Source organism: Diplotaxodon limnothrissa, linkage group LG15 (assembly GCF_057381915.1).
Source record: "Diplotaxodon limnothrissa isolate DT_005_m linkage group LG15, D_limnothrissa_male_GT1.1, whole genome shotgun sequence".
NCBI lineage: Eukaryota > Metazoa > Chordata > Actinopteri > Cichliformes > Cichlidae > Diplotaxodon > Diplotaxodon limnothrissa.
The window spans coordinates 2443061-2514876 of NC_140610.1; the positions used below are offsets into that span (position 1 = coordinate 2443061).

The 71816-nt window shown below is 42.0% G+C and overlaps 3 protein-coding genes across 3 annotated transcripts; 2 read left to right on the forward strand and 1 right to left on the reverse strand.

Annotated features, from left to right (window-relative positions):
• Positions 1-9699: 9699 nt before the first annotated feature.
• On the forward strand, positions 9700-15313 carry LOC146616792 (proteasome subunit alpha type-6). The gene is made up of 7 exons (XM_085373664.1): positions 9700-9846; positions 10719-10813; positions 12588-12669; positions 13061-13216; positions 13310-13488; positions 13662-13756; positions 15132-15313. The coding sequence occupies exons 1-7, from the start codon at positions 9771-9773 to the stop codon at positions 15187-15189; spliced, it is 741 nt and encodes a 246-aa protein (XP_085229790.1). The 5' UTR covers positions 9700-9770; the 3' UTR covers positions 15190-15313.
• A 1352-nt stretch (positions 15314-16665) lies between these two features.
• LOC146616793 (NF-kappa-B inhibitor alpha-like) lies at positions 16666-19007 on the reverse strand. Its single transcript, XM_085373643.1, has 6 exons — positions 18736-19007; positions 18065-18170; positions 17762-17969; positions 17559-17647; positions 17186-17446; positions 16666-17089 (listed from the first exon to the last, which is right to left on the reverse strand). Exons 1-6 carry the CDS (start codon positions 18957-18959, stop codon positions 17060-17062), a joined length of 918 nt encoding a protein of 305 aa, XP_085229769.1. The 5' UTR covers positions 18960-19007; the 3' UTR covers positions 16666-17059.
• A 16191-nt stretch (positions 19008-35198) lies between these two features.
• On the forward strand, positions 35199-42968 carry LOC146616794 (breast cancer metastasis-suppressor 1-like protein-A). Its single transcript, XM_085372230.1, has 10 exons — positions 35199-35439; positions 35657-35747; positions 36904-37031; positions 37524-37603; positions 37847-37943; positions 39389-39478; positions 39589-39653; positions 39745-39784; positions 40098-40227; positions 42631-42968. Exons 1-10 carry the CDS (start codon positions 35304-35306, stop codon positions 42746-42748), a joined length of 975 nt encoding a protein of 324 aa, XP_085228356.1. The 5' UTR covers positions 35199-35303; the 3' UTR covers positions 42749-42968.
• Positions 42969-71816: the final 28848 nt, after the last annotated feature.

Here is a 71816-nt window from a genome sequence, read left to right on the forward strand (position 1 = left end):
TTACTGTTGACACAAATTTAAGAGAAAGGCGCATGTTTTGTCTGTTTTTTTTTTTTTAAATAAATACATAAGGGAAATTTTCAGAGAACTTTAATAACGTTTAAAAAAAAAGCCACACACACACAACATTACTGCTTTGTATACTTTGATCAAATCGTTTTAAGAAGTGCAAAAAGTTATGCAATGCTAGCAACTTTATGCTAGTTTATGTAGGTAATTATCATTTAGCTTTGTAGTTGTCATCAAGGCTGCTGGGGCAGTAATTACTCTTTAGCTCAGTTTTCCAGACATGGCTTAAACATGGTCTTAAACTAAACGTTTTATTCAAAGTCTAGGACTAAGCTTAATTCATGTCTATAAAGCTGGCTAATACTGTTAGCTGACCTGAGCTTGTGCTAAGCCAAGCTAGCACTGGGGGCATATTTGAGTTAGCTTAGCAATTAGCTCACTAGATTTTCTTATTTTTATTTTCATTGTTCTTTTCATGCCATTTTTCTTAAAGCAGTTAGAACAGCAAAGTAACATTTGTTGGTGACTGTAGCGGAGCATAGCTGAGGCCTAGCTAGAGAGCTAAAAGCTTTTACAAGGTTTTGTTGTATTTGCAGCTGTCAGTGCCTCAAAGTTACCACAAATTGAGCCTACACTTTAATACATTGACTTCTGGTAATGAAAACGATTTAATTATCAGTCAACTTTGTAAAAAAAAAAAAAAAAAAGTAGCATAAACAGGAGCTGATCATCCAGTTAAAGCCTGAGGTGCAATGACTAAAGTAGCACTCACTCAGCTTATGAGTAAGGCGTCTCAGCTGCATCACTGTACATTTGGCACTGGAAGTACACATGATGAGATCACTGCACACAAGACTGCAGAGGATGATACAAGGACAGGACACAAGGCACGGTTGATAAAGCCTACTTGGAAAACCTGTCTGAATACGTCTGCTGGCATGTACTGAGAGAGGCTCTGCAAAAGCAGGCGCGAAAGCCAGAGGGGGCTTTGAAAAAGAAAAACAGGGTTTGGGTTTCATGCAGTCCTGTGACACAGACTGAGACATGTTCACTTCCTCAGCTTAGGAGAAAAGAAGCTCAGGTTGTTCTTGTTGGCTTTTAAGTTTGCCTTCTTCATTTGAATTCTACACATTCAGGCCTAGCTCTAGCGTAGCAACGCCCATAGTCTATAGTAAGCCCAGATACAGGGCCTGTTTGAATATGTCCATCCTACAGGATAACTTGGTGATACATACAGGATAAAGAGGAAGTCTGTGGGAGTGAGATGGCTGTTTAAAACCGCTATTGATCTCACCCACCACTCTCACATCCAGGCATGTGGGTTTCTTTGCATATTTGCGTATTTTTAGATTAGACAGAGAATGCATTGACTTCAAAATAAATAGACTCAGCGCCTGTGAATGTCATTTGTTTTGTGTCTGTCCAGGGGATTTCATGTGCTATTCATGTGTTGTTTAAGGTTTTTTTTTTCCTGAGACTTTTATAATAGGATATGTGGGTTAAAACCACGGATACCTCCCCTCCCCTCAACGCTCGCTCTATTGTTACCACAGACACCTGCTCTTAAACAGATCACTCAGAGAAACCCCTCAGCTCTTGCTCACTCGTCATATTATACCATATTGTACGATTCATAGACCCTGTTTTTACTGGAAAAAGAACAAAGAGCGGAGGTCATGTCAAAAAGCTGAACTTTACCGATCGTTACTGCACACTTACCATCACAAAGTCGTTAAGGCTGGAAACACGTCAAAGAAACCTCTGGGAGGTCACAGCCTTGAAATACCCCCTTACTAACATTTATTTTAAATCAGGAGAGGACTCGAGGGGGAACACAAAGGACTTGCATGTGATAAACTGCACAACTTGTAGTGTGCGGCATGATTGTGTAACCATCGTAATTTCTGCTCTTAGCAGTTAACCTGCCTTTGACTTTGGCTTAAACTGCACTGTCACTGCACCGCATCATTATCAAAGTTAAATTCTCAATTTTCCAGCTACAACTCAACAAAATGAAACGTGGATATTTTGGGGGCAACTGTATAAACATGTCCTAACCGCCTGACATAAACACTTGGAAAGTTGTTCATGCTGCATAAGAATTACGATGCTGGCCCCGTCACGTGGACCCACAGCACCAGTTGTTATTGGGTGGTGTGTGTTTATGTTTTCTGGGAGCAGAAAACCTGGATAAATGACAAAGTGCCATAAGTTAAATATATAATATTATAAAGGTGCAATGCGCATATTTTACACATCAATCACACTTTATCAGTGACAGTGAGTACAGATTACCTCATGAAGACACTGGCAAGCTGTCTTTATGATCACCATGCCAGGTTCTTATTGGAAAGGCAGGCATGTAGACATCCCTACAGACCCTTGTGCTAACCTTCTCATGACGAAATGTACTAAATTTTAGCTGGATTTAATAAGGGGGTCACCACCCGCACCAATGTTTTAAAAGCAAATGCAAGATAAACTGTAAATGGCTTCTCTTACAGTGCAAACTAAGAAAACTGTGGGTTTTATTAGCACTAGCCTTCTCACCTGGTGGTCCGTACCTGTTCACTGTAGCGTGCTGAGCAGGATCCGATTTTTGGAGACGGATCGGAAACCAAGTCAAAATAAAATTGTAGAAATTCACTCACCATAACTGGAGCACAGACGTCTGGATCTGGATCATCTGTTACTGCAGATTTTCAGCACAGCAAAAGGTAAAAAGGCACCAGCACCCCAAACACAGTGTGACCCAAAGTCTTACTAAAATAAAGAAAGGATAAGATAAAAGAGAGAAACTTGTTATGAAGAGAAATGTTAGGTATAGCTACCATCCATCCATGCGATTTGTTGCACTTGTCCCTATCGGGGTCGTTGGAGAGGGCTGGAGCCTATCCTAGCTACCACAGGGGCAAGAGGCGGCGGGCACCCTGGACCCTGGACAGGTCACCAGTCAGGGCTAACACAAAGAGACAGACAACGCTCACACTCACATTCACACCTACGAGCCATTTAGAATCATCAGTTAGCCTAACCAAACTAACTGCATGTCTTTGGATGTGGGAGAAAGCAGGAGTACCCGGAAAGAACACCTTTTTTTAACATTGACCCCGTACAGGAACTGGCTTAACTGCAGAGCCAGTCTCACGTGGCAACTTCAGGTTTTGGCATGTTTACGTTCGCTTCATTCTTCACCTCAGAGTTTCCTGTTCGGAGTAAGAAACGGATTCAGAGCCTGCATCGTCTTACTATGCAAATCAGCTGGACATATCAACAAACCTGTCGGGGCAAGCAAAGCTGCAAAGGTTCCGCCTGCTACAGCTACTGTCGTTGCATTCATTATCGTTTACAAAGTAATTATATGGAAAGAACTGACCTTACTGGTATGCTACGCAATGGCTGCGCGGTGTTTCGCTTTCCATTGTACAGTCAGTTTAGTGCCCCCGTTTCCAGAAGAGATGAGTAGCAAGTGTTCCAGTTTGATCATCAGAGCAGCGCCGTAGTGAATAGGGTCACATCAAGTGGATAGTCAAAAAAGTGCAATTTTCTTGCTAGTTAAGTAAATACGAGCCAATTCATTAACTGGCAGCCGGCCAGCTCACCAAAGCTGGAGTGCAGACGTTTGATGGAGGGGAAAGTTTGCTCTTGTGTCAACCACCAGATCATCACACCAGACAGGAAACCAAGGTTTATTATAGCTATGATATAAACCAGCTGTGATCTTTATCTCACGCTTATCTTATTTACATCTCAAAACCACACTTAGTGCATACTGTACATGCTGATCCCTGTCCAAAGCACAGCCAAAAACAAACCAAAACAAAATGTTTGCAAACAGACGGGAACGACGGCATTCTCTGTTCTGCTTAATGCATCTCAGCACAACAGGCGAAAGCATTTCCAAGTAACTGTGGCACCACTAATTGCAACACACCTTGAGGCTGCTGTTGCAACCATTTAAGCATTTGCAACATGACAAATCACTCAACAATTTACAAAGAACAACATGCAAATTCTAAAGAATATGCATATAGAAGAAGGAAGTAACACAAAGCATTATCTCTCTCTTTCACACACACACACACACACGTTCAGCAGACTTATATCATCTTTGCATCACTCAGCACTTTAGTGCACTTTAGATAAGCCGTTCCCAGAAGCTGCTCACAGCACTGGGGTTCTTAGAACCTCAGTGCTTTGTTTTGGTTTGTAAAATGATTTTTTTTTTGCCTGCTTTATGTCTTTAGGGTTTCTCGCAATATGAAAAATTGAGGGGAAAAAAAGTGATTTCAGGGAAAGTTTTTCAAATACACATTTAAGAATGTTCATTGTCATGGAAAGAAAACGTTTCATACAAAGTGAGTCAAAAAGTGCTGACATTTCATCTTACACCGTCAAGGTTTTCAGAGAAGGGCTTAATCATGCCGTTCCCCTTGTTGCTTAATATCTAAACTTTTGAGCTTGGAAAACATTAACCAGGCTGTGGCTTTCTGAAAAAGTATTTTCATCGACAGCGGAGATCCCCCTGCACTCCAGAAATCAGCCCCACGCCTCTTTGTGCTGGCGAGGGGGTGGGGGTCTTTCTGGTTTCAGATGCAAATGCTGCGAGCGTTGCACCGATGCAGCTCGAGCTAGCCGCGCTTTCACGCACTCAGAACAGAAGCTGGAGGAGACAAAGAGAGAAAGACAGCAGAGATGGGGAAGGAAGGGGACAGGCATTGTGATGGAGGGGGCATCTGCAGGGGACGGTCGAGGTCATGAAATGTCAAAGCAAAAAAAAAAAAAAAAAAACAAGAGGTGCACAAGCTCAGTGATTTCATACCATCATCATTGCTACATTTGGCCTTCTTTGATAGAGTCATGTAAAAAGTCCTATTAATAGTCATTTTTCTACAAACTGCACATTTTGGAGTTTTTTTGTGCTGCACACTTAAAAAGGAGTGTTTGTGGTTGTGCATGAGTGGATTTTTGTCTTTTTTGTAATACAAGGTTTTGAGCTCACATGATTAATCGCGTGGTCTTTATTTTTTACCATCGTATGACATCTACTGTGTGCGGGGCTGAGTCACAGGGTTAAATTCAAATGCCCTCCCATGTGTGACATTTATCACTAATTACTTTTCACTAAGTTTTTTGTTTTTTTTCCCCACAAAGATATAATCATAAAATTTTACAAGGAAGCCCAAGATTTGACTTCTGTTAATCATATCGACACGAAATCACACTGAACAGGTTTTGTGAGTCATCACCTGGATGTGGTAGTAACTCATAAAGAGGAAGTGATCATCTTTTGTTCAGCTGCATTAGACAGAGGGGAAAACCCGGCTGACACATGGACATTAGACGCTTCTTCATGAATAAGGAAATGGGAATTGGCCATTGACCAGGATACCCGACAGTGATTTTTGTTCCTTGAAATGATCATGTTGCCTCTGTTCGGGTTTTTTTATTTTATTTTATTGTTACACCGTGGCATCACTTTCACCTTGGCTTGTTATGTGATAGGGAGAAGTTGAAATCTATTTTCATTTTCGTGCAGCAGGATATCATTTTGTTTCTTTTAAATATAGTCTGCGCCATATTTTATTGGTGTCCAGATATAGAAAAGGGGAACTGGTTTCATTTGTGACAAGGCAATATACAGCTACAGTTTTAGCCTTTAATCTCATGCAGTAGTGCACAGTGTAGCGCATGAATTCATGTTGTATGTATTCAAAACACCAATGTTACAGTGTACATCGGGACTGCGCCAGACACATGCTGATTAGATTCTGCACACAGAACTTACTCATTACACTGTAAGGATCTGTTGGTGTATCTGGTAGTACTCGTCACAGTTCACAGGAAACATTAGTGATTATGGGAAGAACACATTTTTATAAATGCTCAAAAATCCTGGCATCTCTCCATGCATGCACAATGTTTCAGTCAATCAGCAGCCATTTAAAACTTTTCCAAGTAAAGCCCAGGTGTGAACGATGAAATGAATCACTGGCTCTATGTATTGTAAGTGCTACCTCACTGGCAGCTCACACTGGGACACATAATGCTTTTTCTTCTACAGTAAGACAATAACATGTAGAACTCTAATAACTTTTGCTGAGTTCTAATTCGGCACGACATGTTTTCTGCATGAGCTTCTCAGTCTTTCACAACGCTGGAGGAGTTTTGGGCCTCTGTTCTTTACAGCGTTGCTTCAGTTTTGGGGCCTGCGGGCGTTCATTTACGCACAGCTCTCTTAAGGTCACAGGATTTCAGTCAGGTTCAGGTCTGGACCTTAACTGTGTCACTGCAACACCGTGATTCCTTACTTTAACCAAATCCTCACACCCCTCCACCACTGTCCTTGACAGCTAGTATGAGGTATTTGTACTGATATGCTGTGTTTGGGTTTCACCAAGCATGGCACTTTGGTCTCCTCTGTCCAAAGGACATTGTTCCTGAAGTCTTGTGCCTTGTTAAGATGTAACTTTGTAAACCAAAGTGTTGCCTCCATGTTCTTTTTAGAAAGAAGAGGCTTTCTCCAGGTAGCCCTTCCTAATAATACTGTACTGCCATAAACTTGAACCTGCTAACTGAAGATTGTGAGATTTTATTCCTTTTTTTAGTTTCGCAATGGTAAATTTGCTGGGACGTCCCATCAGGGAGCATTGTGTTAACGCACACCTCCAGACCTGCAAACTGATGACATTTCTGCTTTTTACAGAGGTGCTCACATTTACTGATGGTCAATTAATCAAGTCCATTTGAATAGCAGCACCTGGCAGCTATTCATCTTCTTAATATCCATGGACGCAGTAAGGGTGCACATAGTTTTTCTAATTTTATTTTCCCATTACTGATGCATACTTTTGTTGCAGGTTGCATGTAAGCAGTCAACATGCTGTAAGTGCTCCGTGCCAACGGGAAATTGTAAAAATCAGAATCAGAATACTTTATTGATCCCTGGGGGAAATTATTTTGTACATCACAAAAATACATCACTTCCTCATTGTTTCGGGTAATACAGACTATACTGCTACATATGGAACAGATACAAAGCCAGTTACTGTTACCACTATACATTTCTCTTTCTTTGGCCATTAACTGAACTTAATTAATGGCTAAAGAATTTTAATAAAGTTAAAGTTGGGGTGAAATAGATCCTTACAAGCCTTACAGACTCCTATGTTTTAGATATCAACATAATAGAAGCATATAGGATTAGTGAGATGTGGTTCTGCATCACTGCTGACAGTAAGTCAGTTGGTGATGATGTCGCGTGGTGATGTTTTAATGTTTTGTTTTGGGCTTTTTTAGATACCATACATATTTCATAGATCACTTTGTTTTTGGTAATCAACAATTTTCATTGCAATTAGTAATAATGACGTCAGAGTGTTGTGTTATGTATGAGTATAACACAAACAAGTGACAAGCGAGGTCAAAGAAGGGCTCTTAGGAAACTCTCTTATCTTAAATTATAAGAAAACTGAAATCGTGGTTTTTGATGGTAATTTTCCTCGCAGACAACTTTGTGATGCCTTTGGTTCCCTTGCCAGCTCCCTCTCTGCCACTGTTAGCAATTTGGGCATGTTGCTGGATAGCTCTTTTAAATTTGATAAACATGTGTCCGCTGTAGTTAGATCTAGTTTCTGCATCTCATTTCTAAGGCTAGGCATTATATTCCGCATAAGGACCTGGAAAAGCTCATCCACGCCTTTGTGACCTCTAGGCTGGATTACTGCAACTCCCTTTATTTCAGTCTTCATTCTGCGTTTCTTCATAGACTGCAAACTGTTCAAAATGCGGCGGCACGCCTTCTGACCGGAACTGGGAGGTTTGCCTCTATTACCCCTGTTCCAGCTGACCTGCACTGGCTACCCATTAAATACCGCATCCAATTTAAAATACTGCTGCTTACCTTTAAAATGATCAACAACACAACCCTGAGCTACCTTATCGAACTCCTTAGATCATACATTCCCACTCGAGCACTAAGATCATCTACTCAGTTACTCCTGGTGCAGCCAAGATCTCGTCTGAAGTCTAGAGGCGACCGTGCGTTTGCCTTGGCTGCACCAGATTTATAACCTTCCTCTTGCTATCCACGCGTCTGATTCTCTCCAGTCATTTAAATCACGGTTAAAAACCCATTTATTTAACCTTGCCTTATTTAGAATAGAATAGAATAATCCTTTAATTGTCCCACAAGGGGAAATTTGGTTGTAACAGCAGCCAAAAAGACAAATATACAAACAAACAATACACAGGACACGGAACAGAAACATACACAATTTTTTCTTACATATTTACATTAAGGACAATGGTTACTATAAACAGAGAGTACTGTACAGTTATTAAATTAAATAAAAATAATTACAGGTAAGAGGCAAACCAGGTTGTAGTGCGAATCGGTTAATTAACTAACTTATTGCAGTTACAGCATTGACGTAAACATCTATGTTTGTTGGGAGCAGTTCAGATTGTACAGTCTGACAGCTTAATCTGATCCCTCGACTTACTCTATTTTACCTTTTATACATGTGCTTTTAACATGTTTTACTTGATATGCATTTTATGCTATTCCTGTGTATTAGTGACACTGACCTGTTACCATACCTGGTACTTTGTTATGGTCCTATAATATTTAATCATATTTAATATTTATAATATTTATGTCTTATTTTCTGTCTTTTATGTGAAGCACTTTGGTATACCATTGGTTTTAAATGTGCTCTATAAATAAAGTTGTATTGTATTGTATTGGATAAGCAAGTATGCTAGAAGAAGTACTCACACACTGTGTAGGAATAGCTCAAAACATGCGACATGCTACACTGAAATTATTTTCACAAATTTAAATTCAGTGTCTAAACCCATATGGAAAAGATATAAATAAATCTTATAAAGTTTGTATCTGTCTTGTGTGAAACTTGTATGAAAAGCATACAAGAGTGAAAACAGATATAAGATCCCTTGAAAAATTATATAATGAAACTTGTATGTTTTGGATACTTAGTAAAATAATATATGGAAGTAATGAGAAAGTGGCCACTTTCATGAGTAAATCATATACGTTTTTACTATTTCTTTTCCATATGGGAAATTTTGTAACAATAAAAATGTTTAGAGCTACACCAATTGCGCAGCCTCAGTTGTAAATTTGCATTATTCAACATCATGACAGTAAAATATATTTACTAATGCATTTTTGTGTAATGCAAGATCAAATGTAAATAGCATTTTTATGGTGAAGCTGAGGTGTAGCTACTTATAACCACTTCAATTTCTGATGGCAAGTTAAAACTTGTGCTCATAGAGCAGTCTATAAAGACACAATAGGCTTGTAATCTGAAATAATAAAACATTTAAAGAGATGACAATTAAAAGAATGTAGTGGGGAGACAAGACTGATGGATAATACTTGGAGAAATGCTCTCTTCACTGCAAAATAGCTGATAAGTGGACATGATGAGTAAATGTAACAAACTGGAAAACGAGCTTATATTTCTTTGTGAAGGCTTAAAAGATCGTATGTCATAAAAAGTAAGGACAGGTTTGACCACATGTTATTGTGTTATTGTACATTTTTACTTTACCAGAAACCACAAACATCAGTAGGACCCTTGGTTTTATCACCATAGAAACGAAGCAAGCCTTTGTCACCGGATGAAGTTCACGTCCCTTCAGTTCAGTTCCGGGTAGAAATAGTGTGCATCAAGTGAAGTCTGCTTGCAAATTCATTTGGACGAACTTCTCGGCCAACTTATCCTTGTAAAATGTCCCGAGGCTCGAGTGCAGGGTTTGATCGACACATTACCATCTTCTCTCCTGAGGGCAGACTCTATCAAGTCGGTCAGTATGGGGATCTGTTTACATAAAAAGCCGGTTCGCTGGCTTACTTGTTTGCTAGCTAGCTAAATGCTCTGTCATGGTTCGTTTAGCCGAGGTTATAGTTAATTAAAAGCGACCCGCCAAATCGAAAGTAGTATGATATGTGACCACCACAGTCTTACTAATCCTGTGCGAGTTGTTATTATGGGGCTCCTTTTACGACGCTACTATCAAACTAAACACAGGGGATCAAAATAGCTAGCTGGCTGTTAGGCTAGTTAGCATAGTTAGCATTGCAGCCAAGCAAGCTGATTCATTGCTGAATGAATCAACGTGTTATTCAGTTAAATATATTGGCTAAATAAAGTATTTTTTGTGACTGCACTACATTTAGCTTTTTTGCAATTTTTCTTAGTCACAGGAATATTATTTTGTCTGAGAGCTGCTAGTTGGATGGATTGAAAGAGACAAGATAACATTTAATATTGTAAATTAGCGGTTTTTCCTCTAATAAAGCTGAACTGAACATGGCCATGAATTTTGTTGCTGTCTTCTAATCAGCAGTCATTCTACAGATGCCCGAGCACCTGCAGCAACAGTTAAAATCAAGTCAAAGGTTTGCAAATTTACTCAAAGTGAAGGGTTTTAAATGACACTATTTTACTACTACTGCTTTGGATGTAATGTTTGAAGCCAGACTACACAGAATTGGTACATAATTCGCTGTCAGCTGCTCAACCAGATGACATCTGATAATAGTTCTTCACTTGTGGCCCCAATTTTCCAGCTGAACAGAACAGCTCTCTGTGACTGTTAACCACGAATCCTAATGCTCGTAGCCATTGTCAAGCAAACGTGTGCTTAAAGACACCCTCTTTGTTTTTCTTTTGCAGAATATGCTTTCAAGGCCATAAACCAAGGTGGGCTCACGTCAGTAGCAGTCAGGGGAAAGGATTGTGCAGTTGTTGTAACACAGAAAAAAGTACCGGTGAGTTGATGTCAGATTGTTTGTTGTTATTTTCTTACAGCCATAACAGTAGCAGTGTTACGAGAAGGGCTATAGATGTTCTGAAATTTGGAGTAGTAGTTAGAAACAAATGAATAAATAATGCAACCGTCCCTCCATCCATACATGCTGCTTCTACTGCTTTCTGTGCTGAGGTTGTGTGGCTTTTCTCCTGTTACTCCAGCTTCCTCCCACAGTTCAGAGACCAGCATGCGTTAGGTTAGTTGGTGATTCTAATTTGGCCTTGGTTGTGAGAGTAAGTGTGAATGCTTGTTTGTCTTTCTGCGGTGACCCCATGACAGACTAACAACCTGTCAACGGTATACCCAGGCTCCCAAAACCGTCTCATATTCATAATTCTGGGATAATGTGGAAAGTGACTCTCTTTGCACGAAAATATGGTCCAAGTAGTTGAACTGTTCCTAAGGCTCTTCGTCGCCCAATCTTTAAACATTTACCCAGCACAAAGTTGATGTCACACAGCAGGTAAACATCAGCATCTACCATGTGTAAATGCCACAGATGTTTGGCTGGTATATCTGTGCATCCTAAGAACTAACCGTTAAAACCTGCACCAATCAGGAGTCGCCACAGCAGATCATCTGCCTCCATTTCACCCTATGCCCAGCATCCTCTGTCACACCGACTCTCTGCATGTCCTCCTTCTCTGTGGTCTTCCCCTTTTCCTCCTGCCTGGCAGCTCCAGCTTCAGCATCCTTTGTCCAGTATATCCACTCTCGTTCATCAGCACATGTCCAAACATTCTCAGCCTCAGCTCTCTATGTTCGTCTCCAACCTGCTAAACCTGAGCTTATGTACTCATTTCTAATCCTAATTCTAATCTAAGACCAATTAACCATTAGAACTAGCAGTGGAATTTGTACTTTACAATTTGCATTTAGCCCGGGTAACAATTGAGAACACAGATGGCCGTAAAACAAACAAACAAACAAAAACAACTTTTTCAGAATTAGTACTGGACCAAAGCGCCCAGAGCTCCTGATTGGCAGTCCAATTAAGCTCAACAAGTAATTCGGGTTGGCTCGTCACAGAGGTTTAAAATAGCTGATTCAAGTCCAACACCAGAACCACAATAGAAACTTCCAGTTTCCCTTATGTTGAGCTGTGAATGATTGCTCACAGCATGTTAGTGTGATGAAAGCTGCAGTGCTTAATGGCAATAAGTGACCTGGAAATAAGAGTTAATTTAGTTCATGATGTAATCATTTCGAAGCGATTAGAGGCCTTCTGCAAGCTGACCTGTAGTTACCAGCACGTCTGCCCAGCTTTCACGGCTCAGCGCGATATCCTGTTCATCCGATGGAAACAGTTTGTGCACTGGCAAAATGTTTCAGGCACAACTGGTGTAGTTGGGGACAAACAAACAAACGGGTTACAGTCCAGCCTGTGAGAGAGAAACCTAAACTCTGAGGGGAATTTAAGAGGCTGTGTTTTACACGGCACATCCCAGTGTAGATTTAAGGAGATTTTTACAGGTTTTAAATAAAATGAAAAATGTCACATTTTTTTGACAGAATGCTTTTTTCCCCAAGTCGAACTGCTAATTTGCTTCGTTTGTCTCTCCAGCAGCTTGCTCCTTGTTGTGTTTATTTTCTCACGTAATTCTAAAAAGTTCAAACCTGATTGTTACTGATTATATTTACACTAAATGTTTGATAAGTTATGTAATACACTGAGTAATTTGTCAGTTTCACAGTTCTGTTCCTTTACATGTTCATGCTTTCCTCCTGTACAGGACAAGCTTCTGGATGCCTCCACAGTGACCCACCTTTTCAGAATAACAGATAATATTGGATGTGTAATGTCTGGGATGACAGGTAAGAAAAAGGCTCAAAATGTGTAAAATTGTATCAAATCTACTATTGTTACATAAAAATTGAACATTAAAACACCCAAATCCATTTTGTCTTTCAAATATACAGAAACAGCTGTTTAGACAAAGGCTGGTTTTTGATACATAAAAGGGGGGAAAGCATCAGGGTACTTTTCTGAGTTAAACTTGGCGAGCCTTTCTTCTCAGTCCGAGCTCTTACGGCAGCTGACACTTCCTCTTTCCAAGTAATCATTTCTTTTGCAGCAAGAACAACTTTCTTACATAAGTGTGATGTTAGAGACTGGAAGTGTCACATTTATTGGCTTCTTTGGGAAAATAAATTGACCTTTATTTTTTTTTCTGGTCCATCTTACGCATCATTTAATGTGTTACAGCCGATAGCAGGTCCCAAGTCCAGCGAGCTCGATATGAAGCAGCCAACTGGCAGTACAAGTACGGTTATGAGATTCCAGTGGACATGTTGTGTAAGAGGATTGCTGATATCTCACAAGTCTACACGCAGAACGCTGAGATGCGACCACTGGGCTGCTGTGAGTATTGCGCATTCACATTCACATTGCTGATTCTCCACGTAGCACTTCATGTCGTTTGAGCGCCCTTTCTAAATGCATGCTAACACGCAGGTATGATCGTGATCGGCATAGATGAAGAGTACGGCCCTCAGGTGTACAAATGCGACCCAGCAGGCTACTATTGTGGTTTCAAGGCCACGGCCGCCGGCGTGAAGCAGACAGAAGCCACCAGCTTCCTGGAGAAGAAAGTGAAAAAGAAACTGGATTGGACCTTTGAACAAACGATCGAGGTATCATAAAATATTTTCTTTTGCTGGTGTAGCAAAGGTTCATATGGAACAAACACCAATGTGAAAGTAAAGTGTGTGCCTTTGCGGTGGTGGTTTCCAGGCATCCAACATTCTAAGAATGAAAATATCACCAACTTACCTTTTTTCCCCAACCCTCCTTTTTTCCCCTTCAGACGGCAATCTCTTGCCTGTCAACTGTTCTCTCCATTGACTTCAAGCCCTCTGAGCTAGAGGTGGGCGTCATAACAACACAGGATCCCAAGTTCAGGTAAAAGTTCAGCAGCACAACTCTGTTGTATTCCTTTGAGCACTATGAGTCATTAGAGCACACAGTTAGGTTTATTTGAAATAGTATATTTGCACCAACAAGGTGATTCCCAAAGAGGCCTATCTGCAGCAGATGAACAGCATCTTAAAGTTATGTCATTAAAAACTGAGAAGAAATTCAGACCTGCAAGATGTCTCTGGTCCTGTGACAATTTTTGCCCAAATTGTCGTCACTATTTACAGAGCAGGTCAGGAGAGAGTGAGTGTCTGCAGCCACCTGTAAAACACGGTGGAGGCTGTGTCCTGGTTTGGGGCAGTATTGTTGGAGATCTTGTCAAAATTGATGGAATTGTGAACATAGAAGAGCATCATCAGATTGTCCATCATGCAGTACTATCTGGAGAACATCTGATTGACAATGGCTTGTTTCAAAAACACTGCCAGTGCAATTAAAGGATACCTGGACATAAATAGACACAGTGGAGCACCATCAGTCATGCATTGGCCTCGCCAGAGGCGGACCTCAGCATTATTAAAGCAGTGTGGGATCATCCTGACACAGAACAGAACAAAAGGCAGAAACCTCCAAAGAAGAGCTTTGAATGTCCTCCATGAAGCCTGCAGAACTGCTCCTGAAAACAACTTAAAGAAACTGCATGAAAGCTGCCTGAGAGTGTTCAGGCTGTGCTGAAGATCTTCCAAATATTGACTTTTATTTAAATTGTGCAAACCATGTGTTTGCCTTATGCACTTTATTTCCATGAATGTTTGCACATGGTTAAACAAATTGCTGCAGCAATTTCACATTTCCATAGTAAAACACACAGCGACGAGACCTTCGTACAGTATTTGAAATGCTGAAGTACTTAAAAATATTTGAATTTAAGACATCATGTGCTACAGGTGTTTGGCATTGAGTGAAATATGACTTCATAGGGACATATTGTGCTTTTCATCTCATTTACTGTTGCTATGGTGGATGCCTAAATATGGGACGCCACACGAGCAATTGACCCTAATGGGAACATCCCTGTGTGCTCACAGTGCTTTGTTAGAGACCCTTTTTTTCTTAAACTTAGCCCATGTATGGTCATTAAGAGCGCAGAGGCCCCACCCACCTACTGTTCAAACCTTCCACTTACTAGAGTTAGCCAATCAGAAGAAAGTTGTTTAAAGGTAGAGTCAAGATAAACAAAGAGGCTCCACAAGAGCTAACTATATGATAAGTACGGCTTATATTCGACTGTGAATCATGCAAAGCCACCCTGGTAGAGGCCAAGAATAAAGATATGGAGCTGAAAGTGAGCATAAAATGTTCACTTTAAAAACGAGTTAGATTTTGGAGTCTTTATCTTCATCTCATTTTTGTCCTGCAGGATCCTCGCAGAGACTGAAGTGGACACCCACCTAATGTCCCTCGCCGAGCGGGACTGAGCGAGCAGAGCGGCGTCGCCTGTTGGATTTAGTTAGAGGATGATAGGAAATGCAGTTCCCAGATTGGAGGCTCGTGTTATCTTTGTTTGCTGTACATTTACCCCACTGTTTCATTCAACAATAAAAAGAGGTTTTTTGAGTAAAACTATTATAAATGGGCTGTTTGCATTTTTTATCATTTCTTTTTAGGTCCTCTGCTTGTCAACTGAAACCTTTTACCGTCTGTGTTTAGCAGCAGGGGAAACTGTTTGTGGGAACATGCAGAGCTTCTACTTTTGAGCTTCCTGTTGTGGCTCTTGGTGCACAAAAATCACATGACTTACAAAGGTGCTGCGGAGAGGTTATTCTACTACAAACTCGGTGATGCAGACTTGATTTGACCTTGTTTTCTCTACTTTTTTTGGCTTTTTTTTTTTTCTACGCACATGTCAGAAATAGAATACTTTAACTTTCCGGAAATGTCACACAACACAAATAGTTTCTCTTTGCGAGGGGAAACTTTATAATTCAGAAAAAGGGGGGGACTTGTCTTTCTCAGCTCTCTTTGTCATCCACATGAGCAGAAATGATGGCGATGTGACCTCAGTGTGTCATTGTGAGTGGCTTCTAAAAAAATCCCCCTTCCATATTGGAATTCTTTGCAACACACCAGTTTCTTTTAACCAAAGTATAAGTCTTCACGTCTTCTTCTTCTAATCAAAGAGGAATCTTAAGTCAGTTACTCGACCAAATTTCCAGGCTGATATTCTGTCTGAAACTTCCGCTGTCCTTGACAAGTTCTGTAATCACTGGAAACAAAAAATCCCCATCCTACTGTAATAGTTAATGTTTACAAGCCAGAGAGGATACAGCAAACACAATTGTGTAACCGAGTCATTCTGGGGCATTCGAGCGTTGCTTCAAGGATAACTTTACTGGGAAATTCATTTCGGTTGCTTCAGATAATTCCTTTCTGAAAAATTCCTAAGTACCTGCATGTGTCGGCTGACAGGGACAGCCTGGACTTCCTTGTAAAGCAAAGAAAGTCTCCTGGTCCTAATGACACGGCGAAAAAGAAAAAGAAAGGGTCACTGAGCTCTCTGGAACGCTCGCCCATATTTGTAAAACATTTCCTCCTTGGTATTTCTACCCAGTAGCGCCAGTTCCTAGCTGCCACTCACAGCCATTCCAGGGGAGGGTGGAATATTCAAGCACATCATGTTCCTCTTATGCCGCCCAGGGACTTTCAGCGCGGTGACTCAGAGACCCTGTGACCTCGCCCAACAAAAGGAAATCCCAGACTGTTCCAAGCGGCTGAGTGTGATCTTTTTGGGGTTTTTTATGTGTGTGTCTCTCTCTTTCACAAGTCTGGTTGGTGACTGTGCTTCATCACTATAAGTGAGAAATGATGCTCGTATTACAGCGTGGAAAGGCCAAGACAAAGTCATCATCGTCATGAGGAAGGAAACGCACAGCAGCCGCTCAAAGCAGTTCATGTTCATAAACTCCTTTTATTTTTCTTTATATAGTGTTTAAAATTCACACACATGTACAAAAATAGTCTCTGTATTTACAAAATATTACACTCGTCTGTTCTGGTATATACACATTATTTTGTACAGTTATTACAGTAACATCAGGACCATACAGAAGTCATGGTCTTGCTTTGGTGTGGGGTCTTTTGGTACGGATCGTTCAGCGATCCCGACCAGACTGGGCGCCACCTTCATACTCATTCGTGATCCCAGGACCAGCACCTCTGGACTTGGACGGTAGAGGGTACGGAGGGTGGAGAGGGAGGGACGTGGGTTGAGCTGTCCCCCCGTTTGGGAGCCGTGGTTTCGACTAACCCAGTAGCAGCTTTACATCACCAGTGGACAGGCTGTTCTTGTTACTTTCCAAACTTTATGTCATCATAGAGCTGTAGAGAAGAAAAAAAATGTTATAGATTCACGCCTTAAAGTGTTTTGACTCCATCGGATCTCAGTGTGATATTCAAAGCTGAGCAGATACTGACCTCGTCTTCTGACAGGTCCAGATCCTCCATGTCGCTGTCGTCCGATTCGCTTTCAGGCAGCTCCCTGAGCTCCTGTGCCGTTCTCTCATACAGCTGGCAGCGGATCTCCTCGTTCTGCCGCCCATAGGTGAGGTGGTACGGGGCGAAGCCACCGTAGTTCAGGCAGTTGACGTCTGCACCGAGGTCGAGGAGGCGACAGACTAGTGTGGGGTTCTGGAGGTCAACGGCCAGGTGGAGCGCCGTCCGTCCACTGCACTGTTCCTGCAGGAAGCAACAGAAACACGAGGTCAAGTTTCTGCACGTGTGTGAATAAGAATAATAATCATAATAATCATAAAATAATCCAAATGGCTTCCGTGTTAGAGACACCTACCTGTGCATTGATGTCTGCACCAAGCCGAACGAGGCTTTCCACCAGAGAAATGTAGCCATTGATGGATGCCAAGTGGAGACAGTTATGTCCTATGGAGAGGGAAGGAAGTAGAGCAAACTCAGTTACACACACTTCAACAGCTGTGTAAGTGAAACATAAGAGTGTGTTTGTTTCTTAGGGCGCTATTTGAACTCGATGCTTACCACTGTAGTTGGGGAAAGACACAATGGAGGTGAGGTGACGTTGGCAGTTCTGGGTGATGACGCCAAAACAGGCCAGGGAGCCCTTTTTACAGGCGATGTGGAGGGCTGTGTTTCCGCTGTCGTCGGCCAGCAGCGGGTCAGCGCCGGCCTTCAGGAGTCTGTCCACCAAGTGGGCCTGCTCTGTGATCACTGCCAGGTGGAGGGCAGTCTGTGTGGGACACAACAGAAACATATGTTAACCTGACTGCAAAGTGTGCAGGTTTCGGAAGGGATTCGTGGATCTGGCACAGTGCCGCTTATTACCTGTCTCTGGTGGTTCTGCACATTGAGGAACGGGTGATTATGAGACAGTTTAATCATCTGGACGGCATGTTCGGTGGCTTCGTGAATGACGGCCAAATGGAGCAGTCTGTGTGGGGAGGACAGAAAAAGAGATTGGAGTTAAAATAGAGCCCTTCAAAGAAAAATTACGCACAGAGGAAGTGGTTCCAGTCAAATATGAGAGAACAAAGCCTGAGCAGTGGAGCGTTTCGCAAGAATGGAGTTTTGTCGGGTTATTTCCACCAGTTGTGGCTTGACACATCTGATGCTTTATCAGTTACTGGCAGCAGGCCAGGGACTTTCCTGAACGCGCAGAGCGGACTTTAGCACCGCCCAGACTGCACGCTCAGCCAACACACGCACACACACACACGACTATGCACTGCGCTGCCAACACATGCGCACAAAGTATTTTTAAGACCTTTAAAAGATGTTGTTTCCATGCAACTTTTCCGATATTTCTGTGCAGCTTTTCAGATCTTTCATGTGCACCGATCCTGCGCTCTGGTGCAAAAGCCGATTTCAATTTACGCACAAAGCGGAATTTTGCAAATGCGCAATTAAAGTTCGACTAATCGACGCACACACACATATACATGTTCATACTAAATAAATACATTGATTTTTTTTAAAAACAATAATAATCCACTTACGTGTCACCGTCTTCGGTCACCACAGTTCTCCAAGGCTCGTATTCCTGCGAGTGATCCTCGCTCGGCAATCTTAGCTCCTCGAAGTCGTTCGCCAGTTCGTCTTCCTTAAGCGAATCCACGCCGCTGTCAAAACGGTCCTCTTGGCAAGGCAGCATTTTCCCGTGTTTGGGCTCCATGTTGTCCAAGTTATAATCCATTTGGTTGTGGTTAGAAACTCTGTACATGCTGGCTTTCCTTTCTCCTATAAGCAAAAGCTCCGTCTGTTTCAGAGGGCGAGAGCAAAGTTGTGCTACTGAGGGAGGGCGCGCTGGGTTTTGTGTGCGCGTCTGCCGGGGCGGCGCCTAAGTGGGGATTTCCAATTGACTTATCTTAGCAAGGGAAATCACATCGGGCCTGTGCTTTTGTGAGAAAAATCCCCCCCAAAAGACTCAGACTGAAAACTTGTAGTTTCCTATTAGACACCTTTTTTCACCTGTGATGTAGGTTAGGGGACATAGATTTAATTTCAGTGAATGAGACATGATTGGCATGAATGATAGGGAGACAGCCCCTGACTGGCTCTTGAAGAATTCCCTACTGCACTGGGGAAATTATCTGTTTCAAGTGGCTAACCAAAGTAGCACTGCATACTTTCCTTCCTATGCTTTCAACCAAATCTAAATACTTTTTTAAATAGACAGACATCCAAATTTCCTGTGTTTCAAAAATTACGCATATCACGGGCTCTTCGCAGTTAACCTCAGCGTGAAGCCTATAAATATTCTGTGGTTGTAATTCTCAGTAACAGACAAACCTAATATTGGTGCAAAGTACAAAGAGCCAAATCAATATCACGTGCAGCCTGCTATACGTTCAAATGTACAGCTCAAATATTTATTATTATTACTATTATATTATTAAAGATTTAGGACTTTGGCACGAAATACAAAGACTGTATTAAAAGCTGGACCTTTTTATATATGGTCTTCCATACATTGAATCCATACCTAGACACCTGTCATTTAGTCCCGAGTTTCACTGTCCAAAACTAAAACATAAAAATATTAAAGGTTGGATTCGTTTCAGTTACAGTTGTCACGAAGGCAGAAAATAACTGCAGAACTCAAAACTATATTTTATTTACTTGTTTATGTGTCCTGTAAACACGTAAAGTTGAGCACTTTAACATTAGAGTCTATGGAGACTTGGAGCTCGCCTGATGGATATAATCAAACAAAATGATAAGCACCTTAATGTTTCTCTTCCATAATCAAAATAGCACAGTTATGATCACACATCACATTTAGAGACGTGAAAAATCTTCTCATGTTGTTTAACTGGGACAGATTTCGGTTTACGCTACAAAGTGAAGTTATGCAGACAGAGATTCTGGGGGGAAGATTCTAAAGTTTCCTCATGGAGACTCCCTTATGAAAGCAACACTGCATGTTCCACAATAGGATGTTCTGGACTTGCCCATTCAGCATTGCACATGCCTGACACCATGAGCTCCTGGAAAACACTGTGTTAACTCATGCAGAAAACTCTGCTGAGATTTTTGGGAGGAATTTTAGGAAGTTTTCTTGGTTTGATCTTGCTTGGGATCTTTTTTTTTTTAAAGGAAATTCCTTTCTGTTACACAACAAGGTAGAAAGGTGCGTGACAGAGCTACCTGTATGTGCTCTCCTGACATTTCACATGAAAAAAATCCCAGGATCACTTCTGTTTGCATTGTAAAAGGTAGGCTTGGTGAAAACATAGCAACAGTATCCAAGCGCAGCGAAGCTTTCACGCCTCTGTGGGGCGATTCTCAGTAGAGATTGCAAAGAAAGCACACACACCCGGAGGAGGGTCTGTGATGTCACTATCTAGAAGCCTGCTGTATCCCTGTGTGTGTGAGAGTGCGTCACATCAGAAAAACGTCACCGCTGCAAGCATGCACGGCTTTTTCTGTGTCCTTTAGAAATTCCAGACATACTTTAACCGCTGCCAAGTATCAGAATGAGGAATCTGTGGACAAACTGTTCTTGCAGACCTCTATGTTTTCTTCCTGTTGCCGTGATTGTGTGCTTTTGTGTATATATGGTCACACATTCACCGTGTGTGAGAAATGCCGGGACTTCCACTTTACGTTTATGAAAGCTGCCTTTTTTTTTTTTTTTTTTGGTGAAGCTATGCAAGCGCTCTCGTCTCCACGGGCCCTGTGTTTACCGCTGGTTTCCATGGACACCAACCACTGACGCTGTACATTGCCCTCTGTCTGCGTGTGGGCAAATTACCACTTATCTGAGTCAGTAAAATGCCTCAAGGGGCTTCACACCTCGAAAGTCATGAAACTTTCCCACTTTCGTAACTGACCAACTCCAACCTCACCGGTGCCGGTTTATTAAGTCCAAGCTGAAACCGATGTGGTCTTACATAACAGCTCTGCAATAAATACTGCAGCCATGGAGGTGATAATGTTTTTTTTTGCTTCCATCAAAAACTGCTAAATGCAACAAAAAACATCCAGGGTAACTATGGAATGGCCACAAAGGGAACAAAAAAAGCACACAGTGTGTTTTGAATTTTCTGAACTTGTTTTACAGTACCAAAAGTCTGGTATACAGATGACGTGCATGGCTACTTTTTTTTCCAGTAAAAAGATGACAATGAGGAAGTTTTGGTGTGCAGTGCATGTTTTATGTAAAAATCCTGGAGTTGCAGGACTATATTTAGAAGCCGAAACAAGGCAAATTCTGGAAAGTATCTATTTTTGTGGCTTTAGCTTTCAATTTGCACGCATTTCCTTTCCCACTGATTAATGAAAAGCATCGAGTTCTCTGTACACAAAGTGTGAGTCTGAAGCCAGTCGATGGCCAACTCGTCTGGAGCAGGGTTACAGTTGGCCTGCATTCAAAGACACACCTCTCTGCACCTTTCAGACACGAGAGCTATTATGCATAATCTGTACGCAAACCTGTTCAAGATCAGCCCTGATTCCTTCATTAGCATAAAGACACACCCTTATATTTGTTAGAATGGTTTCAGGGCATTTCAGCCTGTTGCCAGGGTGTGTTTGCAGCCTCAGTTTTCCTTTCTATTTTTTTTTGTCTCGCTGTTGTTTTGCCCGTATTTCTGGTTGCAAAGCATTATTCACATCACCTGCACTGTGTGACTACTTTCATTTAAAAAATTTACTAACTTGAAGACATTCTTTGTAGGCAAATGGAGTCTGGAGGTCGGTGGATTAGCCTCTGACTCCCGACAGTGTTAGTTACCATTTCAGTCTGTTCTTGTTTTTAATTTTTTTGGGCAATTCAATTTCTTTTAAGTTGGAAATACCAATTTACCAGTCCTACCACTTATCAGTTTCTCATTCCATAATTAGCCTGCATACAGTATATTCTTTCACTTGGACCAGATATTATAGACGAGATAAAACATGATGCTCCAGCCACCAGATGGCGATAGCTGTGGCTGCAAAACCCTTCTGATCCTATAGAAATCGATGGGGAAACAGCTCTCCGTCCTGACGTCTGTAAACACTTAAATGATGCATTAAAGGTCTCAGTTCCTCATTTTGGGTCATACTGAACAAAAAATTAAGTGTGTTTTGTAAATCTACCATGCATCAAAAAATGGAGGATAATTCGGGGGGTGCCCATTAGCCAGTGAGCGTGCAGCTTCACAGTAAGACCCACCACTCTTTACAACACGCAGTTTTTCATTTCAAGGCTGCAGAAACTAAGGAATGATGTCACCTTCCATCTTTTATTATATATTATTTTTATTTTTATTATTCGCATTTAGCTGATGCCACGTTAGTCTAAGGCAGTGGCTCTGTTGGAGAGAGTGGTGACTTTTTATGACTAAAATGTCATAAAAAGCATATTGATCATTTTCCCATCCATTTAGCGGGTTAGTTTATCCCCAGTATATCTTTGTTGCTTTCTTCTGACCACTGCTCATGCTCGGGCTTCATCTGGGTCCGAAGCTTCTCCAGGACTCAGGTCAGACTGACCACTTTGTCTTTTCAAATATTTATCTATTGCTATTATGCGCTGCGTCTCACAGCATGACTATTATGTAATTTCGTCTTCTTCTGTTTTACTGGAAGTTGGCGACCCGTTTAATTAGAGCAGGTAGTTGTACTGCTCTCTAATGGAAGAGAATGTAATTGTTCAGCCCGTTACTCACGCTGGTGGCTTAGAGTACTAATCAGGTGGAACCAGATAATCTTCCACGGCACACCTGATCGTTTCTCACGGTACACCTGTGTGCCGCGGCACAGTGGTTGGGAAACACTGCTCTAAGGAGCTCATAGAGGAGGTGTCACATTAGTTTTTGAAGCCAGAAGTTATCGTTTATTTGGATAGCACAGTAGAGTGCCCTGGTTGGGGTTTGAACCAGGAACTTTCTTGCTGTGAGCTAGCATTGCTGACCACTGTGCAGTGGTACAAAAATAAGATAAATGCTCTCTTTAGCCTAAATACAAGGATGTGCCAGTGGCAAGCCCCAAAATGAAAGTAAACAAGAAACAAAAAATCCATATATGCATCTAGCCTCATTTATTTATTATTTTAATTTTCCATGTTTCCAGCTGATTTCTCAGCCATTTCTGACTGAGTGTCAGTTCAGGGAGTCAGCGTTCAACATCACAACTAAGAGTGTAACTGTTCAAAGGTGGATGTTTCCAGATTATTTATAGTTTGTAACCTGAAGGCTACATGTTTCCTCCTGCCTGCTACCTTAAGGCTTCTAATCTTACTTGTGGCAGGAAATGAGATGTTTTTTTTCTCTCCCCAAATGTGTCAGAGTGCAAGTCTCTGAAGTGCAAGATAAAGGTAAACTGAATATAAGATAAGCAGAAAGGTTTTTTGTTTTTTTTACGTCGCTTGCATTAGTTGGTTGTATTCAGTTTAGCGTCTAAAAATAGCCTCAGCTTCCCAGATGTGGACCTGTCATTCATGACGACTTCCCTCCTGTTTCAGGAGGGAGCTATTACTTCATTTTTACAGTAATCACTCAGTGGACAACCTAAACAAGATCCTTTTTTGTGTGGGCATACTGACACAGCAGTTCTACACCCAAAGTTGACACAAACTACACCCACCTTATGTTTTCATAATGTGTGGCTTGATGTAAAAAAGGAGTATTTTACTATGACAAGTTCACACATTGCTGTTTTCCATGGGTGATATTTGATAATGGGTAGGTAGGGTTCAATGATATGAGTCAGGATGTTTCTCTGTCAAAGGGACTTCACCGCACTGATGCAACATAATTAGTTGTTAGTGCATAACCGTGTAGATAACGTATCAGATATTATATATAATGCGCTTTAATAAAATCATTAGGATTAGATTAGTTAATGTGAGTGACGTTTGTACTTTTCCAGTGATCTCACTGCGTCTGCATGGCCGAGGAAATGCACTGACCCTGTGTGTTTCCCATAACAAATTGAGAAATGGTTCAAACAGGTTTCCATACCTGTTTCAGTGGTGTGTGCGGTCATAAGATTTTGCGTTTCCTTCTCTTTCTTCTGCTATAACTTCTGAAAAAGTTGACAGAAGACATCTGAGACTCAGTGTATTGACTGAAACTTTCAAAGTGAGGTGAAAATCTATGAGATCCTCCCCTTTCTTGACTTAGTTTCGTGCTGAATGCGCAAATGCATATTTACTTCGGGGAAGTGTAGGCGTTATTCGGAGAAGGGGTAATACCTTTGTTACCCTTCCCAGGCATTCCCACGGTGTTATATGTACATGCATATTGTAGCTCTAGGCTATACAGTGGGGCAAAAAAGTATTTAGTCAGCCACCGATTGTGCAAGTTCCCCCACCTAAAATGATGACAGAGGTCAGTAATTTGCACCAGAGGTACACTTCAACTGTGAGAGACAGAATGTGAAAAAAAAATCCATGAATCCACATGGTAGGATTTGTAAAGAATTTATTCGTAAATCAGGGTGGCAAATAAGTATTTGGTCAATAACAAAAATACAACTCAATACTTTGTAACATAACCTTTGTTGGCAATAACAGAGGTCAAACGTTTACTATAGGTCTTTACCAGGTTTGCACACACAGTAGCTGGTATTTTGGCCCATTCCTCCATGCAGATCTTCTCGAGAGCAGTGATGTTTTGGGGCTGTCGCCGAGCAACACGGACTTTCAACTCCCGCCACAGATTTTCTATGGGGTTGAGGTCTGGAGACTGGCTAGGCCACTCCAGGACTTTCAAATGCTTCTTACGGAGCCACTCCTTTGTTGCCCGGGCGGTGTGTTTTGGATCATTGTCATGTTGGAAGACCCAGCCTCGTTTCATCTTCAAAGTTCTCACTGATGGAAGGAGGTTTTGGCTCAAAATCTCACGATACATGGCCCCATTCATTCTGTCCTTAACACGGATCAGTCGTCCTGTCCCCTTGGCAGAAAAACAGCCCCATAGCATGATGTTTCCACCCCCATGCTTCACAGTAGGTATGGTGTTCTTGGGATGCAACTCAGTATTCTTCTTCCTCCAAACACGACGAGTTGAGTTTATACCAAAAAGTTCTACTTTGGTTTCATCTGACCACATGACATTCTCCCAATCCTCTGCTGTATCATCCATGTGCTCTCTGGCAAACTTCAGACGGGCCTGGACATGCACTGGCTTCAGCAGCGGAACACGTCTGGCACTGCGGGATTTGATTCCCTGCCGTTGTAGTGTGTTACTGATGGTGACCTTTGTTACTTTGGTCCCAGCTCTCTGCAGGTCATTCACCAGGTCCCCCCGTGTGGTTCTGGGATCTTTGCTCACCGTTCTCATGATCATTTTGACCCCACGGGATGAGATCTTGCGTGGAGCCCCAGATCGAGGGAGATTATCAGTGGTCTTGTATGTCTTCCATTTTCTGATGATTGCTCCCACAGTTGATTTTTTCACACCAAGCTGCTTGCCTATTGTAGATTCACTCTTCCCAGTCTGGTGCAGGTCTACAATACTTTTCCTGGTGTCCTTCGAAAGCTCTTTGGTCTTGGCCATGGCGGAGTTTGGAGTCTGACTGTTTGAGGCTGTGGACAGGTGTCTTTTATACAGATGATGAGTTCAAACAGGTGCCATTCATACAGGTAACGAGTGGGGGACAGAAAAGCTTCTTACAGAAGACGTTACAGGTCTGTGAGAGCCAGAGATTTTCCTTGTTTGAGGTGACCAAATACTTATTTTCCACCCTGATTTACGAATAAATTTTTTACAAATCCTACCATGTGGATTCATGGATTTTTTTTTCACATTCTGTCTCTCACAGTTGAAGTGTACCTCTGGTGCAAATTACTGACCTCTGTCATCATTTTAAATGGGGGAACTTGCACAATTGGTGGCTGACTAAATACTTTTTTGCCCCACTGTATATATATATATACAGAGCAGGAATAAGGATCCATTAGATATCCTTTCCTCCTGCCCCACTGCCCTACTGCCACAGGCATCTCTCACAGTCAAACTACCAGGTTAAAAACACTTAGCGCAGCACGCAAACACATGAGAGGCTCTAACATCAGCTCTATGACAATATGACAGTTGGGGACAATTTTCTGTCCATTTCAGGACTTTTTTTGTTTTGTTTGTTTTTTTGGTCTTTTAGATGTTTGAGTTTCAGAGATTTATTGAAATTGTTCGGCATGTTGGGAGAATCTCATGCTTGTATGTATGTAGGCTACAGCCAGTAGCTCATTAGCTTATTGTAGTCTAAGAAACAGGAGCAGGGGAAACAGCTAGCCTGGCCAAATTGTACACAAAGTGTACAAACAGCAACTAGTACTTTTGCTGTTGTCATAGTCACAAGGTTGCCAGGCAAATTAGTGGGGTTTCCAGGAAGTCTTTGTCGTCAGCTGAGGAAAAGTTCCAGCATGTGACTCCCAGTAAATAAAAAAGGGGAAAAAAGAAAATAAAAAGAACTTCTCTGCATTAATCAAGCCACACCAGAAATTAATTTAAAGGTGCTTGTAGATCTGTTTTAACCATTCAGCTAAGCTAGCTGTTTCGTCATATTTACAATCGAAGCTATGCTAAGCTAAGTTTATTACTGCTGGAAAGGAATCAGAGGTCACAGATGAAGTGGGACAATGGTCTTCTATTCAATGAGTCATCATTTTAATCCCTCCTGGCTATTAAAAACAGTGTAAGTTTAGCATAAGTCGCTTCCACGTTAGCGTAAGCGATGTCTGTCTGTGCTCTTAATGCATAATTAAAATCACTTCCTGCAGTCTGGTTTGTTACAAATGTTGGAACTGTATTGGCGATGTGGGATACATACTAAAAGTTTCTATAAATATGCTTATCTTGCGCTAAAGGTAACTGGCATGTATGTAACGTTAAAAATTAATGTGCCTATTCTTCAAAGTTTCACTCGAAATGGGAGCTGCTACCAGTCGTTTGAACAAAGGTTTAGGTTCCCCTTCACCACCTCGACATGTTGCAAAACAGCTTCTTACCTGGGAAACATTAGTCCTTCTTCTTCATTCTTGGCAATTCATTCACTGGAATGACTTAAATTGAAATGAAAACATGAATTGAAATTCAAGGTTTTACATACTGGGACATTTAAAAAAACCAAACAAATAAAAGGTCCACATTTTACAGCAATAACTTAAAGCAATTTGCTTTCTCATTATGACTTTATCAGTCTCTCACATCATTATAGAGGAATTGTTATCTGGGCGTATTTTTGATTCTTTTCTTTTTCAGCCATTCTGTTGTAGATTTGTTGCTATGCTTGGGTTTGTTGTCCTGTTGCATGATTCAGTTTGAGCCAAGCTTTAGCTGTCAGACAGATGCCTTCACAGAGGCGGTCATGGTTGACTTAATGACTGCAAGGTTGGGTCTGCAAAACAAGCCCGAATCCTTCCCCTCCACCACTGTGCTTGACAGTTGTTATGAGCTTCTTGTGCTGATGTGCTGTGTTTGCTTTTGACCGAGTGTGTTGCTGCATTTGGTCCAAACATTTCCGCTTTGGTCTTGTCTGTTCCAGGAGTCTTTTGCTTTGTCCAGATGCAACTTTGCATATCTACGCTGCCATGTTCCTTTTTTTGAGGCCCGAGGCGCGCTCCCAGCAACCCTTCCTAACAACCTGTATTTGTTCAGTCTTTATCTTATTGTACTGTCACGAACTTTGACATTTAACATGCTAACTGAAGCTCATAGAGTCTGAGACGTACTTCTTGTTGTTGTTTTTTTTACCTTGGGTTGGATTTGCTGCGACATCCACTCCTTTGAAAATGGGCAACTCTCTTGAATATTTTCCACTCATGATAATCCCACATAGTTTGTAAATGGCCTTATAACTCTACCTACATTGATGGGCAGCAATAACTGCACGTTTGTCCTCTGTACTATGTTAGCACACACCTGAATGCTCCACACCAGCAAAGTACCAGAACCTCTGCTTTATAAAGGTGCTCCCGTTTACTGATGATCACTTTATCATGTGCATTTGATTAGCAGAGCCTGGCTCTAACTTACCCTCTTAATTGTCACAGAAGATGTAAGGGTGTACTTTTCACACACTACTCCTACATTCAATAGCGCAATAGGTCACTTAAATAATTTTAGAACCTGCTAAGGCCAGAATAGAATAGAATAGAATAGAATAGAAGAGAATAGAATAGAATAGAATAGGCATCATTTTATCTGTACAATGAAATTATGGGTGCTCCACACCAGCTGTGCCAGAATAAAATATAAATAATGGACGGCAGGAGCAAAAAGCAAACAAGAGAAATATATACGAACGTGATGGATAACCATGCATATTTGTGTGAGTGTATAGTGTTTGTTAACAGTCCGAATGGCCCAGAGGAAGAAGCTGTTTGAGAGTCTGGAGGGGTGGAACCTGATTGACCTGAGGCGCTGACCAGAGGGCAGCAGGTCAAACAGGTGGTGGGCGGGGTGCAAGGGTCACCTGTGATGGCCTGGCTTTCCTGAGACAGGAGGAGCTGGCGATTGTCTCCAGGCATGGCAGAGGACACGGAGGAAGTGCAGCCGCTGCTGGGCCTTGGATGAATTATTTTGTGTACTAATACATAAAAACCTAGTGTACTTTCACACAACATGTAGAATCCTAGTCTACTGGTTATGCCAACATGCAGTTCAGCTTAAGACAGCTGTGGGGCTGTTGGAGCTCTGCCTTTACACGTGTAGTGAGTGAAACAGGCTAACGGCAGTTAACATTGTAATAAAAATTTCAAAGTGTTAAGCAGAGGAGGAATGCTAATGGAGGGGATTTACACCATTTCAAAGCTTCCCACAGCACAATGAGCCCAAGAACTCAAACTGTCTTTAGAGTGAGACGATTAGCTCCAGTGGTTCAAAGGAGACAGAAGAGAAAACGCTTCAAGTGAAGAATAGATCATAATTACAACTACAGGTGATTTCAGCCACATTTTAATGATGTCAGAAAATAGGCAGGGCAGTGACCTGTGCACACAAGTATGATCTGAGCTCATGTATTTACTTTGCTTTACACATTATTATCACAGTGCTGACAGCCATGTGACTGGACATGCAAAGCAGTTAAAGCAGGTGACAGTGAGCTATGATTCTTCCAGCAAAGCTTTAAGTAATACAGTTGGAAGGAAATTAGGAAACATGCAGCCCGACCACAAACTGTGATTCTCTGTTTAGTTTTCTTTCTCTTCTCTCGAGTTTCTCGTTGATTGTCTGTTGTGCCAACCCAGCATTGTATAAGACTATGAGAAACAAAAAAAAACATTACAAGTGTTCTGAAATAAACCACAAAGACAGCTCAGACTTTCTGCCTGAGTACTATACTGCGCTAAATACAAATTAAACAAGCCAAGTTTCCTGACACACTTAGAGCCGTGTGAAGCGCTACGCACTACGGAAATAGTGAGTCTACAAGATAAGCCACGAATCAACTGAGCAAAATCTTTTACCGTCTAACACTCTCCCGTATATTTCTGCATCTGCCGAACATCAGGCAGGCCTCCTGTCAGCTTTGGTGTCGTGCACTAGCTCGTGCTGCTAGAATGACCCGTACTGTTAAAGGAGTTCAGAGAATCAGCAGTCGCTGGTAAGACGACTGGAACATTCTGTGTGTTTTTGGAGAGAGGAAAAACAAATGCAGCCAGCAGACACATAATGGATTCATTACTGCGTGTCAGACCACCCGAAAAGCCACAGCGTATTTTTGGCCTCCACCTAAAAAGTACCTTTGTGATCTGCTACAGCCTCCCCCTTCAGTCTAGCTGCAGTAACGCAGTAACAGGAGACGCAGTTAGAAAGCATGGAATGGATCAGATTGCATCCGAGATGTGGAAATCATGAACAACTGGCTTAAAAAATAAAGGAGAAACTAAGATGATTTATAAAGGATAAACTCAAGAGATAAGGGGGGAAAGGAAGGGGGGAAATCTTGTTTATCTACAGTTATTTAAATGTTTTGATTAATCATTTATTATCACTATCAAAGCAACTATAGCACCAAGACCAATATGGCAATGTGGCCAGTAGAGGATGCTGTGGATGTGGATAAGGACTGGAAGTTCCAAAGAAAGACTTAATAGACACAGAGGGCCAGGAACAACTGAAATCACAGCTGCTTATAGATTATGAACACAAATGCACTGATTCAAGACGAGGCCCAGATTAAATTAGAAAAATCTTTGCTTACTTTTCTTTCTTCTTTTTTCCACAGATAAAGAGTGAACTGAGCCAAAGGGATCAACACTCTCTTAATGTGCTTATTGTACTGTTACATGGGCAGCAGCCTGTCTCTGGGGCTTTACCCTCTGCAGGTCGTATCAGAGGGTTCTTATTGCGCTCTTGACATTTATACCTCGTGGAGGCCAGGCTTGAGTTTCTGGGCCTGAATGTGACGGTACAAAAATTACCTTTAAAAAAATGCAGCAGTATGTATTATTTGACATTATTAGTAGATCTGCATGTGCAGCCACCACACAGAGAATAAAAGCTCATTAAATGACTTTAATGTAACTTTAAAAGAACATTAAAAATTAAAAGGTTTTTCTTGTCTGTTTCCTGATAGTGCAGAAATGTTACAAATGTCTACACGGGGAACTTAACACACCTCTTTAGCCCCCTAAAAATAGCCATGTGCCGTCACCTTGAGGCCTAATAGTCAGCTGATTGTGAAAACAACCGGTTTAATTCCCTGAAAGCTCACCCACTGCCTTCCTTCTTATCCCCCCCGAGCATATGATACACTGGGTCAACCTTTATGAAAGGAAAGCCAATAATGCCATCCCACAATGGGACACACTATCCACTTGTTTACAATGCAAAAATGGATGTGAGACATTGTTATTCAGGTGACCCTCTTTATTCATGATGGCTAAACATAAAAATGCGGTGTGAGTGCAGTCGGATCGTGTGTTACCGAGTCCTCTCTGAGATCTCATCCTTCGCCACTGTGGACAAAAAAAATCTGAGGAAAGACACAGAATGTAATTTTTAGCTCAACCGGCCTAAAGACAGACGAGCCCAAGCCGTGACACATCCGTCATCCCACCGGTTCATCTGTAGTTCACAAAAATTGCTACTCCTACAAACACAACGAGCACCTAATGGGGTTTTTTACTCCTAACGTACAGAACAAGATGCAATAGTTAGCACGGTTGCCTCACAGAAAGAAGGTCCTGGGTTCAAATCCCCCATATGGCCGGGGCCTTTCTCTCTGGAGTTGTTCTTCCTGTGTCTGCGTTGGTTCTCCACCTTCACACAGGCCAAAGACATGCAGTTAGTGGGGTTGATTTAATTGGTGATTCTAAATCATAGGTTGACTGTAACGGTTGTCTCTCTGTGTTAGCCCTGCGACAGAGTGGCGACCTGTCTAGGGTGTAGTCTGCCTCCCAACATATGGCAGCTGAATAAGAGCCAACAACAGAATGTATGTATGGAAAATGATAAAGAAGGAAAGTCATCAAATGCCAAATACTGATCATGGAGGGAGTGGTCCAGCGCAGCGACATGCCGTTCACATATTTCCATGTATTTTATGGTTACTACTGATAATACTCTTGAACTTTGATTAATTCGGTGAATTAGATTGAACTGTTCAGGGTATGAGCTTACTGGATTTCTTTGTATCCTAATTCTCATTGGTTTGTGCAACACAGCCAAACAAGTATCACCGTCGTTCTTTTTTTTTTTTTTTTTTGGCCTGTCCCGTTTGGCTCTTTTGCATCAGAATTGTTGTCTAAAGGCAAAGAAAGATGCCCAACGGATTTACTTTACCAAACTGACCATCCCAGCCTTGCCGTAATGGTCCATTTGATTCACCTTTTATTGTTTATTTTATTTTCACTTACTGAATACGGGACAGACTTGACTGGGGGAAAGAAGGGGAGAAAGAAAGAGGGAAAGAGAAACAGCTGAGAAGAGGGACGGGGGAGAAGGGCAAAAGACAAATCACCGTCTTTCTGTGGAGTTGTTACACCTCTGCTTTTGACTGTACTCTCAGGTAAAATCCTGCCTAATCCTGAGACTTTTGTTAAAGGGTTAAGAAATTCACAATCCCTGTCTTGGGTAAAGCTTTGCTGTTTCATATTTTTGTACCATTTGTGCAGCCAACAGCAAGCATATTAAGTTTATTTGTCTATTGTGTAATGCAATCAGCTATTCGTAGTTAAATTGTGTACTATTTTATTTGTTTGAGTTTATCATTATTCTTAATTGTTTCTCTTTCACTTGAGTGATTTCAAGAACAGAGGAGCTTTGGAGAACCACCGTCAAAGGCCTCTATCGCCCTCGTGTGGTTGAAAGGTGAAGATTGTGGGCTCTGAGTGGATAATGTGTACAGCACTATACTAAGTCGAATATTGTACATTTCATGAAAGCAAATGTTTAAAAAACGTAAACTACCTCATTACAGGACACCAAAATCCATTTTATCAGACATCAAAAAGCTGCGTTTACATTTCCAACAAATGGATCACTGTATAGTCAAAGAGAGCTGTGCACAGATCTCTCCTGGCAACAAGTAAATTAATAACCGAAGGAGCTCAAAATAAAGACAAGACTATCACAAGTGAGGGATCATTAAACTACGTTAAAAAGCAACTTCTTGTCAGGTAATCACATTTTCTGGCTTAGTTTCTGTCTTCTAAAGGTTGCAATTTCATGGTGCTTATTCTGTAAATACCTAAGTTTAATATCTGTATGAAAGCCTGTATGGGGTTTGTCTCTTATCCCTGCATATGCAAATATTAAACAGTGAAATTGAACACCATTCGGCATGTACTGATTTTATTTTACCGAAGTGCTGCAATCTTCTCCAGTGAAAGAAAATGCACTACTTTCATTCTTCCGACTGTCCATCACCGCACAACACAACATCACGACTGCAGCCTCCTCTCGCTCCTCAAGTCATCCATCACTGCCACCCAGGTGAGTGAGAATAGAGTCAAGCGTCGAGCCGTGACAGCTTGAACCCCGAGGTGCTTGAATCATCTGCCACTCAGCTTGCAGAGGCTCTCTAACACCTCTGCAATGTGTTCCTGCAGCTGCACCGGGTGCTTGGAACCTGTCTGGTTCCAGAGCCAAATAAAGGGTCCAGACCTGCAGGACTAACACGCTGTCATTCATGAGTCAGCTCTGATGAGACTTTCTCTGTGCTTCCAGTCTCCATGTTCATTAGAGCTCCACACCTGCAGCTCTCATATTCCCTGCAGATGTGAGTTACTTTTAACTCCTGTGAAAACACTTCACAGAGCCATAACTCAGGTGGTATTTACTATTTAAGTGCAAGTAACAACACAAAGAAACATGAATAGTATCCATTTCTGTTGAGATGGGTTTTTTTACAGCTTTAAGGTGGAAATAACAGCCTTAAAGGTTAATCGTGATCTAACCAAAATGTCGTCTTGCCTTTTGAGTGAGTTCAAGTTATTGAATATATTATATTACATGCTTTTTATATTATATAATAATAATAATAATAATAATAATAATAATAATAATAATAATAATACATTTATTTGAGGGCGCCTTTCAGAAACCCAAGGTCACCTTACAAAAAAACACAATTAATAAAAGGAACAATAGTCATAAAATACATAAAATAAGTTAAAATTACAAAACAGAGCGTGACAACAGATAAAATCAGCATTAACAACACTTCCCACAATACTTTTCCAACAGCTCGTAGGATGTTTGAGAAGTTTCTTTTAGATGATTTGCATTATGAAGTAAAGAAAAGGGGCAACACAATAACCATTTGGAGGAACTTATAAACCCCTACAGTTGACTTACACACTGATGAGGTATAACATTATGACCACCTGACTAATATTGGTCCCTCTTTAGATGTCACAACAACCCTGACCCACTAAACCTGAAGGTGTGCTGTTGTATCTGGCACCAAGATTTTACCAGCAAATCCTTTAAGCTGTGAGGTGAGGCCTTCATGGATCAGACTTGTTTGTCCATCGCATCCAAACGATGGTCGACTGGATTGAGGTCTGGAGAATTTGAAGGCCAAGTCAACACCTCAAAGTCATTGTTGTGCTCCACAAACCTTTCCTAGACCATTGTTGCTCTGTGGCAGCGCGCTGTTCCTGCTGAAAGAAGCCACAGCCATCAGGGAATACAGTTTCCATGAAACCATGTTAATGGTCTGCAACAATGCTTAGGTAGGTGGTACGTGTCAGAGTAACATCAACAAGGATGGCAGGACCCAACAAACTGATGCACGGTGTATTCTGACACTTGCATTAACTGTTTTGGTCATTTGAGTTAGCTCATCTGTTAGATTACAGTCATGAGCGAGCCTTGGCCGCCCATGTGCCTGCTGGTTAACCACTCTCCCTTCCTTGGGCTACTTTAGCCAACTTTCTTCTGGTTGGCTGCCCATCACAAACTGTCTGTATTGGTGCATTCACAGAAGCCTGAAGTCTGGGATTACACAAATACGTCCAGATACACTAAACTTATTATCTGAAAATGTGGCTGTGTAACTATCAGACAGAAAATAGGAAAGAAAAACTAATACAGTAACAGTATAGCTTAGATACTACAAGTAGCATCTAGTTATAGTAAATTGATGGGTTAAAAAAAATGACCTCCAAAGATAGAAAATGAAAAGGATACAATTTTTTTAAAGGTATGGATTTTGATCAGCACCAGAGACTGCAGTGCCAGCCTGTCTAAATCAATTAAAGATTTGTAATATTAACAAAAGGTGCTTGTCATGAAATATAAATATAGACGCATTTGTGAGAGTCTCTAAATTGCTGTCAGGAGTTAATGTTTAAGTTAAGTGTACAAGAATTAATCTATGGACAAAATAAAGAATTAATCCTCACAACAGATTTGATATAAAGAGACGTTTTGAAAAAAGTTTTTTTTAAAGACTACAAATCCCTGCAAGCTTCCGGTCGCAAGCTCGTTCACAGAAGCATTTGATTGGACAAACTCAGTAAAGCGCCTTATGATTGGTTGACGGTGGCCATGTTTGTATTTCCAGCTGGTAGATGCGGGCTAGCTAGCCGGTTAGCTACCGCTGCATTTGGCTCTTTCTTCGGGGTGAAACATTGAAGAAAGGCCGTGCCACCCCGTTAACACCGGCTTATCTGACAGTCGCAATGCCGGTCCACTCGCGGGAGAAGAAAGAAAGCAACCACGAAGAAATGGAGGTGGACTTTCCCGAGCAAGACGGCAGCACCACAGACGAGGAGGATACCGTTAGCTCGTCCGTGTCTGAAGATGGAGACAGCTCGGGTGGGAAAAATAGGCCTTGAACATCAACCGACAGTTAAACTCGTGTTACATACTCGAGTGTAATTTATATGTTTAACAGTGCGCGTGATTTCTCTTAAAAATGGGCTGACAGGTTGCTTGGGTGTGAAGTGCAGTGTGGGGTTGTCATGTGGATGAGGATAAAAAGCAGTTGTGGTGTGGAGGGGTTGTCAAAGCTGTCATGTCTGTATGTGAACAGAGATGGACGATGAAGACTGTGAGAGGAGGAGGATGGAGTGCCTGGATGAGATGACCACACTGGAGAAGCAGTTCACTGACCTGAAGGAACAGTAAGCTCTCTGACATGTTTCACACTGAAAACAGCTCTGACATCTGGGACTCACACTCTGAGGTGTTTGTCAGATTCACTGGGATATTCCCAGTGACATGGACCGTGGATCTTGGTCCATTTTAGCCAGTATTACTGGTCAATATCATGGATTTGTCTTGTTGCCTTCAGGCAGTTTGTATAAAGTACTGGTTCTGAAATGGTGTTCCAGTATGCTGTGAGGCTGTGAGTCTAGAGGCCTATACTACAAAATAAGTTCAACATACCCACGCAGCCATCTACCAGTTTGCCCCAACATAGAGGTTTGTGGAGCGAGATCTGGAAACTATCCCAGCTGTTACAGGGAGGGGGAGACATGAGCGTAGTGATGCTCAAACACAGCTATAAACACTGCAGACTCGCTCACTATCTGCACACTGAAGTCCACACACGATAGTTTGACATAACCTGCTCTGGAGGAGGTTGTAGATTACCATGGCAATGTACCCCGCCATGACCTGACTGGGACTTCTGTGCATGATCTTTGCTGAACCTACGACGTAACCTATACAAGTGGCCGATGTCATTGAAACATGCTTGTGCTAGTGCATTACATGCTATTTACCATGTCCTTTCTCCCCTCCGTCGCCCCCCGCTCTTTGTTGTGGTCGGTTTTTCCAGGGTTAACATATTTGTCCCTCTAGTTTTCCCACTGCTTTTGTCCCACAGCCCTTCTGATAGTAACAGCAATCAGTGCTGAAGGCCAGTTGCAATAGTTGTGGGCTGCCTCAACTGGTCGTGTAGCTCCATTTCTAGAGAGGTGCTACATTTCACACCAGGTTGTGCCATAGATTTCCTGCTGAAGCATAATTCCCCAGTAAGAAGTGAGTCATAACACACCCTCGTAACACTGAAAACCCAAAGGGTGAACCTGGATTTGCATCAATAAGCCCCAAATCTTGCTTCACAGTACAGACCTCCAGTGTGCCTTTGGATTCTGTGTCATTCCTGGGTTATTACTGTCCAGTCCAGGTACTTACTTATGTCATATTTGGAGAGATTTCTACCTGTCATTCACCGGGCCGGGCCATGCCAGTCACATTTATACATCAGTTCTAAAATGGGTTTGACAACAGACATTACAACACAGTTTTAAAATGCAACTATCTGCCGTTCAGGTTGTATAAGGAGCGTTTGAGCCAGGTGGACATCAAGCTCCAGGAGGTCATGGCCGGTTGTGCCCAAGAGTATCTGGAACCTTTAGCCAACCTGCAGGAGAACATGCAGATCAGGACCAAAGTGGCCGGTGAGTCTATAGTTGTCATGGAGACGTATAGGTCTGACTGTGACCTTGACATACAAAGTTTACATTGTAGTTTGTGAACCCAGTTGGATTAACAGTATTTCTGCAAATATTACTTACAAAATAAGGTCTGACCTCCATCTAAGTCACAAGTCCAAGCAAAGATGGTCTGACTGAACAATACTGAATCATGCAGGCTGGAGAAATTAGGTGCATCCCTGAAGTGAACTTGTTTAACAGCAGTAATCTCCATCGGAGCGTTTCTGTAGCTTCTTCTCAGATTTCCACAGATTTCATCTGTGCTTCAAGCACGTGTGTATCGATCTTGATTTATGTGTAGAGATCCTGATCGTTTAAAGGGTTCACTATATTTTCTTGGCATTTTAAATGGGAATATAAACTTTGAAATACTATCACCTCCTTTATGTACAACTCTCAGCTACAGAAAAGGATCTTGTCCTTCCTGCAGATTAGATTTGTATGATTTTTTTCCAGGGATCTACAGGGAGCTGTGCTTGGAGTCAGTAAAGAACAAATACGAGTGTGAGATCCAAGCAGCGTGCCAGCACTGGGAGGTGAGAGGCCAAGTTAAAATACATCTTGTTCAAAAACACAGAATTCTTTATCTTTTTTCTTTCTTTTGAAGTTTCAAATACGTCTGTAATTTTAGATTTTTGAGATGTTTTGCTTAATTGTGGAGTAAATTCAACTCAATCCTACTAGTTTAAGCTATTTGACCATTTTTGCTCAGTATTGTTGTGTGTGTGTGTGTGTGTGTGTGTGTGTGTGTGTGTGTGTGTGTGTTTTCTGCCTTCTAGAGTGAGAAGTTGCTGCTGTTTGATACTGTGCAGAGTGAGTTGGAGGAAAAGATCAGAAGACTGGAGGAAGACAGGCACAGTATCGACATTACCTCAGGTAGCAACAAGAACATCCTTTTTTATTATTCTGTATTTTTATCAGGTATTTATCCAGAGTTTAGTCAGGAATTACCAAACATTTGTCAGAAGTTGGGTCTATGGTGACCAGAGATGGGCAGTAACGCGTTACCTGTAATCCGATTACTTTTTTCAAGTAATGAGTAAAGTAAGGGATTACTATTGCAAAAACAGTAATTAGATTACCGTTACTGCGTTACTAAAACCGTGATTTTATTGCGAGAATGTCTCATGACAGTGACGTAAGCGAGTGCGATGTTAGTGACAGCAGCTGTGTGCAGATCAACAATGGATAATATATCGAGTGCAGGAGAGAGTATGAGCGTGCAGCGTTTAAAGCGTGGAAGTACTGACCTTACTTTGAGTTTGATTCCATAAAAAGTGACAAAAACACTAGTGTCCGCTGTGGGTGGGAAGAAAACGTCTAAACTTCCGAGCAAGCACCGAGTAGCTACGACGTAATGGGAAACTCACAGAGAAACTCGCGGATTCTTCCACTGACCGCGGCACACCTGCACCAGGGTAAACCTCCGCCTACCCCACTCCTGCTTTACAGGTGAAAATAGAGCAACAGGACCGCTGAGTCTTTGACTTTATTTATGTTCTGCTGTGTTTTACTTGCATCTATTTGAAAGACTGAGTGTAAACACAAAAAAAACATTTATTTTATGTGCTGGAATGTGCAGAAAATAGGTTTAAATGTTAAACAAATTTCTTCCAGTCAGAGAATGTTGCATATAATTAAATGTTTGCTTGATGCATAAAGTTAAAAGATTAAAACTAATAAAACAAGGCAGAAAAAGTAGAATTGGGCTGAAAGATCTATCGCTTTATCACCTATTCAGGTTGTAAATCGTGTTTTTACAAAGTAACTAAGTAATTAATTACTTTTGAAAATAAGTAATCAGTAAAGTAACAGGATTACTTTTTGGGGGACGTAATCAGTAATTAGTTACTCATTATTTTTCAAGTAACTTGACCAACACTGATGGTGACTCACATTTAGGTTGCCTAGCTGTACTATACTGTAAATAAAAGATGGACGGGTACAGCTTTAATTCTGCAATCCTCGTGATGACCTGCGGGGACCCACAGCTGCACTGCTCATCTGATTTATAATCCAAGTAATGACATCGGATGAGTTTATTGTCAGTTAAATCTACACTGTTTCAAAACAGACAATCCCAAAACAGGACTGTTGTTTCACTAGTTTTGCATTCGACCAGGGTCAGTGTCACTGCTCGTAGGTGATCCTACACAGGTGGCCTGAGGGATGGACATTGTCTGGTGGAGCCTTCCTGTTCTTATGAGTATAGATATCCAGCATGATTTTGATCCTTGTTGAAATCTGATGTGTTGTTTTGAGCAGTGTAGAAGGAAGTGGTCAAACGCACAGCTGTTTTCCGCTCTCTCTCCGTTCTGCAGAGTTGTGGAATGATGGATTGCACTCACGGAAGAACAAGAAAAAGGACCCATTCTGCCCGGTCAAGAAGAAGAAGCCCGTTGTTGTTTCTGATATCCTTCGCTGCTGTTCTGTCCTTGTCTCATTCATCTCCACACACAGACGTGCTGTTAAAACCAATGTTTTGTTTGTTTTTCCTGTTTTTTTCCTCAACTTCTATCACGGCCTTATATTGTTTACATGCTGCAAGACCTGGATATCCTTGAAGACTGGACTGCAATAAGAAAGGTATTCTTCTGAAAGCAGAGTTTGTCACCTGCTGAATGTGTCCAAGCTGTGATTTAACCTTTCAAGTTGTGTCTGTGTCCTCCCCTCACAGGCAATGGCATCACTGGGGCCCCACAGGGTGAAGGTGGATGGTAAGGTTCAAGGTTCAAGGTTCTTCAAGGTTCTTTATTATTTGTCACATGCATAGTTATACAAGTATAACACACAGTGAAATGTAGCCTGACACGCTAAGAGTTTCTCCTCGTCCTTGGTTACAGTCGATACCTGGCTGAGTGTGGCGATCGACCCGCACTTACACACGAGGGGTTTTGACTCAGTACTTTGTGCTCAGAGGAGACTCCCTCCTTTTTTAGAAGACTTTTTATTTCTTTTAACCTTACTCTGTCCCCGTCGCTTGTCTTGAAACCTCTCCGTCTCTTCCTCTCTTTCCTGCTCCTTCTCCAGTGCCTGCAGTAAAGCCTGACAGACATCACCACGTGGCACGCTCCGAGGACGGTCGACTTTTCTATGACAACCAGTGGTACTCCAGGGGACAGGCCATCTGTATCAACAGGAAGGACGAGTACCCAACTAGGTGTGTGGGAAGGGGGTTTATTGGAAACAGCTTCTAGTATGAATTCTGAATGTGTGTGCGTCTGCTCGTGACACACTGTGCAAGGCTACGTGACTGAATGGCTCTCTAGTCACATGCTGGGGAGACAATGTGCCTACGAGGCTGAATGTGGCTGCACATTCTGCGTCGCGCCCTGTGTGCCGTCTGGAAAGGATGCGCTGTCAGTTGAAGGCACGCAATGATGCCACATCACCTCCCCCTCGCTTTTACCGCCACCACTGAGTGGCGAAACAAGCAGGTGGCTGTTATGAGCAGTTAGAGCTGTGATATGGCAGCCATGCACACCAGACAATATACCCCAGGGCAGCTGTGGCTACGACTGTAGCTGCCTCCACCAGTGTGTGAATGTGAGAGTGAATGAATAGTGAAATTGTAAAGTGCTTTGGGTGCCTTGAAACGCGCTATATAAATGCAATCCATTATTATAATTATTACAGGTAATGTACTTAAACTTATACAAATACACAGGGGCCAAGTTAAGTATTAAGAACTGTAACAACAAATGCAGCTGTTTTCTGCAGATGTGTTCCAGCACTGTGCTCTTGAACTACCATCTTCAGCAGGCTGAGGACGACAGTGTAGTTGGAGTAGCTCTGACCATGTGATGAGATCCTTCCTGTGGAAGCAGCTCAGTAATGAACCTGAACATCACTTCCTTGTCTGTAGTAGAAACTCATTTGTTTTATGCAGGTGTGAACAAATTCTTCCTGTGTCTGCCTTTCACAGAAAAGGTGCTCAACATATCTGCTGTACTGCAGTCGTAGAGGAAGCTCTTCTAATAAAGGACTGAATGAAACGTTTTACAGAAGGATGATGAAGCAATTTACAAGCAGTTAAACATCTGGTCCTTTTTTAAACCCTTTACCAGGGTTAGAAATGACTAATCTACAGTATATTCCACTTCCAGATCTCATGTAACAGTAGTACAGTAAAAGGATACTGCAACAGTGACAGAAGTACAAGCAGTTTCATCCATGTGTAGAATGAATCGTGTTTCCAGTAATGCTGCAACAAGGAGCCAGTCAGAGCAGCAAATGAGCTGCTGAAATAAAAGCCAGGAGAAGTGCTCACATGACCAACACTGCTAACAACAGACACCTGATATACTTGGACAGCTATTAATTAACTGGTCAAAACATCAGAAGGATAAAATGTTCATGTTGTTATTTAGGTTTTAGTCCTCCTGTGCAGCTCTGGACTCGCAATGATCCAGTTATTTTTGTTCTCCTGCATCAGGGATGACCTGTAGACACCTGAGGCTGGGTGTATGAAATGCTCGTATGTTTGCAGCTCAGATCTGTGAGATCCAAAGTGTGGACACACGGTCTCAGATTTATAAATCTGTGTACACTCTTTGTTATTTTAGATTTAGAACTCATTATTAAACTTATTAAACCACAAATTAGGCCACTACTTATTAAATTGTTCTGCCAGTTTTATGGTCAGTTTTCTTCATTCTTCACTATTATTTGCCAATGATTGGAACACAGAAGTAACCCAATGACAACAAAATAAAAATATGTGTTTTTATAACTGTCTTTAGGAAACTTTGGCCATTCAGTGGAATATATGAAATGGTTTGTTGCTGTTTTTCAATTAAGCTCATCTACTCGCTCCTGCTCATCCTAGTTTCAACCCGTCTGTCCACTTGATTGTATAATGTCTGTATTAGAGCAGTGTTTTTTGGTGTTAGTGTTTTTTCTCTGCTTATAGAAAGTGTGCAAGCTAACGGCTCAGGGAGAGTAAGTGAGGTCACTTCTGCACTATAGACTGTATTTAAAAGATGGAGCGCTACCACGATGCCTCCAACAGTTTAGATACTTTCACTGTGCAGCAGGGTTTAGGTGTGCGAAGACGTCTGGAGCAATTTCCTTTGGACAGATGAGACCAAAGTGGAGATGTTTGACCGTAATGCACAGGTCCAACATATCAGCACAAATGCCTCATACCAAACGCACAGTGGTGGAGGTGTGATGGAAGGAATCAGTTTGCCCAGTCACAAGTCCAGAGATTATATCAAAGTGATTGATATGCTGTGGCGGGATATTTAGGACAGCTGTGCATAAACGAATGGCCACGAGGCTCTGTTGTAAAGACGAGGGCCAAAAACCCTGAACGACAATGTGAAACACTGATAAACTAATCAAGAACATGTTTAGGACGCATCTATTAAATCTTTATTGTTTTCTAACCAGAAGCCTGCTGAGCATTACAGAGCAGGTTTGACTTTGGCTTCCTGCTTAGTAGCTGCGTCCTCCTGTGTGTTTGCACACAGTCATCACACACGTCTTTGGCATCTGAGAGGACTGGGGGGCGATTGTTCACTGACGTTGTTGTTGTTGTTGTTTTTTGTGTGTCATGCAGTGCCATCATCACCACCATCAACAATGATGAGGTGTGGTTCAAACGACTGGATGGTACCAAGTCAAAGCTGTACATCTCCCAGCTGCAGAAAGGCAAATACACAATCAAACACTCGTAAATGAAAAACACGGCCACATACAAAAACCATCATCTCTGCTGCGTTTGTCTTTCTCAGTGTCCTTTTCCATGTGGTATTTTTGTACATTTTACTACTACTGCAACACACATACACATCTCATTTCACTCCCTCTGTGCACAAGTTGCAAATACATAAACTGACCCTTCTGCTATAAGGAGACGATCTTCTCTGTAAATATGTATATGTATCTTATCGACAAGGTCACAAAGTGTCATTTTCTCTGGAACGGAGATCAATGCAAAGTGCTGCTAAACAGAAAGGTGAAGAACCAGAGCATTAGCAAACTGTGAACCACAGAGCTCAGTCGCGTGCCTTTCTGAGACTAGACAATGCCTCGGCTGATGGAGGGGTTTTGGGGGGGGGGGACAGAAAGTCCTGAACAATATCAACGCAGTGAAGCCATACTCTGTACTGGGTTAGCACCAGGAGCGGGAGAAAAGAAGCGGGTCAGCGAATGTGTGAGTGAGAAACACTAACGCCATCAGCAGTGTGTTTGATTTGCCTCTCCAGACGCACCAGTTACACTTGAATTTCATGCTCGTACAGAGCCTGATAGATCTGTATTGGGATCCCCAGGGACCCCAGACCAACTTTAATTTAGTTTAAAAAGTGTAACAGAATCAATATTATGTGAGTAGTTATATTATGAACACCATGAGATTAAAGCACCCCAGAGGATTTATTGAAGGGCACTGTACTAAACAAACTCTTGGTCTTTTAGGATTATCTTTTTTTCCAGCACTACATTTTATTTAACTCCAAAGTAGGGCTGCCACAAACGATTATTTTGATAGTCGACTAGTCACCGATTATTTTTGCGATTAGTCACTAATCAGATCATCATCCATTGGATGTAAAACGTACAGCTTATTGCACCAGCAGCATCTGCTCTTATATAACTATCATTAGCTTACAGCTTTAAGTGTTTCAGGTCTGTGCTAACTAAAAATAAAGACAAGATGATAGTTTATTAAATTTTAATGACATTTGCAGATTGTTTCGGTGAAGTTTAATAAACTCCTTGCTATCTAAACTATAACAGGACACCGGAGTAAATTCTGAGCATCTCACACTTCTGATAATCAGCTGTCTCTTTGACGTTTATTCAGCTGTGTAAAAACTATAACTTTAATCTCAGCCAAACCGATTTACTCAGGAACAAATAAAATACTAAAAAAAAGCCAAACAATAACATTTTAAGTTATCTAAGTGACTTATATATCATGTTTAACCTGAGTAGTGAAAGACGGCGGTGGGTTTGAAAACGATTTGCCGGGAGTCCGGTGTTCTCACGGCTCTAGTTAGCCTAGCCCCCGGCTCGCTAACGAGCTAGTGGGTAACAGACGTCTCCGAAAACGTCGGAGCGCTTTTGAAAATATGCGGTGTCTTGATAAACTGAGCAGATATTTGAGGTTTACACAGCTACATTCCCGCCTGAAAATATGTTAAACGTTTATTTTGTGACCCAGAAAGAATAATAAGAGTAATATTAAAACTAACTAGCTGCCGCCATTGTTGGAAACTGAGCTGGGCCGCGCTATGAATTCTGGGACAGAGCTACTTCTTCCTCTTCTGGGTTTAATGGCAGCTGGCATCCTTGTACATGCAGTGCTGCCATCTTCTGTTTCAGTCCGTTATTACACTCTTAAATCCTGCTACTTATTCCTGCGTCTTTTGGGATCTTACAAAGCTTCAAACGACGCGTCGACTATTAAATCAGTCGTCGACGATTTTGATAGTCGACGTAATCGTGACTAGTCGACTAATCGTGGCAGCCCTACTCCAAACCGATCAGCAAGGCAAACACGACAGTTTAAATTTACGACAAAGATAGAGCTGCCCTGTACATACAGACGTCTGTGTGGTTTGTGATTCTTCTGTCTGCCTCCTGTCATGTTGCCATTTCTCTGACAGTGCCTCAAACTTCCAGACTTTAGGTTTAAAAAAGAAAAGAAAGAAACCTCCACCTCCCAGGTTCGAGCTGCTTTTTTATGTGCTGGTGGAGTCACAAAAGACTCAAATCTGTAAATCGTTCCATTTCATGCAGTTTTTATGTTGTGTTCCCCGTCCTCCCTTCTTGTCCTTCATGTCACCCCTCTGTCCTTATTCCACTGTCTTCTTCTTTGCTGTAAGTAAAAAACAAAAAACAGTTTGTCAGCATTGATGTATTTGATGTGATTTTGGTTTTCTTTTTTATGCGTGTGTACGATCCATCCAATCAGACGTCCCTTCATACGTGTAAATTAGGTTCGATTAACTGAAGGAGATCCTGCTTTGCATTGCGTTTACCGTGCTCTTTGTTTTTTATCTTTGCAAACATGTTTTTAAATGATGACTTGCCAACAGTATTGTAAAGAGAGGTGCTTGCAACATTCATAAAAGATGAAAAAAAGTATGCGTAGTCCTGGCGCATCAGCGTACATGTTTTTCATTTGTTTTTTTTAACCTTTTTATGCATCACGGTTCTTTTTTTCACATCACAGCTAAAAAGAAAAATAAATAAAAATGTGATATTGTGCCAATGCATGTACAACTGATTAAAGACTTTGTGTCATTTGATTTGAAGAGTCTAATCTGCACATTCACATCACCGTGGCCTGACCTTCATATGCTAGTGTTAGCTTCACTGTTCTTTCTATACTTTTAAAGAAGAAGGAAAAGGAAAGCGTCTGTGCTTTGAAGTGATTACAGTATCACTGTGCACTGCTCAGCTTGAGTCAAGCTAACTTCTTTTGATTTTGCAGCTTTAGATGAAAAAAGAAAAATTTGAGCTTTGCATAGAACTGTTATATCCTATTAGATTTGGCCTAGCATGCACAAAAAGCCCAGATACAATCTTACATAATACGCCACTGAACAAAGAGAGAAAGTCCCTGACGGTGCTCAACCCAAAGTGACCTCTGAGGTGCGGCGAGCCAGGCTACGCTCCTCTGTGATGGAGGGAAAAAAGTAACGTAATTTGAAGGTATTTGCTGATCTAGTGTTGTTGGATAATGGCTCTTTGCTCTGCTGTGCTGTTCAAACTCTCAGTCATGTGTTTCTGCCAGAGGGCCAATCACTAGATTAACACCACATTCTGATATTGATTGAGAATTGGCGCTGATGTACCACTTACCACATACAAGAAACCACTGCAGCCTCTGATTGATCTATCGGGAGTATTGATCAGATGCAGCAGTGCAGCCTGGAATTCAAAGGTACCATTGTAAATCAATATTTACCATATTTTCTATGGCATATATGCACCAATCGGGTATAACATTATGACCACTGGCACATCTGAATAAGACTGGGATATATTTGGAAGCAAGTGAACATTTTATTTCAAAGTTCATGTGCTTAGAAGCAGGAAAAATGGACAAGCATAAGGATTTGAGTGAGTTCAGATAGATGACTGGGTCAGAGCATCTCCGAAGCTGCTGGAAAAATAAATGCTGGCTTTGATCGAAGGGTGTCAGAATCATCACAATTTGTATGCTGCAGACCAGTCAGGGTGCCCATGCTGACTCATGCTGGTCTGGTCTGATGAATCACGTTTTCTTTTATATCATGCAGATAGCCGGGTGCATGTGCGTCACTAACCTGAGGAACACCTGGCAGCACTATGGGAAGAAAACAAGCCAGCAGAGGCAGTGTGATGTTTGGGGCAATGTTCTGCTGGAAACCTTGGGTCCTGCCATCCATGTGGATGTTACTTTGACACGTACCACCTACCTAAGCATTGTTGTAGACCATGTGTACTCTTTCATGGAAACCCTGCCAGCACAACAAGTTTGAGGTGTTGACTTTGCTTCCAAATTGCCTCGATCTAAATCCAATCCAATCAATCATTTGTAGGATATGCTGGACAAACAAGTCTGGTCCACAGTCCCACCTTACAGCTCACAGGACTAAAGGATCTGTTGCTAACATCTTGGTGCAGATATCACAGCACACCTTCAGGGATGGTGGAGTCCATGCCCCAAAGGGTCTGTTTTTGCAGCAAAAGGGGACGAAGAGAATATTAAGAGGGTTGTCATAATGTTGTGCGTGATTGGTGTATATGCTCTTACAATCCTGAATACTCACATTAAACATGCCCTAAGATTCAAATAAGATCAGAGTAAACACTCAGTTTCAGGGTTTTTTTTCCTCATGGCTCTGTGTGATGTCACTGAAACAAGCCCCACCCATCTATTGGACAAGAAGAAGAAGAAGTAGCGTTGAAGAGACGGCAAACAGAGCGGTAACGGCTTGTTTCAGATGAAGCTGCACTGGAGCTGCACGAAGGCCCAGTCCAAGATGAATAAGGCACGATGTCGAACTCTGACTTATACACAGCTGTTCTTCAGTCTGATGGTAAAAATGTGGAAATGGCGAATAAGAGGTTGTAAGAAAATGACTGCTATGGTCATACCAGGTCAACATCATGAAGTTTAGAAAATCCCACAGTTCGAACTGCCACACGTTGTGTCCTTTGTCTGACCAGAAGGTGTCAGTAGTGTTCCACAATAGAGGAAGCATCATCTGCACTAGATGGGAGGAGGGAGGTGGCCTGTTAATCTGGGGCACCCTGCTGCTGAAGCCTTCCAGCTGATGAGAGGGAGAGGAGGGATGAAGGCACAGTTTGATCACAGCTCGTTGGCCACGTCTGCTACCGCAACAGAGAGAAAGGGAGAGGAAAATCCCCATCACCGCGTCAAAGGCAGAAACAGCAGCAAGCACGGTGCTGTCTGTCTCTGCACAAGCCGTGCAGCACTCTCTCTAGAGCTTTCTTTGAATCTGCTTTACGTCTTCTTGTCAATGTGCACATGAAAGCATGCATGAATGTGGTCAGGGAAGGATGGATGCTGTTAGCTTCACACACGACTGGAAGAAGAAAAACGAGGGGTTTCTAGTGTCTTGATTGTGTTTGTATAAGTGCTTGTTGAATCCTGCGGTCGGTCCTGAGGTTCTGGATGGTTCTGGGGAGCCGCCTCCATGACGAGTCAGGTCCCGACAGACGAGAGAGGTTGGGCCATCTTCAGCTCCATCTATACTTAATGAGTAACCAGAACTGCGGGGTCATTGGGACATGTTTACTGCAACACTGGGGCTAATTAGACCGTGAAAGTGTCACAGTGTGCTAAATTACTTATATCCCTGCCCCTTTGTGTGATGTATGTGCTCCATGTGTTTTCAGGAGAGCAACGCTGTGCATTGTGCATCTCTGCGCATGCATGCATGTGCTGTGTGCCGAGCCTGTGTGTGGGCGCGCGGCTTTGTTAGCGATTGTGTAAGAGAATGTTAAATGCACGCGTCCATAAGTTACCATCAAAGGCATAAAGCATCACCTGCATAGATGTGGAGGGAGACAGAGAGTGAGGTGGATTCAAACGGACAGGGCTGCAGCACGCATCCTGCGCTCCACACGAGCCTGGCTAATGCTGGCAGTGGGCAAGGATTCACCATCAGCGCCCAGTTTATCTCTGTTTCTCTATCTTGTCGTTCAGTCGTGGAAGCAAATCTGAATGACCTTATGTGCTGTTACAGATTTTTTTCCCTTGATGCCGTACTAACTAAAAGATCAATCTCTGTAAATGTTTGATGGTGACCGCCACATGCTCAAAACAGTGGGATGACAACAGGAAGTAATCAAGCGTCTTTACCCTCAGTACAACTACTACTACTGTAGGGAGCTCAGGAAGTAGAGGAGGTCATCTACTAATTGGAAAGTTGATGGTTCGGCCTCTGACTGCTCCAGTCTACATTGGCGAGATATTGAACCCCATTCAGTAGAAAAGCATTATGTAAGAAGGAATCCATTACAAGTCTCTCTATTTTCTACATTTTTGCTTTTTGAAAAGTGAACTATAAAAAACACTCGAGGATGAGGCTGGTGGATGAAAAATGTCAGACTCATGCTGTCTAAAACACAGCAGCACATCGTGAAGGACAAAAAGAGCATTAGTCAACTTTAATTGGCCCAGGGTTGGCTGGAAGAGGAAAATAATGTCAAGTCCCCTCGAGATTACCCAAAGGTCTATTTTATGAGGCAGTTGTGCTTCACGTGATGTTTGCTAGCTTTGCTTGTAGGCTTACTTCCTACCCATGGGAACAATCTGTGATGGCTCTGAAGTCTCAACCAGCACTTATATCAGCTGCCATCAAGCCCTACAAAGCACAAACATGGTTTTTACACGAGTTACCTGCTCATTTAATGAACCAGTGTTTGTAATGAGGAACACGGAGCTCCACGCTCCAAGACTTAACGTGAACAAACAAGCCTAACTGGGTCTTATCCAGTATCCTGGCATCTTCAGCCTGTCCCTAACATGGTGTGTAAACACTATTTGCTGGATGAAGCAGCGAGGATGAGAAGATGGGTTACCATTTAAGCAATATTTGAGATCAAATGAGTTGTAGCATGAAAGGTTTCCAGAACTTCTTCCTAGATGACAGGCTGTGGTGAAGGTCGGAGCCGTCACTGAGTCCCAAGCTTCTCTTGCTGATCTCAAATCAGCTAGACATGATCCATGACAGCAGTGATATAGCCAGGTCTTCATCGGTGTCCTGCTCTGACAGATTCACTGTCACCTCGGGGTCATCTAACCTTAGGAATAGACATGTTTGCTGAGCTGTGGACACCTCCATACTAGGTTGAGGCACACAGATGGGGGCCTCACAGATGAAGGGCAAGAGTGCCCTTCATCTGAGACTCCGACATAAACAGGATGCATCGTGACCCCAGCAGTGGAGGGAAAGAAATAGTGTTTGCCTCTTTAACAGGCAAAACAGCCAGGCTTTCAGAGGCAGTGTGAACAGAGGGAGCTGGCCCAATCTGCTCTGTTCTCCCTTTCCTGTCTGTCACAGGAAAGGGAGAACTTAATCTACTATTAAGGTGTATGCATCACTGATCTGTTCTTGTCATGAGGGGTTTGGGGAGAGTTTATTTTTAGCCACCCTCTACTGAATTTGACTAAAGCATACTACATCCTGTGGTTCACTCCTCTGCCCCTCAGTAGAAATTGCCAGTTTTTACCCATTGGGAGGGTACCTCTGAAGCCGTTATCCATCAAACTTTGACAATAGCTAATAGGGTGAATAATTCATGCGTCGTTTTGTGCTACCCAAACTGCATCCTTGTTGAGATGTCTTGGGGAGGTGCTGCCAGAATCTGCTCTCTTGGCCGAGAAATAGTAAAAGGTTGTTTAGGTGCACAGCGGCTCAGTTTCAGTGCTTTTCCTCTGCAGTTCTACGGGGGACAGAGAAATGGAAAAATAGTAGCAGACCTTTCTCCATGTTGCAGAGTTACTAGTAGAAACCTCAGGTGCTACCAGTGGCTGTCCAATGGGAACCTCGGGCTGCAGTGTTTGCTGTGTAGGTTTAACAAAGGAGTGCGGCGGCAACAGGTTCTCTCAGTGAAACATCTGTTCAGGACATCTGTAAGTTTGTGATTAAGGAGACTTAGCACAAATTTCCTCTAACCAGGCCGCCTACAGCAGTTACAAAAAAACAGTATCATGCACTGGTGCACCATTTTCATTTAGACTGCATCCTGTTGGATTATGCCCAAAGGTGAATGTACTTGGAAAAATTTCCTCTATGCAAATCTTAAACGTACAGATGCATGAGAACAAGTGACAAAGCTTTTGGAGTTCACAGAGTTCACAGCTGTAAATGGTCAGTTTAGCTGGCTAACACTGGTGTATTTCCAGTGCTCGATGAGTGTACGCAACCTGTTTGTGGATTTTGGTGGCATTCCTCATTGACCCTTTTCTACCTAAAAATAAGTACCTCAGCCTCCTTTGAGACTCTGCTCTTGTTCTGTGAGAGCGCAGAGATAATTCATTTCCAAAGTTATACCTCCTTCCGACTCGATAGCTCAAAACTGAGGAGCTCCAACAAGCTCCCGGGCTCGTAAGTGTCAGGTTTATTTAGCTGACCAGACGAGGTGGCAGTATCACCTTTCAAATCCACACCCGCTGTCTGTCCTCAGACACCATACAGTATCTCCTCATTATGTCAGGTCTGATATGCAAAGTAGCCTCGGGAACTACTGTAGCATGGCAGTGGCAGACAGGGATAGGGTGTTTGTCTTTGTGTGTGTGCGCACATTAGAGAGGATGTGTGTGTTTGTCCTTCTATGTTTGTATTTTTGTGTTTTGAAGGTTTCCCAGCTGGTGGCAGGACTGTAGCAAAGATTTTACATGGAGAGGCTATCGGGTTGTCGTCATTGGCTCAGACAGATAAAACACACACGTCTTATCCTCCTCTCGGAGACTCGGCCTTAATATGAAAATGTAGTCAAATGGCCAACTGGCATCAGCAGCTGGAGGCTACATAGACTTGGAACAGGCAGCTTTGCTGCATACAGCCTTCCTTTCTTTCACATACGTTTCCTGTAAGGCACACTTGTGCAAATGTAAAGTGGTGTGAAAAAGTGTTTGCCCCCTTCCTGATTTCCTAGCGTTTCGCGTATTTGTCATGCTTACATGTTTTAGATCATCAAACAGAGCCATTATACACAAATGGAGAAAACTTTTGTGTATAACTGGTGAAGCTTCCCAGGAGAGACCGGCCTACCAAAATTACTCCAAGAGCACATCGTCAACACATCCAGGACGTCACAGAAGAATCCAGAACGAGATTAAAGAACCACAGGCTTCACGTGTCTCAGTTAAGGTCAGAGTTCATGATTCAACAATGAGAAAGAAACTGGGCAAAAATCGCCTCCATGGGAGAGTTTGAGGAGAAAGCCCCTGCTGACCAAAAAGAACACAGAGGCTCATCTCACATTTGCCAAACAACGTATCGATAATCCCCAAGACTTTTGGGAAAATACTCTGTGGACTGACGAGACAAAAGCTGAACTTTTTGGACAGTTTGAGTCCTGTTACGTCTGGAAAAAAACTAACACAGCATTTCAGAAAAGGAACATCATACCGACAATAAAATATGGTGGTGTTAGTGTGTTGGGCTGGGGCTACTTGTTGCCTCAGTACCTGGAAGACATGCTGTGGTAAATGGAACCATGAATTCTGCTGTCTACCAAAACATCCTGAAGGAGAGTGTCCGACCATCTCAAGCTGAGGCGCACTTGCGTTCTGCAGAAGGATAATGATCCACAACACACATAAAGACTTTGGAGTGGCCTAGCCAAAATCCTGATCTGAATCTGATTGAGATGCTGTGGCATGACCTCACAAAGGCAGTTCCTGCTTAAAAACCCTCCAAAGTGGCTGAATTACAACAACTCTGCAAAGATGAGCGGGGCAAAATTCTTTCAGGGCAACATTGACTCATTGCCAGTTATCGCATACCCGTGACTGCAGTTTGTGTGTGTGTGTGTGTATATACACTCAACAAAAATATAAACGCAACACCTTTGTTACTGCTCCCATTCCCCATGGGATGGACGTAGAGACCTAAAATTCATTCCAGATACACAATATAACCATCCCTCCCAAACAGTGGTCACAAATCAGTCCAAATGTGTGGTAGTGGGCACATCTGCTATATTAAGATAATCCATCCCACCTCACAGGTGTGCCACATCAGGATGCTGATCTGACATCATGAGTAGTGCACAGGTGTACCTCAGACTGCCCACAACAAAAGGCCACCCTGGAATGTGCAGTTTTTTGCGCTATTGGGGGTCTGGGGACCCAGAACCGGTCAGTATCTGGTGTGACCACCATTTGCCTCATGCAGTGCAACACATCGTCGCATGGAGTCTATCAGATTGTCAATTGTGGCCTGTGGAATGTTGGTCCACTCCACTTCAATGGCTGTGCGAGGTTGTTGGATATTCGTGGGAACTGGTACACGCTGTCGTATACGCCGGTCAAGCACATCCCGAACATGCTCAATGGGTGACATGTCCGGTGAGTATGCTGGCCATGCAAGAACTGGGACATTCTCAGCTGCCATCTGCCCTGAACAATGTGAACCATGATTCATCCGTGAAGCGCACACCTCTCCAACGTGCCAGACGCCATCGAATGTGAGCATTTGCCCACACAAGTCTGTTACGGCGACGAGCTGGAGTCAGGTCAAGACGGGCATGCAGTTGAGCGTCCCTCAGACGGTTTCTGACAGTTTGTGCAGAAATTGTTTGGTTGTGCAAACCAATTGTTCCAGCAGCTGTCTGGGTGGCTGGTCTCAGACGATCTTGGAGGTGAACCTGCTGGATGTGGAGGTCCTGGGCTGGTGTGGTTACACGAGGTCTGCGGTTGTGAGGCCGGTTGGATGTGCTGCCATATTCTCTGAAACGCCTGTGGAGACGGCTTATGGTTGAGAAATGAACATTCAATGCACGGGCGACAGATCTGGTTGACATTCCTGCTGTCAGCATGCCAATTGCACGCTCCCTCATTGCTTGTGGCATCTGTGGCATTTTGCTGTGAGACAAAACTGCACATTCCAGGGTGGCCTTTTGTTGTGGGCAGTCTGAGGTACACCTGTGCACTACTCATGATGTCACATCAGCATCTTGATGTGGCACACCTGTGAGGTGGGATGGATTATCTCAATATGGCAGATGTGCCCACTACCACACATTTGGACTGATTTGTGACTGCTGTTTGGGAGGGATGGTTATATTGTGTATCTGGAATGAATTTTAGGTCTCTACGTCCATCCCATGGGGAATGGGAGCAGTAACAAAGGTGTTGCGTTTATATTTTTGTTGAGTGTAGATATATGTATATATATGTGTACATTTGGCCTAAAAGTGCACATGAACTTCTTTACCGCCTGCATGTTTGTGCATGTATAGTTTTAATGTTTTATTTGGGAACAGAATGGTGTGTATGTGTAAGTTTGGTGATGGAGTTTTTATTATGAATGAATGATGAATTTTTATGAATTATTATGTCTATTTTTTTATGTTTAAGGACAACAGATGGAAATTAGCCTTTGGCTATAATCTGGCATGTTTACATTCATGTAATTTTTTTTTTACATTTATGTTCATTAACATGCACGGTCCTGAATAAATAAATAAATATCTCAGTGTGTATGTTTGTGCTGGACACAGGATCAGTGGAGTGAGAAACAGAAAGCTCACCCAGCCATTTGGCTGCAGTCCTAATTGGCTGCGTGCTGTTGACAGGATGCTGACGGAGCACATCGCTTAGACAGGTACTCTTTTTCCTCTCTGTTTCATCTTTTGTGTTTTTGTAAAGATCTCCTCAGAGGACTTTCCTGCTTTACTCATTTTAAGCTTAAAAACACTGAAGTGGTGCCCTTTGACAAGTCACAAAGCTCGTTTTTCCTTTGTTTCTGTTGTTCTGATAGAGAAAATGGGAATGTGGAACCTGGAGTTAGTCCAGCCTTAATGAGACTATTCTGTGCTGCTTGTCGGGCCTTGTGGTTTACTGTTTGGTGACCTGGTTGGCCTTTGAGTGTCTGCATATATGTATGTGTATATACAGGGATTCCTTTTTATGTTTAGCATGAGCAGGCAAAGGTATACATGCATATCGATGCCGGTGCAAATGGCTAATCGACTTTGCACTTTAAAATATAGGAAAACATTTTCCCATCCCAACATCCTGAGCTCACATATGAGTACCACTCATCATAATGGCATACTTGACTCTAAAGAACACACATGCCCACAAGAGAGCTTTTGATAGACGGCAAAGACCACAGTGAGAACGGAAGAAAGGGAGGGGATATAAGCAACATCTTAAATGAAGCATGTCAAAAGACGGGACAGCTCGCCGCCTCGGGATGCTTTTACCCAACACTTTATTTTGATGGGTCACAATGCTCGCATATAAGATAAGATAAGATAAGATAACCTTTATTAGTCCCACACGTGGGAAATTTGTTTTGTCACAGCAGGAAGTGGACAGTGCAAAAGTTATGACGCAAAAATTAGAATACAATAAGAATAAGAACTTCTTTCTCACTCTGCCTGTCATTCATGAATACCTTTACTGAGTCTGAGACCCCTTAAGGTTTCTGTGCACGCTGTGTACATTTTGCGTAAGGTTATGTCACGCACTGTATTCACTTCAGAGGTGTAACAGTGCATTCAGTCAGGTATGTTCAGAAAGAATAACTCGGCATCATCGTATCTGTCAGTCAAGACTCAAGAATAAAGGAGATGTGCTTTTTGCCGTCAGGGCGTCGTAGTTCTGAAACATCAGCTACGTCAGGATCACCCTGTATTATTTTTCCTAGCTATTTCCTGCTCTTACATTTTTTGCAGTGTTGGGATTTTTTGTTGTTTTGGGGGTGTTTTGTGCACAAAGTGATAGTTCACCATTTTTGTGGTAAAACAGGCTCAAGTCCTTTCAGACCTCCTTTCCACTAACCTGAAAGTCAAAAATTAAAAAAAAGTCAGCAGATAGGCCTGCACAAGAATTTGCACTCTCACTCTCAGACATTTCTAAAAGCACATTTTTCCCATGTTCGCTACGCTGCACACCTGCACATCCCTTTTAAAATCTCTGTAAAATACAATGAAGGCAATCTGTGACCAGTGTTGCCAACTTAGCGACTTTGTCGCTATATTTAGCGAGTTTTCAGACCCCTTAGCGACTTTTTCTCTAAAGAAAGTCGCTAAAAGAAGACGTGAAAGCGCGTATCGCTTTTACTCTCAACAAGCAGCGGGTGCTGTAACGCAGTCAGTTCTTCTTTTACTCTTATGCTGTTTTGTGGATCACAAGGTTTAAAACTACTTATAAACACACACTCTCACACACAAAGTAACTCCACCAGAGTGCCTATTTCAGGTCACTTGCCGGTCCAAGCCCAGGTAAAGGAGCAGGGTTGGAATTGTGACATTAAAAAAAACAATAATTGCTAAAAGAAATTTAATTTGTAGTTCTAAACAAACTCTAAATGCATTTAGGACATTTTTTACTCACTTTATGTCTCTTCCACGATGTTATTTCTCTCTCCAACAACATAGGTTACAATTAGATTAGCATGACCAATTATGCTAATCTAGGCGATGATGTCATTTAGCGACTTCTAGCGACTTTTAGGACAGCCAATAGCGATTTTCCTTACTGAGGAGTTGGCAACACTGTCTGTGACATTTCAACTCAATGACCACTAATGAAGGTAATCTTTGCTTAACAAGGGCTAAAGTTTGCTTGCTGCTTCCAGCTGTTTCCAGAAGTCTTTCCTTGAAGTTTCCTGCAGCATCAGGCAGCAGCTTAAACACTTCCAGTATACAAAGGTGCAGTTTATCTCAACAATGCCGAGCATTCTGCCAAGAGCAGAGTGCAGGTTTTCTGGAAACAGTGTTGGAGTTCGGCTCTGTGAGAATCAGCCGAAAGGTGAAGTGTCAGGAACTGTGTGTAGATCAATATGTGTGGTCAGGTGGAGTTTGCCTGTGTGGATTTTCTCCACAGAGAAACACAAAACATCATTATTACCGTAGAGCTTATGCTTTTGGTAGCGTTTGCGTGTATGCGTGTCGTCGTTCTGTCTATAAACACGGAGGGGGGGGGGGGGGGGGGGGGGGGTGTCGAGTGGGGTCATTTTAACAATCCATTAAACTTTGGCTTACATCCACCAAGGCTTTCAAAGTCAACTTTCAAATATATTGGTTGAAAATTGGAAAAAAGCCTTATAACTTAGAAACTCACTAACTTAGCACCCTATATAGATTTTAAATATCGTGTCACATGTGACCTCTTCTTCAAGGTCAAATAAGATCAAACTTTTATAAAATGGTTTTTACTATGCCACATGCAGAAATGTGCCGGGGTTTTTTTGTTTTTGTCATATTGTTTTTTTCCTGCATATTTTACAGATGTTTCACGTGGTTTGTAGCAGGTTTGATGCCAAAGACAAGGAAATACAGCAGCTATAGTAAATCTATGCTCAGTCAAGAAGACGACTGGCGTATAATGAAAAAAGGACTTTCACTGCTTTTAAATAACGTTTTGTCATGATCATAATCAACATTGTGGCGTATGGCCTCAGAATTATTGTTAATTGCGTACTTCTTTCAGGGAATGCTCTAGAAAAAGCCGGAGACTAATGTGTAAGGCCCGTGGGAGCGTCTGCTTTGAGAGGAGCTGAAGCGTTCTTAATTCCCTTAAACTGGAGGGAGAGTTTAAAAGGTGAAACTGCTGTTTGGCTGAGTGCAGGAAGGAAGGCAGACAAATTTCAGAGCCATCAGGGGATGACCCCGCATTTTAAAGCACAGTCTCTTCTGTGTGTTACGCCCTTTGACTACGATGACCTGGATGACTGAGAACCTTCACAGACATTTTTCTGTTCCTAACCATTTACTGCAAACAGCAGTAATAACAGAGCAGCTCACAGATTGAGAGGTTTAATTTTTGAGTCTTTATTTTTCCTGCTTCAGATGAGTCACTGACTGACAGGATGACTTGGAGACAAAATGGCTTAGAGGACACAGGATGGTCCAAAGTTCAGTACACTCAGAGTGCTGAGAGCACACCTCCTGTTACTAAATATAGCTTTTTAAAATATTCAGAGGATGTTCCAATTTTAATAAAGCTCTGTCACCAGAACTGTTCAAACCAAGTGAGCTAATAACATGTGACATCTGTGATCCCTTGTGTTTTTCCCCATTTGAGAGCAGCGTTTTTGTGATTTTCAAATACATTTGTACCCGTCCTCAGTGTGCCATCTTCCCATATTACTACAATATATATTGTAGTAAGCTAATGACGTTAAATATGTGAGTTTATAATGTCTTCCTTACACTGGAATTCTGGGAAGACATTTGGGGTTTACCACAAGTGCATTAACAAAGGCTGGTGCCAAAGAGGGTATTACTGTGTTTTTCTCCCCTAAGGGAAATTATTATCATTCTACAAAAACATGTGGCCTACATGTGACTACAGATATGCAGTGGAGGACAGCAATGGCTTGTGATCACACTGCTTATGTTAGAATCTGCCATTTTTGCATATTTCCTAGAGGCTGTGGCCTCAGTTGCCCTTACTCTGGTCACTGTTTGTGGCTGGGCTTTTATATAAGACCATACTTGTGATTTTATTATCTGACATTAACAGATATATTGTCCGCTGAGAAACCCCACATATTGAAATTTGAGTCCCAATAACAAGAGGAGGAACTGTAATATTTTACACGGTGGCTCAGAAATCAAACAGTGGGTGATGGAGTGATGAAGTCAGTCAGAGAGATCCACAACTTTAGTCCAACACGAAATATCGTGAGTTTAGTTTCCAGCGTATTACTTTGTTAATACGTTGTGTCCAGAATTCGCTACTTTCAATACTCTTGTATTTTCCCTGTTTGCACAGTGCTGTGCATAAATGTGTGTTCTGCTAGGAACATTGGAAATAGGTGCAGTGATTTGTTGAAACTTGCACTTATGTGGAAATACAGAATATAATGCAAAAATATTTTGCATATATGTGATAAGTTTGAACGTCGATGTATGGGATGACCGCCTTTATTATCCAGGTAGATTTGCATGACATTAGCAGTGTGTTTGGGATGATTGTCAAGCCGCACAATGAAGCTGTTACCAATCAGACATTTTCCAGATGGTATTGCATGGTGGATCAAATCTGACTATAATTTTCCGTGTTTATATTTCCATCAATTTTAGCTAAATCCCCAACACGACCGACTGAAATGCAGCCCCAAACAATGACATAGCCTCCACCTTTACCTCCACCACAACCTTCTCCCCAGTTTCTTTCCTTAACTATGGTTTCTTCACAGCCATCCTTCCACTGAGACCATTTCTGATGATAGAGTAGATGGATCAAATGAAGGACCAGATGCTTCTCTCGGGTCTTCTGTTAGGTCTTTCCTGAATTTTTCCCGTTTCTTAAGAAAGTAACTTTTTACTGTTTGTCAGCTCTTGATAGCTTTTTCTTCTTTTGTCCAGTTTCCTCAACTTTTTTTAAGGATATACTGCACGCCATTCCAAAATATGCTAGCTGTTCCACTAAAGGTTCTGTGGGAGTCACCTCGCTGATGCAAAAATACACTTTTATGCCTGTCAAACTGTGTTGTTTATGGCATTTTCCATCAATTTAAAGTAACATTTGGGAACAAATGTGTGCACTTGTCAAAGCTGTCTGTATTGTGTGCTTAAATGATCAATAGGTCAATACTAGATGGCTTAACAAATAAAAAATATTCTTCTCAAAATGGTCAAGTATAAATACACTGAAAATGAGTGAAGAAGCAGCCAATGTCCAAAGAAAAACATTGGAAGTCCTCCAAAAACGCCTGGAGAACTAGTGCTCAATATTGCTCAAGACCACTTTAAAATGACACGAAAGTCTGTCTTCATGGAAGCAAAATATAAGAGAAATGAGTCGAGCATGTTCATGATCCTCACAGACAAGAATCCTAGTTTGACGGTAGGGTGTTGAGGTGTTATTGGAAGACCAAGCAAACAGTTTTGTGATCTTCAACTTTGTCATCATTTATCCAGTTCACCTGAGATGTTAGTAGAGACATGATCAGCCTCAGCTGTACTTGTAGCCCTTAGCATATTAACATATTAAGCTCGAATGATTGTGACAATGTAATTGTGACATTACATCTTCTAAACAGCATGCATATTTATCATCACTGTGATCACGATGACAATTCACAGCAGTGCCTTAACATGGCCTCAGAAATCTGCTAGCGTGGATGTAGACTCTTAGCTTTATTGACAGTAACAGCTACTGATTAACCTTTAACCTTTCTTTGTTTACGTAGAATGATATTAACAGCTGTTGAAAATATATCAAATCTGACAGATTTCCTGTACCAGGATCTAGTAAGCTAACTGTTTAGAATAGCAGGTGTAAAAGATTGCACTTTTATTTACTGTCGTATCCAGTCATCCAGTTGAACGTGTCCCCTGAGCCACATTCTCAGAAACGTCTTTCAGTACAAAAGAAATATGCACACAGTGCATGGGTTTACAAAATCACTAAATCAAAATCACTTTCCTCTGTCACTCATATGAAATGTGCAGCTGTGAGCTGAGCAGCACTGTCAGGGGATCACAGAGTACAGCGCTATTATGAGGTTACTTGTCAATGTTTTGGGCCTTCGGCTTAGCCCTGTCATAAATCTCCAAAGATGACATCCGATTGTCTGTCATCTCCATTCATGATCAAGAGTCTGCCTGTGCTCTGTCTAAGGTAGGGCTGCCACAAACGATTATTTTGATAGTCGACTAGTCACCGATTATTTTTGCGATTAGTCGACTAATCAGATCATCATCCATTGGACATAAAACGTACAGCTTATTGCACCAGCAGCATCTGCTCTTATATAACTATCATTAGCTTACAGCTTTAAGTGTTTCAGGTCTGTGCTAACTAAAAATAAAGACAAGATGATAGTTTATTAAATTTTAATGACATTTGCAGATTGTTTCGGTGAAGTTTAATAAACTCCTTGCTATCTAAAATATAACAGGACACCGGAGTAAATTCTCCAGCATCTCACACTTCTGATAATCAGCTGCAGATAATCAGATAATCAGATAAATAACATTTTTAAGTTATCTAAGTGACTTATATATCATGTTTAACCTGAGTAGTGAAAGACGGCGGTGGGTTTGAAAACGATTTGCCGGGAGTCCGGTGTTCTCACGGCTCTAGTTAGCCTAGCCCCCGGCTAGCTATCGAGCTAGTGGGTAACAGACGTCTCCGAAAACGTCGGAGCGCTTTTGAAAATATGCGGTGTCTTGATAAACTGAGCAGATATTTGAGGTTTACACAGCTACATTCTCGCCTGAAAATATGTTAAACGTTTATTTTGTGACCCAGAAAGAATAATAAGAGTAATATTAAAACTTACTAGCTGCCGCCATTGTTGGAAACTGAGCTGGGCCGCGCTATGAATTCTGGGACACAGCTGCTTCTTCTTCTTCGGGGTTTAACGGCAGCTGGCATCCTTGTACATGCAGTGCTGCCATCTTCTGTTTCAGTCCGTTATTACACTCTTAAATCCTGCTACTTATTCCTGCGTCTTTTGGGATCTTACAAAGCTTCAAACGACGCGTCGACTATTAAATCAGTCGTCGACGATTTTGATAGTCGACGTAATCGTGGCAGCCCTAGTCTAAGGTACTGTAAGCTCCTCTCAACTGAGACGTTGAAAGACAGGTGTTGAGCACGCGGTGCAGAGCCATCGGAGGACGTGATAAAGCACTGACTCGTGAACACGACAGAGGGACCACAGTGAGAAACTGTCCCAATGCTGCGATTCTCAGCACAAATCTGTGTGTGTTTGTATGGCTAGTAATGTGAAAGAGAAGCAACTGTCAACATGTGGATTGCAGATAATCTAAACTCTGGGACTATCTGGGACTCTCCACTATTTGACCTTAGAACTGAAGAAGCTTCTCGGATGAGAGGTGAAACGTCTTCAAGCAACTTAAAGAAGTCCAGACGCTTTTCTTTGCAAGCTCCTTTGACTACGATGACCTGGATGACTGAGAACCTTCACAGACATAATCTAAACTCATTTCCACAGATGCTTGCTTTATGCAACTGATTTGGTTTGGTTACTTTTTTCTGTTTGTTAGCAAGTTTTACCTGAAAATTTGTAGCCAACTGGTGGGAGGGGCTCAGTCTCAGAAGTGATTGACCTGGATGTGGATTTGGGAACTTTTAGAAGGATTATTTTCCTTTGCCAAATAAGGGATTTTACAACATATCTTCACAAATGCATATGCAGATATAAGAAAAACTCAGATATCACTCACTAGTATGGCTCCAGGTATTCTGACTCATTTTCAAAAGACTGTTAAAAGCTGAATATGACTTCAAGCAAAACTCAAGACAAGACAAAAGCCTTTTTGGGGACCACTAACAACAGAAACCAAAACATGTAAAGGTCACTGCAGTGCTGTGAGGGGAAAAAGATGCAGCTAATGTGTTTTAATCACATGTGTCATATAATACTGTAGATACATGTGTTTTTTAAAAAAATTCATCTTCCTTTGAGGTTTATTCAACTTCCATTTCAGGCTTTTTCTGTTTACTGGTGTTTTCTTAACTCGCAGCTACTCTGAGTAACAACTTTCCTCATGACTTTACTGTCAGCCTTACAGGTTATGCATTCTCTTAGGATGGCATGTATTTTGTCCAAGTTTTTTAACTACAGGCCTCCTCGATGGAAAAATGTAGAACATGTCGGCCCCAGTATCCACCAGTCAGCCCATGTAAACATGAATGCACATATTTTCAGCACCAGGATGGGGCAGGCGGGTGGGTCAGCAGGAGTGAAAGACAAAGAGAGGGAGGCCCACCATGCATGTTTGCCACACAACGGGGATTTCTCAGCGCTGAGCTCAGCGAATTCTGTTGCGTCTCCAGCAGTGTCTGCGACATGAATATTCATGAGGTCATCTTGTCTTTGGTAAAAGCTTCATGTTGTTCCACAGAGGGTTCGGGGTAAGGGGGTGGAGCTAGGTGGGGGGGTCAGAAAGGTAGGGTAAAGCAGAGCTTGGGTTATTTGTCAGTTGCAGGTTCGTCCTGTAGCATCTGGTGGCGTTCATATGGATCGTGACTGTGACTGTGACAAAGCATTTTTGCAGCAAGTTTATATTCTCCACACACTAATACTCTGTAATATCTGCATTTTACCTACTGGCTGATATGTTTCCTTGCTTCACATTTAAAAAAAAATAAAAGGCTCACACTTACTCAGTGAGTGTGTAGAAAACAAGTCCTCGAGGTCTAGATTTATGAATAAGTAAATAGAATTTCGTGTCCAGCAGTGGCTCCATTTGCCTCGGCCCAGCCCACCGCTCGAGCAGTCTTTTTTTTCCCTCATCCTCACATGGTCCTCTCTAACATGCACACACTCACACACTTTTATCACCCCTTTGGCTTAACAGGCCTACTTTTACCTCCAGCTGCAACAGCGCCGGTATGCCTGCATCTCCCATTCTTATGTAACCCTCAGAAGGAGGGCGAGCTGAAGCGAGCAGGCTCGATCCGTCTTTATGTGCTGGCTTCGCTGAGCCTCAGTGATGCTCATGGGTGCATGTTAAGCCCCGCAGACTGTGCACTGGAACATACATAAAGACAGAAGGCCCTCAGAGCAAAAGCAGTTCCGACTACCTGGTCTGTCCATGCATCTATCCATCTGCATGCGGATAGATGATGTGTCTGCATTTTCTTCATAAGGAGACACTCTGTTCTCTTTATCCGTCAGCAGCCTAATGCAGTGAGCTGCGGAGCAGAAAAAAAGGCTTTTATTGTGAAATGGATGCATCTTTTAATGGGCTAGAGAGATGGAGGCTGCACAGATGCAGAGAAAAGAGAGATCGCACTAATGGAATTCACCGTCATCCAATCATTTTCAAGTCCAAATAATTCCAACAGGCTTTTAATAGCAACGAATTCTGGGGCGATTAGTACTGTACACAGATGATGTAACTGTGCTTCATTGTGAACAGTTCTCGGTGAGATTTTCCAGTTAGGTCATTAAGAGTACACCTGTTCTCATTAATGTCTCGTTGGGCCAAGGTTAGGAGCAGCAATGCCCAAAAAAAGCAATCCATGCAAATAACTGTCATCAGGAAAAATGATGAAAAAGTCGAGCTGTGTTGCGAGCATGTCTCACATCAAGCAGCCTCCTGGGTTCAAAGTAAACTTACAGCAACCTTTGTGTGTGAAGCCTGCTTGGATCGAGTTTGCATGTTTTCCCTGTCTTCCTCTGGGTGTCAGGTTTCCGTCTACATTATACAGACGAGCCGGTTTGCAGAACTGATGATTACTGATCACAGATTAGAGTAAAAATCAACAGACTGAGTTGTTGGGGTGCAGCTTCAGTACAGCTTTGCACTGATTCTCTAGATCTCTGGAACTGTGCTGGACGGATGGACAACCATCTTTTGACGACAGTGATGGAGACACAGACACAGCTCCCTGTGGAGAGCTGCATAAAGGGATCACCTAAAACAACTTTGTATTGATGCTCTGAAGATGGGACGTGGACCTGAAATAGACTGCCAAAGACTCCAGTCCAGCACACGAGATCAATTGTGAAATTGTGTATTTTTTGAGTGTCAGTGTAACAAAATTTCAGGTGAATGAAAGCGAACGAAATGTAATGCAGAGAAAACATAAATTCAATGAACTGTATTAAATTGCTTACTGGTTGTAGACTAACAAAGTTTAATATCACTGTAATGGGAAAACTCAGTTTTGAAGACACAAAAAATGTACACAAACAAGCAGGAGAGCATCACCATTTCTGCTGATGCTCTGACACTAAGCATGACAGGAGACGACACACAGTCTGACGTCCAGTTTTGCTAAGCCTCAGTTTCCTGCTGTTAGATGACAGGAGTGACATCCAGTGTGTTCTTTTGCTGCTGTAGCTGCATCAGGGTTCAGCATGGTGTGTGTTCAGAGATGCTCTTGTGCATACCTTGGTGAAGCAAATGATCATCAGCAAGGAGCAGTCTGGCCCTTTGTCGCTGACATCTGATTAACTGATTAGATATTTACAGTAACGAGCAGTTGAACAGGTGTGGCTAATAAAATGTCAGTGACTCTCTATTTACTGCTGCTTTGTTCCTGCATCTGCAACTGTCTCCACTTTTTTTTCGAGTGCATTTTTCTTTTACAGTTTTTTGAACTTAGCAAACAGCGTTGGATTCAGGCCGGCCGGCTCGACTCATAAATCCCTGACCTCACATTCGGATGCTGAGAGTGTCCCAGTGGGAATTGTCGACTGCCTGCAGTAGTTTGTAACTTACTGCCCTGGCACTTTTAGCCTTTTGTTTGGGCATGATGAAAAGTTTAAAGATCTCTCTTTGCCTGTAAAAATATAGAATAGAATCAATCATCAATATATCTGAAAAATACATTTAAAACCCTCCTCAATCACGGTGTCATAAGTCACTGGACACTGTGGACATCCACGGTCACCACTTCATGCATAATGGACCTTCCATGTGTATGGACATGTACAGGTATATATGTATGTACAGTGGGGCAAAAAAGTATTTAGTCAGCCACCGATTGTAAAATGATGACAGAGGTCAGTAATTTGCACCAGAGGTACACTTCAACTGTGAGAGACAGAATGTGAAAAAAAAATCCATGAATCCACATGGTAGGATTTGTAAAGAATTTATTCGTAAATCAGGGTGGAAAATAAGTATTTGGTCAATAACAAAAATACAACTCAATACTTTGTAACATAACCTTTGTTGGCAATAACAGAGGTCAAACGTTTACTATAGGTCTTTACCAGGTTTGCACACACAGTAGCTGGTATTTTGGCCCATTCCTCCATGCAGATCTCGAGAGCAGTGATGTTTTGGGGCTGTCGCCGAGCAACACGGACTTTCAACTCCCGCCACAGATTTTCTATGGGGTTGAGGTCTGGAGACTGGCTAGGCCACTCCAGGACTTTCAAATGCTTCTTACGGAGCCACTCCTTTGTTGCCCGGGCGGTGTGTTTTGGATCATTGTCATGTTGGAAGACCCAGCCTCGTTTCATCTTCAAAGTTCTCACTGATGGAAGGAGGTTTGGGCTCAAAATCTCACGATACATGGCCCCATTCATTCTGTCCTTAACACGGATCAGTCGTCCTGTCCCCTTGGCAGAAAAACAGCCCCATAGCATGATGTTTCCACCCCCATGCTTCACAGTAGGTATGGTGTTCTTGGGATGCAACTCAGTATTCTTCTTCCTCCAAACACGACGAGTTGAGTTTATACCAAAAAGTTCTACTTTGGTTTCATCTGACCACATGACATTCTCCCAATCCTCTGCTGTATCATCCATGTGCTCTCTGGCAAACTTCAGACGGGCCTGGACATGCACTGGCTTCAGCAGCGGAACACGTCTGGCACTGCGGGATTTGATTCCCTGCCGTTGTAGTGTGTTACTGATGGTGACCTTTGTTACTTTGGTCCCAGCTCTCTGCAGGTCATTCACCAGGTCCCCCCGTGTGGTTCTGGGATCTTTGCTCACCGTTCTCATGATCATTTTGACCCCACGGGATGAGATCTTGCGTGGAGCCCCAGATCGAGGGAGATTATCAGTGGTCTTGTATGTCTTCCATTTTCTGATGATTGCTCCCACAGTTGATTTTTTCACACCAAGCTGCTTGCCTATTGTAGATTGTGGTCTTGGCCATGGCGGAGTTTGGAGTCTGACTGTTTGAGGCTGTGGACAGGTGTCTTTTATACAGATGATGAGTTCAAACAGGTGCCATTCATACAGGTAACGAGTGGGGGACAGAAAAGCTTCTTACAGAAGACGTTACAGGTCTGTGAGAGCCAGAGATTTTCCTTGTTTGAGGGGACCAAATACTTATTTTCCACCCTAATTTACGAATAAATTCTTTACAAATCCTACCATGTGGATTCATGGATTTTCTTTTTTCACATTCTGTCTCTCACAGTTGAAGTGTACCTCTGGTGCAAATTACTGACCTCTGTCATCATTTTAAGTGGGGGAACTTGCACAATCAGTGGCTGACTAAATACTTTTTTGCCCCACTGTATATGTATACATATGTATATTTAGTGTGTACATGTGTGTGTGTACATGTCTATACATAGGAATAGTAGTGGTACAATAGTTATGTCAAGGTATATAGTTTATGTCTTATTTCCAACCATATCCATAATCACATACTGTGTATGCTACCATTGTATATAGCGTATTAACTTACTTTTTTTCATTGATTGTACTTATTTGTATTTTTGTATTTCCTTCTGATATCTGTACCTGAGCTGAGGTGACGCAAAAATTTCCCCGTCGTGGGATCAACAAAGTCTTATCTTATCTTATCTTATCTTAAAATGCATTTAAATACAAAAATATATACTTAAAAAAGAACAAATAAAAATGCTATGGTTCTCTCTGTACTTGGGTAAGAAGACCAGACAATAATTCAAATATTCATCATAGTGAGAAGAAAGTTTAAACTAATAAATGAATATACGGTTACGTCATCTCCAAACCAGAGCAGAGGACTGAAGTAGCTTTTTTCTGTGTAATGCCTCGAGCTTGAACGTGTCTCTGCGCCAGAAAAAACAATGCTTTTGAAGAAGTATTCTTATATATATATAAGAGTAATAAATAATAAATTAGGAGGCTTACTTGCTCTTAAAGTATTTCAGTCAGTACTGAGAGTGTATTGAGGTTCCAGTTCTCCTGCTGTCACTCTGTGACCCGCTGCTGCCTTTGCTTGCCCTCTGTTGGCCTTTACTTGCCCTGCTCACTTGTTGCCTCTGCTGAGGCCATGCACGAGTCCCTAAATGTTGTTCTGTGGCTGCACTGATTCTAACCACAGCCCAAAGAGTTTATCCTGCTCTCACACGGCTACGGTCCCTTTATTATTCATCAGCCATCTCAGGTGACCTCTCATAAACACTCTGTTATCATTTAGGATCCAGTGTCTCATTAGCAGTCAGTTCATCTTCCTCAAATATTCCTGCCCTCGCTCGACCGTTTGATCCTTGGCCGTCTGTCGTTTCCCAGTCCGGCGGCACAGAATCGTTGGCACTGGCTCTTGTTGAGGATGAGGTGCTGCTCTGGAAACTGAAGACACCTTAGCCGATGGTGGTGAGTTTCAGCAGACTGCTGACATCATCTCAGGTTTTCATCTTCAAATCCACCACTGGTCTTCTTGGTAACTGCGGATGAAGGTGCATCCGCCGTGCCTGCTCACTGTGTTTATGAGGAAAGAGCGAGAATTGTACTTGGAATTTAAAGTCTTAATCACCAAAACAAATGTAGAATGAGGAAATATTCACAGTTCAGTAGGCTTCTGTGTTTAGCCTCTGACCCTCCATTAGCACTATACTGGCTTCACTGGCTCAGTATTTGTTCGCTCAGATTGGGGTCTTGACATATGCAAATGAGTGTAACGTATAAATAGTAAATATATTATTAGACAACCATTTGTTTCATCCAGAAAATGCAAAGCGCATCCACAATACTCGAATGCTGTACTGGTTTACCATCACACTCTTTAGTAGTAGCTGCATTTTTTATCTGCCAAGATCCAGCAATCTGTTGAAAAGATGAAAAGAGCTTTTAATTAAAAATGTTATCTTCCCACAATAACAGCATAACAGCAGCTAGCACAGACAAGGTCAGAGCTTCTGTGGTTGATTTGTTTCTTAAAAGGGTCATGTGATAGAGGCTGCAATAAGGTTGCAACATTTTTTCCAGTTACATATCTGTGCCCACAGACTGTATGTAGGAGATGGATGTAGCCAGTGCCTTACACGCTCATCCTTTCTAATATCCACCAGCAAGCAACTTCTCTAGTTCTCAGATTCAGTGAAGCTCGCAGAGAAAATAAGCCTACATGTGTCTTATTTTGATACTGGGACATTTTCTTAATGAGTTTATGGTCATGATTGTTGGTTCTTTGTTTCATACGTGATCAGCAACAATAAAAAAAATAAAAATAAAAATGGCAACAGCCAAAATGCTCATCCGGGAGTTTCATGAAGGCAGTCCACAAAATATTGGGTTTCTATATCCATCTTTTATTAGATGCTGTATTCCTATCTGTGCCACAATGTTTTCAAAAACCAGAGACGCTGCTCATTAAGGGTCAGGGTGCTGTTTGTATTTAAAGAAAGAATCCTCCTCATTAGTCTGTGAAGCAGTAATTAGAGAGAAAATGGAGAGAAGAGAAAAAAGTGAAAGGAAACTGACTTTGCTCAACACAGGAAACTATACTGTACATCAGTGAAGTTATAATGGCTGTTCTACATAATGTAATAGTTGGGAAATACCCAAGTGTGACATGATGGTTGTTGCAATAGTGGTATAAAAGTGATTGCTACATTTTTTTGTATCATATTTCAACATTGCAAAACATTGCAAAATCACCGAATGGTTGGTTTGCTTTAGTCTGGAGTCATTTTTGACCAGGACATGTCCTTCAATGCACATATTAAACAAATATGTAAGACTGCGTTCTTCCATTTGTGCAACATCTCTAAAGTTAGAAATATCCTGTCTCAGAGTGACGCTGAAAAACTAGTTCATGCATTTATTACTTCCAGGCTGGACGACTGTAATTCATTATTATCAGGAAGTCCTAAAAACTCGCTGAAAAGCCTTCAGCTGATCCAAAGTGCTGCAGCAAGAGTCCTGACAGGGACTAGAAAGAGAGAGCAGATTTCTCCTGTTTTGGCTTCCTGTTAAATCCAGAATTCAAAATCCTGCTCCTCACATACAAGGTCTTAAATAATCAGGCCCCATCTTATCTTAATGACCTTGTAGTACCATATCACCCTATTAGAGCACTTTACTCTCACACTGCAGGCCTGCTTGTTGTTCCTAGAGTATTTAAAAGTAGAATGGGAGGCAGAGCCTTCAGTTTTCAGGCCCCTCTTCTGTGGAACCAGCTTCCAGTTTGGATTCAGGAGACAGACACTATCTCTACTTTCAAGATTAGGCTTCAAACTTTCCTTTTTGCTAAAGCATATAGTTAGGGCTGGACCAGGTGACCCTGAATCCTCCCTTAGTTATGATGCACTGGGTGTTTCTTCTTCACTCACTATGTATTAACAGACTCTCTGCATTGAATCATACTTGTTATAAATCTCTATCTCTCTTCCACAGCATGTCTTTTATCCTGTCTTCCTTCTCTCACTCCAACCAATCACAGCAGATGGCCCCGCCCCTCCCTGAGCCTGGTTCTGCCGGAGGTTTCTTCCTGTTAAAAGGGAGTTTTTCCTTCCCACTGTCTCCAAAGTGCTGCTCATAGGGGGTCATATGATTGTTGGGTTTTCTCTTTATGTATTATTGTAGGGTCGACCTTACAATATAAAGCGCCTTGAAGCGACTGTTGTTGTGATTTGGCGCTGTATAAATAAAACTGAATTGAATTGAATGGACCAGAGTGGTTGGTCCAAGAACTTGCAGCAGTAGTCTGCACAAACCGCAAAATTTGAGGGCTATGACCACGTTTACCCTTTTTTTTAAATCAGAACTTTCTTCGGACAGCTTTATCGTAATTTCTTCAAATAAGTTTCAGGAACAGTTCTCCGTGTTGCTGGAAGAACATCCAAAGCTGTAGCAGCTGACATCCTTTGCCATGACTCTCTACTGACCTCCTCATTTTTAACCAAAAACTTGAAATCTGGATGAATCATTCGAATTTTTGTGTTATTTGTCTCTACTTTTTCTCTGACAGCCACTCTTCCACTGACACCATTTCTGATGAAGCTTCAGTAAACATTAGATGAACCAGCTGAAGATGCATCTCTCAGATCCTGTGGATATGTTTCTTAAAGACGTGACTTTTAGATACTGTTCATCTGCAAAGTTGTTTTTTTAGGCCTACCTTTCCTTCTCCACTTTAAGATTGTTTTTGAGGACACACTGCTCACTGTGCCGAGACCTGCCATGCTTTAGGCCAGTTGCTCTTTGTGAATCACATTGTTGCAAAAATACTATTTCATGTCTCACAAACATTTTTCTATATTCAATTAAAAAATGGGAACTAATTATGTGCTTTGGTGACGGGCTGCTAGTAACAAAGAGCCTAAGTATAAAATTTAAAATAGGCTCTTTGTAGAGAGATGCTATGTGGTTCTTTGCTTGAGTTAGGATCCTTTTTATTTATGAATGATCTAGAGACCAATGTTAAGTTGATTAAAAAACATGAAAAAGAAGCCAATGTCCAATGACCTTCAAAAACCTGAAAAACTGTCGCTGAGACCATTTTAATAAAAAACAACAGTCTGGCTACTTGGAAGCAAAATACAAAGAAATGAGGGGAGGCTTGAGACTTTTCCACAATCCTGAAATTTCCAAAACTCCCCTGTACTGCAGACGTCATACATTAACTACGTAGAGTCATATGAGTAGTTATGAAAGCATTTTCAACTCTGCAGTAAGGCTTTTTGGTTTTCAAATTAGTGTTGTAGGTGTTCAACAGTCTGATTAATCACTTTCCAGCCAAAAGCAGTTTTTTAATATAAGTGAACCCATCAGCAAAATGTTTTAATGGTGCCTTGTGTGATTGTTTTTCCCCTCACTGACTTCCATTTACATCATCCGCATCTGTTTCTGTTAATTTGAACGATGTAAGAATGAGCCAAGGTCTGACAGGTCACCCAAGTTCATGATGACACACACGTCTCAAAATTCTTAAGCGTTGCTTTAAATTCACAGAAGTGCTTATCAAAGAAGGATGATGATGATGGCATAACTATTTTAGTCGAGGCAATTCTCTGTTCTGAATCAGCCGTGCTCATCACTGTGGCAGGGGTACGTTCGTGCGGGGAGATGAGGAGATGGAAATCGTCGTCTTTTGGCTGGAAAAATTGCACTCTCGCAGTTTCCACTGGATAGGCATTCTCGGCTGGCCAATAGAAGTGGACTTGCCAGCCGCCCACCTGGTGACTAGGCCCCTGTGTGGGTGGACACGGCGGAGAAGACACTGCTGCTCTCCAGGCTTGTCTCTGGTTCTACCTACAGACACATTTTTATATATGCAGAAAGCTTAATATTGCTCTTTGCTATTTAAAGCAAACAACACGTTTTCTTCCTCAGTTTGTCAAATACATCTGAGCAAACAAAGGTTCCAGATTGACTTTGACCAAGCAGCCCATGTTTTGTTTAGATTCTGTTTTTCTTTTTATTCAGAGTTGTTTGTCTTTTCTTTGTATAAGTGCAAATAAGAGCTCATATAAACAAAGGTAAACACAGTCTGGTGCATCTGAGCAGAAAAATGAAGCCAATGCACTTTTGCTACTAACCGTCTTTCCAAAAGTGCATTCCTCCCTAAAGACTCGCATGGTAAAATGCTCAACTTTGCAACAGAGTTAAATCAATATCTCAGCTCTTTAGTTGTGCTGTCAGTGTGGCTTATTGTCAGTCAGTCTGCCCACTTTGGTCCAGACCACATGAACTCAACAACTATTAGCTGAACTGCTAGCTGACTTTGACATTCACTCGTTAGGCCAAACACGAGCAGTGACGTTGCATTATGCTTGACTGCATTTCTCACTTCAGACATAAAACACGGAAAACATTTGGTGATGTTTAATGGGAAACACTTGTGCATACAGTTGAATCATCACATAAAGCCAGATAATGCCGATGAGGTGAAAACTGCCAAAACAAACTGATCGAGGCAGGCACCTCT

Bases quoted from the DNA above. Each gene is read 5' to 3' on its own strand.
- LOC146616793 (XM_085373643.1), bottom strand. From the start codon at position 18,959: ATGTACAGAGTTTCTAACCACAACCAAATGGATTATAACTTGGACAAC. The intron at 17,970-18,064 runs GTAATAAGCGGC...TGTCCCACACAG, and splicing joins TGCAGAACCACCAGAGACAG to ACTGCCCTCCACCTGGCAGT. The intron at 17,447-17,558 runs GTAGGTGTCTCT...TGCTTCCTGCAG, and splicing joins GTGCAGACATCAATGCACAG to GAACAGTGCAGTGGACGGAC.
- LOC146616792 (XM_085373664.1), top strand. From the start codon at position 9,771: ATGTCCCGAGGCTCGAGTGCAGGGTTTGATCGACACATTACCATCTTC. The intron at 9,847-10,718 runs GTCAGTATGGGG...TTTCTTTTGCAG, and splicing joins GGGCAGACTCTATCAAGTCG to AATATGCTTTCAAGGCCATA. The intron at 13,489-13,661 runs GTATCATAAAAT...TTTCCCCTTCAG, and splicing joins CCTTTGAACAAACGATCGAG to ACGGCAATCTCTTGCCTGTC.
- LOC146616794 (XM_085372230.1), top strand. From the start codon at position 35,304: ATGCCGGTCCACTCGCGGGAGAAGAAAGAAAGCAACCACGAAGAAATG. The intron at 35,440-35,656 runs GTGGGAAAAATA...GTATGTGAACAG, and splicing joins TGAAGATGGAGACAGCTCGG to AGATGGACGATGAAGACTGT. The intron at 37,604-37,846 runs GTGAGAGGCCAA...TCTGCCTTCTAG, and splicing joins CAGCGTGCCAGCACTGGGAG to AGTGAGAAGTTGCTGCTGTT.